The sequence below is a fragment of the Oncorhynchus clarkii genome, chromosome 8 (assembly GCF_045791955.1).
Source record: "Oncorhynchus clarkii lewisi isolate Uvic-CL-2024 chromosome 8, UVic_Ocla_1.0, whole genome shotgun sequence".
In the NCBI taxonomy this organism is placed as follows: Eukaryota; Metazoa; Chordata; class Actinopteri; order Salmoniformes; family Salmonidae; genus Oncorhynchus; species Oncorhynchus clarkii.
Genome location: NC_092154.1, coordinates 23653429 through 23725517, shown reverse-complemented (window position 1 = coordinate 23725517; position 72089 = coordinate 23653429). Strand labels below are relative to the sequence as shown.

The 72089-nt window shown below is 42.6% G+C and overlaps 2 protein-coding genes across 3 annotated transcripts; both read left to right on the top strand.

Annotated features, from left to right (window-relative positions):
- The first annotated feature begins 17999 nt into the window (after positions 1 to 17999).
- Positions 18000 to 20325, top strand: LOC139415142 (Cbp/p300-interacting transactivator, with Glu/Asp-rich carboxy-terminal domain, 2). Its single transcript, XM_071162999.1, has 2 exons — positions 18000 to 18183; positions 18469 to 20325. The coding sequence occupies exon 2, from the start codon at positions 18477 to 18479 to the stop codon at positions 19203 to 19205; it is 729 nt and encodes a 242-aa protein (XP_071019100.1). The 5' UTR covers positions 18000 to 18183; positions 18469 to 18476; the 3' UTR covers positions 19206 to 20325.
- Positions 20326 to 34221: 13896 nt separating this feature from the next.
- LOC139415141 (taxilin beta a) lies at positions 34222 to 63626 on the top strand. 2 transcript variants are annotated; one of them, XM_071162998.1, is made up of 10 exons: positions 34222 to 34435; positions 42085 to 42420; positions 44186 to 44277; positions 44907 to 45077; positions 50144 to 50338; positions 59280 to 59399; positions 59827 to 59901; positions 61920 to 62012; positions 62223 to 62318; positions 62401 to 63626. In XM_071162998.1, the coding sequence occupies exons 2-10, from the start codon at positions 42099 to 42101 to the stop codon at positions 63280 to 63282; spliced, it is 2046 nt and encodes a 681-aa protein (XP_071019099.1). In that variant the 5' UTR covers positions 34222 to 34435; positions 42085 to 42098; the 3' UTR covers positions 63283 to 63626. The 2 variants fall into 2 exon arrangements, with proteins under 2 accessions (XP_071019099.1, XP_071019098.1); XM_071162997.1 differs by lacking the exon at positions 59827 to 59901 and adding an exon at positions 59714 to 59788 and having other exon boundaries at positions 34236 to 34435.
- The last annotated feature ends 8463 nt before the right edge of the window (positions 63627 to 72089 follow it).

Sequence of the window (72089 nt, the reverse complement as noted above, 5' to 3'; positions counted from 1 at the left end):
GAGAAGTAGTTGGTGAACCGGGTGAGGCAGTAATTTGAGAAACCAAGGCTATTAAGTCTGCCGATAAGAATGCGGTGATTGACAGAGTTGAAAGCCTTGATCAGGTCGATGAAAACGGCTACACAGTACTATCTTTTATCTAGGGCGGTTATAATATCGTTTAGAATCTTGAGCGTGGCTGAGGTGCACCCATGATTAGCTCGGAAACCAGATTGCATAGTGGAGAAGGTACGGTGGGATTCGAAATGGTCAGTGATCTGTTTGTTAAGTTGGCTTTCGAAGACTTTAGAAAGGCAGGGCAGGATGGATATAGGTCTGTAACAGTTTGGGTCTAGAGTGTCTCCCACTTTGAAGAGGGGGATGACCGCGGCAGCTTTCCAATCTTAGGCATCTCAGACGATACAAAAGAGAGGTTGTTGCAACCCCTATTACAGGCTAGTAATAGGGGTTGCAACAATTTCGGCTGGTCAATTTAGAAAGAGAGGGTCCACATAGTCTAGCCCAGCTGATTTGTAGGGAACCAGATTTTGCAGCTCTTTCAGAAAATCAGCTATCTGGATTTGGGTGAAGGAGAAGCAGGGGGGGGGGGGGGGGGGGGGCTTGGGCCAGTTGCTGCAGGGGGTGCAGAGCTGTTGGCCGGGGTAGGGGTAGCCAGGTGGAAAGCATGGCCAGCCTTAGAAAAAGGCTTATTGAAATTCTCAATTATAATAGATTTATCGGTGGTGACAGCATTTCCTAGCCTCAGTGCAGTGGGCAGCTGGGAGGAGGTGCTCTAATTCTCCATGGATTTTACGGTGTCCCAAAACTTTTTGGAATTAGTGCAGATTCCTGTTTGAAAAAGCTAGCCTTAGCTTTCCTAATTGACTGTGTATATTGGTTCCTGATTTCCCTGAAAAGTTGCATATCACGGGGGCTATTCGATGCTAATGCAGTATGCCACAGGATGATTTTGGGCTGGTCTGTTCTTAGATCTACATTTTTTTAATTGGGCATGCTTATTTAAGATGGTGAGGAAAACACTTTTAAAGAAAAAAACAGGCATCCTCTACTGACGGGATGAGGTCAATATCCTTCCAGGATACCCGGGCCAAGTCGATTAGAAAACATTTTTAGGGAGCGTTTGACAGTGATGAGGGGTGGTCGTTTGACCGCAAGCCCATTACAGATGCAGGCAATGCGTGTTCGCTGAGATCCTGGTTGAAGACAGCAGAGGTGTATTTAGAGGGCAAGTTTGTCAGGATTATATCTATGAGGGTGCCCATGTTTACGGATTTAGGGTTGTAGCTGGTAGGTTTCTTGATCATTTGTGTGAGATTGAGGTCATCTAGCTTAGATTGTAGGACGGCCGGGGTGCTAAACATATCCCAGTTTAAGTCACCTAAAAGTACGAACTCTGAAGATAGATGGGGGGCAATCAATTGACATATGGTGTCCAGGGCACAGCTGGGGGCTAAGGGTGGTCTATAACAAGCGGCAACAGTGAGAGACTTTTTCTGGAAGGGGGGATTTTTAAAAGTAGAAGCTCGAACTGTTTGGGCACAGTATGATAAAACTCCACAGGCTCTCTCTGCATTAGACTGCAACTCCGCCTCCTTTGGCAGTTCGATCTTGATGGAAAACGTTGTAGTTGGGGATGGAAATGTCCGAATATTTGGTGGTCTTCCTAAGCCAGGATTCAGACACGGCTAGGACATCAGGGTCGGTGGAGTGTGCTAAAGCAGTGAATAAAACAAACTTAGTGTAACGGCTTTCTTCCGTCGAAGGAGAGGAGGACCAAAATGCAGCGTGGTTAGAGTTCATGGTGTTTAATAAGTGAAACTAAACATGAACACAATAACAAAATAAGAAACGTGGCAAAACCGAAACAGTCCTATCTGGTGCAAAGAACACAAAGACAGGAAACACTCACCCACAAAGTACCCACAGAATATGGCTGCCTAAATATGGTTCCCAATCAGAGACAACGATAGACAGCTGCCTCTAATTGAGAATCAATCTAGGCAACCATAGACATACAATATACCTAGAAAGGAGACAGCCCCATAAACATACAAAACCCCTAGACGAGGCTAAAAACACATATATCACCCATGTCACACCCTGACCTAACCAAAATAACAAGGAAAACAAAGAATACTAAGGTCAGGGTGTGACACTTAGGGAGAACGCTTCTGATGTTAATATGCATGAAACCAAGGCTTTTATTGTTACAGAAGTTAACAAATGAGAGCGCCTGGGGAATAGGTGTGATGCTGGGGGCTACAGGGCCAGGGTTAACCTCTACATCACCAGAGAAACAGGGGAAGAGTAGGATAAGGCGACGGCTAAAGGCTATAAGAACTGGTCGTCTAGTCAGTTGGGAACAGAGTATGAAAAGGTCAAATTTCTGGGCGTGGTAGAAAAGATTCAGGGCATAATGTACAGACAAGGGTATGGTAGGATGTGAGTACAATGGGGGTAAACCTAGGCATTGAGTGACGATGAGAGAGCTTGCATCTCTGGAGACACCAGCTAAGCCAGGTGAGGTCTCCCCATGTGTGGGGTGTGTGACAAAATAACTATCTTAGGCATGTTGAGCTGGACTAGGGGCTCTACAGTGAGATAAAACAATAACTAACTGAAACAGCAGAAGACAAGGCATATTGACATTAGAAGGAGGCATGTGTAGCCGAGTGATCATAGGTTCCAATGAGCAGCAATAGAGTCCGGGAGCCGCTCGGTAGTCGCTACTATGTTAGGCAAGTGGGAGGCACACCGTTCAAAAAGCTAGCAGGCTGGAGCTAGCAGATGGGTCTTCAGGGACAACGCAACGGAAAAGCCTGTTGAAACCACATTGGACGATTAAGTCAGCAGACCAGTCGTGATGGATCGGCAGGGCACCGTGTCGGTAATAAAGGGTTCAGGCCAATTGGAAAAAGAGGTATTGTAGCCCACGAAATAGCGTCTCTACCTCTTCGGCTAGCCGGGAGATGGGCCTAGCTCGAGGCTAGCACAAGGCTAACTGGTGCTTGCTTCGGGACAGAGGCGTTAGCCAGCGGTGGCCACTCGGTTGCAACTAGCTAGCTGCGATGATCCGGTGTAATGGCCCAGAGCTTGCGGGCAGGAATCCAGTGATGTGGTGGAGAAAAGCAGTCCGATATCTCGCTGTGCAGACTGACAGGTATTGACCGAGCTAAAGCTGGCTGGTGACCGAGCTAAAGGTGAAGACCGCTAGCCGTGGCTAACAGTGACTATTAGCTACTAGCTAGTTAGCTGGCTAGCTTCTGATGGAGGTTCCAGTTATAACGTATGACAATCGTACCACATTGGGTGGGGCGGGTTGCAGGAAAGTATATTTAGATCGTAGATGGAAAGTGAGATCAAAATATATCCGTGAAAAAACGATGAGACCGACTATTTACATGGGACAAGACGGGACAAGACAAACACACGTCCAACTGCTACGCCATCTTGGATACTAAGTAGTCTTGAAGGGACCACATCCAAGGGGCAGGAGGAGGTCTTCATGTGAGCTACAGTATCAAAGAAGGGCTCAAAGGATATTTGCTCAAAGGAGCAGAAGGAAGCAGTAGACTGCCTCAGAATAGTTGCCTTATCCATGTGCTGCTGTCTTGGCTCTGCCCATTTGCCCTAGCAACTTTCACTTTCAAGTTAATATTTAACCTCCGATTACGGCAGGTTCACTCACCTGGCCACCTATTTGTTTATGCCTCTCCAGCATGAAGATAAGACATTTCTGCAGAGGGAGAAGCGGCCAGCCATCAATACAGACCACATGACACAAACCCAGAGCAGGCTCTTTTACAGCCTGTAGTGAGTAGTGACTGTAATGTGAAATTAGAGCGAAGTCCTGCCACCCAATCGTTGAAAATGTTGCAGCATCCCAGGCCAATTGAGAGAGTTTATTTTCTAAGAGCTTTTTCTTCACATGCTTGCAGCCTGGTGTCCACGCACTCATTTTGCTACAGTGGAGCTGTTGATTGTATGGCTTGGCTATGAGTCACCGTATTTTGACTTATTTGCTTTAGTGCAAGGGAGTGAAGCTAACAGGTTGGGAACAAGAGGAAATGATCTCCTGACCATGGTGCTTGTAAACATGATCATGTAGAGACTAGAGAGCTGTAACTGTTTAGTAACTGTTCAGATATTGTTCACTGTGTAATCATTATTTTTAGACTTTTCCCAAAAGTTTCCCTCATGTACCATTATTTAAAGGGAAGTCAAATAAAATTATAGTTTGTCAGACTCAGGTCATCCACTTACAAATAAGCCTTTTAAAACTGCATCTCTTCATGATCTTTGAGATGTATCATCAATTACTTACTCTGCTCAAGAGCTCAACTCGTGTTATTATTCATAAATATTTTTTTATTAATTCATTCATAAATAAGCTTGTTTAGAAAAAGATATCAGATATCCATCCAAAAGTTTTAAAATGTGTACTTAAAGCATGCACACATAGACACACGCACAGAAACACACTGTCACCTCACACACACATTAAACCCAACCAAATAAATGATTAGGTCTACTCTTGGTTGCCCTCAGACTGATCCAGTGCCTCGGAGGGCAGTATCCTCCTCAGGCAGGTTTAATATAACTGGATATGGGCAGTCAGAACAGACCACAACAGTAGAAGCTAATTCCTCTAAGATTGAGGTTAAACACCTGGACCTGCAGGCCTAGCTATAACCACACAGCGTTTGGCTGATTGGTCTGTCCTGATTGGAGGACTCAGCTGGATTCTAGTTTACTGTGCCTAATGGTGGGATTGTGCTATTGGAGACTAAAAGGAGGTCTATTGCAACCTTTATTCTCTGATTTATTAAGAGGCATAAAGCAGTACTTTCTGATTCAATTCAATAGTATTGGCCCCACTGAGTTTACTGCATGGTTGGTTGCACTGCACAGCAGTAAATAAAAATGCAAATGCTTCTATTAATATAATTTCACACCACAGTGGATTTTGAGGGACTGTTTTTTTGGGGGTGGTCATATATTTTAGAAGCGGAAGAACAGTAGGAGAAACAAAATAGGACCAATGAATTAAACAGTGAACAGCACATTAAAACATGAATTTAGCACGTTGCATTTCCTTTAAAACAAAGAGATCCAGCCAGAGCACCCGGGTGATTTCTTGTGGCACAAACGTGCAATAGGTCTCCATTATGGCTTAGTGGCTGTCGGCTCATTAGTTCTATTCCCCACTGAGGTTGAGTGAGGCGTGACGTTGGGATTAAACCACTGAGGAATGCTATTGTCCCTCCACATTCAACAGCTGGAAAGGGGAAGAAAACTGTACATTTGAAAAGGACAGACCAATTAGTAAAAGGATAGAAGCGTGGTTATACGAGAAGCTGGCTGGCTGGGGGAAAGCCAGGCATTAAGAGTCTCTTTTATCATTATGTACAGTGAGCCTTGAACTGCAGGCATTCTGAAAAGTCTACTGTGGTGACTTCGAAGCAATGGCTCAAGATTGTTTGTTCTGCTTCATAATGATAATAACCAATATCAACTAAGGAGGGAAATTGCATGTGGTTTGCCAAACAGAATGTGCAATATCCCTAGGAGGAAAGAGTGGAGAAACTGGAAATAACACATGCCTTTATGTTGTAGCCTACAGAGGAGAAACAGCATCATAACTATTAGGGCTCAATTCTAAAAGAAAAAGAGGCATTGGAGACCCCAAAGTGCTTCTATAGAGGATCAACATTGATTCAACCCTAAACGTGTAAACAACTTTCTATTTCCTTCCAATGGCTCCCGTTCCTTCTACTTCCCTCAACCACTTTCCAGATCTGTGACTCAAAGGGCATTTTTACAAAGAGGTTGTCTGCCGAGGTCCCAGAATCTCCAGCTCTCTCTTTTCACACAACGGCTTAAGCGTTTTCCTCAAGCTAGGAGCAGTGCTTTCTAACCAAGCATGGCTAACTTAAACGGAATCCACACATTCCACACTGTGTGTTCCACTCACTAGTCCCTTTCATTTTTATACAGTCAGCTGAGTGCACTCACATAGCCTACCTCCTCTTCCCTCACTGTCAGTCAACACAAATGATAATATCAAATCAATTTTTATTAGTCACATGTTTCAAAAAACACGGATAAGAATAAGAGATAAAAGTAACAAGTAATTAAAGAACAGCAGTCAAAAATAACAATATATACAGGGGGGTGCCGGTACAGAGTCAATGTGCGGAGGCATCAGTTAGTTGAGGTAGTATGTACATGTAGGTAGTTAATTAAAGTGACTATGCATAGATGACAACAGAGAGTGGCAGTGGTGTGGAGGGGGGTAACTAGATGTTCAGGAGTCTTTTGGCTTGGGGGTAGAAGCTGTTTAGCAGCCTCTTGGACCTAGACTTGGCTCTCCGATACCGCTTGCCGTGTGGTAGCTGAGAGAACAGTCTATGACTAGGGTGGCTGGCTGGAGTCTTTGACAATGTTTAGGGCCTTCCTCTGACTCCGCCTGGTATAGAGGTCCTGGATGGCAGGAAGCTTGGCCCCAGTGATGTACTGGGCCGTTCGCACTATCCTCTATAGTGCCCTGCGGATGGAGGCCGAGCAGTTGCCATACCAGGCAGTGATGCAACCAGTGATGTAGCTGTAGAACCTTTTGAGGATCTGAGGACTCATGCCAAATATTTTCAGTCTCCTGAGGGGGAATAGGTTTTGTTGTGCTCTCTTCACCACTGTCATGGTGTGCATGGACCATGTTAGTTTGTTGGTGATGTGGACACCAAGGAACTTGAAGCTCTAAACCTGCTCCACTGCAGCCTCCGTCGATGAGAATGGGGGCGTGCTCAGTCTTCTTTTTCCTGTAGTCCACAATCATCTCCTTTGTCTTGATCACGTTGAGAGAGAGGTTGTTGTCCTGGCACCACATGGCCAGGTCTCTGACCTCCTCCCAATAGGCTGTCTCGTTGTTGTCGGTGATCAGGCCTACCACTGCTGTGCCATCGGCAAATTTAATGAAGGTGTTGGAGTCGTGCCTGGCTGTGCAGTCATGAGTGAACAGGGAGATCAGGAGGGGGCTGAGCACGCACACCTGAGGGGCCCCTGTGTTGAGGATTAGTTTATACAAGCTAGATTTCTGATGCTATGTATTGGCCAATGAGAGGCTTTGAAGCCACCGGTCGGCCATATTGGCACTCCCCAGAAGGAGAAGGGTGTAGCTGCATCCAAATATGGCGACCAGAGTATCAGCGAGTGGGTGTGTCGAAAGGATAGTAGTGGGTGTGTGGAAAGGAGTGGGTGTGTCGAAAGAGCTCTGCTATAGGTTAGATGGTTTTGATTGAGCTGTTTTTTTCCGTCCGTTTCTTAATTTGCAACTACCTTACATTGAGCTGCTTGTCAAGCACTACTGTCCCAGTGTTGTTGCTGTACATGCCCCCCCCATTGAGTAGTAGATAGTATGTACAGTGCATTCAGAAAGTATTTAGACCCCTTGAATTTTTTTTTTATATTACAGCCTTATTCTAAAATGTATTAAATAAAAACAAATTCTCATCAATCTACACACAATATACAAATGATATACGATCATGACGATCCTACTAACAGGACATTAAAAATTGTAATATATTATGTTTCACTGAGTCGTGGCTGAATGACGACACGGATAATACGTCTATTTGTCAAAAACAGCTGGTGCCTAATGTCTAATATTAAAGAAGTCTCGAGGTATTGCTCGCTTGAGGTAGAGTACCTTATGATATGTTGTAGACACACTATCTTCCAAAAGAGTTCTCATCTATATTATCTGTAGCCATCTATTTACCACCACAAACCGAGGCTGGCACTAAGACCGCACTCAACCAGCTGTATAAGGTCATAAGCAAACAAGAAAATGCTCATCCAGAAGCAGCGCTCCTGGTGGCTGGGGACTTTAATGCAGGCAAACTTAAATACATTTTACCTTATTTCTACCAGCATGTCACATGTGCAACCAGAGGGGGAAAAAACTCTAGACCACCTTTACTCCACACACAGAGATGCACACAAAGCTCTCCCTAGCCCTCCATTTGGCAAATCTGACCATAATTGTATTGTCCTGATTCCTGCTTACAAACAAAAAACTAAAGCAGGAAGTACCAGTGACTGTTTTGCTAGCACAGACTGGATATGTTCCGGGATTCATCCAATGGCATTAAGGAGTATACCACCTCAGTGATCGGCTTCATCAATAAGTGCATCGACAACATTGTCCCCACAGTGTCCATACGTACATATCCCAACCAGAAGCCATGGATTACAGGCAACATCCATATCGAGCTAAAGGCTAGAGCTGCCACTTTCAAGGAGCGGAAGACTAATCCAGACGTTTATAAGAAATCCCGCTACGCCCTCAGATGAATCATCAAACAGGTAAAGAGTTAATACAGGATTAAGACTGAATCATACTACAACAGCTCTGACACTCGTCGGATGTGGCAGGGCTTGAAAACTATTACGGACTACAAAGGGAAAGCCAGAAACTCGCTTCGAGGCAAGCTACACTGAAGCATGCATGAAAGCACCAGCTATTCCAGATGACTGTGTGATAACGCTCTCGGTAGCAAGACCTTTAAACAGGTCAACATTCATAAAGCCGCAGGGCCAAACGGTTTACCAGGATGTTTACTCAAAGCATGCACGGACCACCTGGCAAGTGTCTTCACTGACATTTTCAACCTCTCCCTGACCGAGTCTGTAATGCATACATGTTTCAAGCAGACCACCATAGTCCCTGTGCCCAAGGAAGTGAAGGTAACCTGCCTAAATGATTACCGCCTCATAGCACTCACATCGGTAGCCATGAAGTGCTTTAAAAGGCTGGTCATGGCTCACGTCAATAGCATCATCCCGGATACCATAGACCAGGGCTGCCCAACCCTCTTCCTGGAGATCTACTGTCCTGTAGGTTTTCAGTCCAACCCTAATTTAGCATATCTGATTCAGCTAGTTAAGGTCTTGTTGAGCAGCTAATTAGTAGAATCAGTTGTGTTAAATTAGGGTTGGACTGAAAGCTCACAGGATGGTAGATCTTCAGGAAGAGGGTTGGGCAGTCCTGGCCTATACCCACTCCAATTCACATACCGCCCCAACAGATCCACAGATGACACAATCTCAATCGAACTCCACACTGCCCTTTCCAACCTGGACAAAAGGAGCACCTATGTGAGCACCTCCCTCTGCAACTGGATCCTGGACTTCCTGACAGGCTGCCCCCCAGGTGGTAAGGGTAGGCAACAACACTTCTCCCACGCTGATACTCAACACTGGGGCCCCTCAGGGGTGTGTACTTAGTCCCCTCCTGTACTCCCTGTTCACCCACGACTGCGTTTTCAAACATGACTCCAATGCCATCATCAAGTTTTCTGATGACACAACAGTGGTAGGCCTGATTACTGACAACGATGAGACAGCCTATAGAGAGGAGGTCAGAGACCTGGCAGTGTGGTGGACAAAAAAATCTCCCTCAATGTGAGCAAGACAAAGGAGCTGATCGTGAAAAGGAAAAGGCGGGCCGAACAGGCCCCCATTAACATCAACAGGGCTGTAGTGGAGCAGGTCGAGAGTTTTAAGTGTCCACACCACCAACCAACTATCATGGTCCAAACACACCAAGAGGGTACGACACCACCTTTTCCCTGTCAGGAGAATAAAAAGATTTGGCATGGGTCCCTAAATCCTCAAAAAGTTATACAGCTACATCATCGAGAGCATCCTTCAGAGGGTAGTGCATCAGGCTCAGTACATCACTGAGGCCATCCAGGACCTACCTATAGGCAGTGTCAAAATTGTCAAAGACTCCATTCACCAGCTTCTACCCCCAAGCCATAAGACTGCTGAACAATTAATCAAATGGCCACACAGATTATTCACCCCTCCATTTGTTTTTACATTGCTGCTACTCACAGTTTATTATCTAGGCATAGTTATTTTACCCCTACCTACATGTACAAATTACCTCCACTAACCTGGAGCCCCGCACCGACTCGGTACCGGTACCCCCTGTCATGCCCTGACCTTAGAGAGCCGTTTTATTTCTCTAGATGGTTAGGTCAGGGTGTAATGTGGGTTGGGCATTCTATGTTATGTTTTCTAGGTTTCTTTATTTCTAGGTTTTGGCCGGGTATGGTTCTCAATCAGGGACAGCTGTCTATCGTTGTCTCTGATTGGGAATCATACTTAGGTAACCCTTTTTTTCCCCTCCTTTCAGTGTGGGTAGTTAACCTTGTTAGAGGCATCATAGCCCTGTTAAGCTTCACGTCGTTTGTATTGTTTCTTGTTGGCGACATTCTAATAAAAAGGAGTATGTACGCTCACCACGCTGCGCCTTGTTCCGCTTCTTACGATGCCCGTGACAGCCTCGTTATTGTTGTTTTATTGTGTTACTTTTTACAATTTTTCACTTTCTGAAATTGAGCTCAGGGGCATCCTGTTTCCATTGATCATCCTTGAGATGTTTCTACAACTTGATTGGAGTCCACCTGTGGTAAATTCAATTGATTGGACATGATTTGGAAAGGCACACACCTGTCTATATAAGGTCTCACAGAGCAGAAACCAAGCCATGAGGTCGAAGGAATTGTCCATAGAGCTCAAAGACAGGATTGTGTCGAGGCACAGACCTGCGGAAGGGTACCAAAAAATGTCTGCAGCATTGAAGGTCCCCAAGAACACAGTGGCCTCCATCACTCTGAAATGGAAGAAGTTTGGAACCACCAAGACTCCACCTAGAGCTGGCCACCTGGCCAAACTGAGCACTCTGACAGAGCTAAAGGGTTCCTCTGTCGAGATCGGAGAACCTTCCAGAAGAACAACCAGAGGTAGCAGCACTCCACCAATCAGACTTTTATGGTAGAGTGGGCAGACGAAAGCCACTCCTCAGTAAAAGGCACATGACAGTCTGCTTGGGAGTTTGACAAAATGCCCCTAAAGGACTCTCAGACCATGAGAAACAAAATTATCTGGTCTGATGAAACCAAGATTGAACTCTTTGGACTGAATACCAAGCGTCACATCTGGAGGAAACCTGGCACTATCCCAGTGGAGACCCTTCATTCAGGGCAAGTGTGGCAGAGCCCCACGTGTATAGTTAAACTATATATATACACATGTTTTTTTGTTGTTGCCTGTTTTGCATGTTATTTTAGTATTAATACATGACACATGTCAGTTTTCAAGCAATGTAGAATATTTTTTTTGTTAATAAAGCAGCATACAAACATTTTCTCTTTTTTGCTTTCTTGGGTAAGGCAGCTCCAAAATGCAGTTATTTCAGCAAACTCAGTGCTTTCTGTGGTGGTGGGGCATCCAGCTGAAAATACAAAGCGTAGGGGTTGGTAGTTGGTTCTCTAGTTGCGCTGTGATTGTCTCAGTGTTCTGTCACTCATGGGGACACTACGTCACCACAAAATCTAAGGGGAGAGCTAAAAAATTCAAGTCCCTTTGGTGCTGCCATAGAGTTACATTAGAAGTGCCAATCCAAGAAGGCTCAAGGTCATTGGCCACAGATAAAATTACATCAAATCCCATTAAGTCTACCGTAGCTTTGATTGTACTGATCATGTCAACATCATACTTTCAAAATCTTAGCTAGCAAGCTAGATAAACAGTTTTGAGGATCATGAATCGGCCATTGGAAACAAACATCACACAACAAGTTGGAAATCGCAAATTCAATCAATGAGTGATTTGGAAGGAATCAGTGGCTAGCTGCAAGAGTTGCAAAGCAGTCACTAGCCTGCTATTCAGTGGAGTGTGTGTGGTCCAAGTCTGGGTTTAAGGGTCTCTTTTCCAAGCTTAAAAGGATAAACATTCAGCACCATGGGCCATGACTTCTTCCATGTTCAAAACAGTGAGTTCAGGACAACTGGGAACTCCGGAAAAAAACAAGCTCCAACTGGGAAAATACGTTTTGTATGGTCATCCAACTTGTAATTCTAAGTCCGGAACTTGGGCCTCTTTCTAGAACTCCGACCGGAAGATCACTGACGTCATGATTCAACCTGGTTTTTTTTAGTTCCCAGTTGTCTTGAAAGCACCATAAATCCAGAGAATGACAGACTCTGATTACAAAGTTAGATGACAAAATTTGTCCACAAGGACTGCCGCGCCACCTTCCTGTTCAAGTGAGCACAGCACAACAAGGTGAGTCCAAACATGAATTGTATGCTGCTGCATTAATTATGTAATATGCCAGGGAGATATGTATATTGTAGCTATGAAAGTAATACTAAGTGTATGTTGTGTATTAAGCTGTTAGAAGCCCATGTTCTGAATTTTGTCGCTGTACATTTCAAAAGAGCTGAACAAATATTTATATTGACTATGTCCGTCCTAGCTCGCTCATTAATGTCTTCATCGAAATAACGGATTACGTCTTATCCACTCGTTGTCCCCTTATGCCATAGTTTGTACATCTCAATTGTCAGTAGAAACCACGTTTGTTTAAGCAAGTCAGCCATATCAGCTATGTTTTTTATAAAGACAGTAAATGAGGCTGAATGAACTGTTTTGCTGCCAGACGAGGCACCGCCAGATATAGCGGTGGTAAAGACTCCATGGTGCTGAAGGAAAGCTCTGCTGCTGGGACAGCTTTATGTAGGCCCTGACAGTTCGTGGGCACCGTTTGTCACCGTTATAGTGCAATTAATGTATTGTTTAGTGTTGTGTTGTGTAGTGGCTTGAGGGCATGCATCTAAAAAAAATGTGGAGGAGTTTGCCCCCCCAAGATTTACATGCTAAAATTGCCAATGTACCATCCCTATGGTGAAGCATGGTGGTGGCAGCATCATGCTATGCTGTGGGGATGTTTTGAGAGGCAGGGACAGGGAGAGTAGTCAGGATCAAGGGAAAGATTAACGAAGCAAAGTACAGAGATCCTTGATGAAAACCTGCTACAGAGCACTTACGACCTCAGACTGGGGTGCAGGTTCACCTTCCAACACGACAACGACCCTAAGCACACAGCCAAGACAACACAGGAGTGGCTTCAGGACAAGTATTTGAATGACCTTGAGTGGCCCAGCCAAAGCCCAGGCTTGAACCTGAAGAGACCTGAAAAAAGATGCGCAGAAACTCTCCCCATCCAACCTGACAGAGCTTGAGAGGATCTGCAGAGAAGAATGGGAGAAACTCCCCAAATACAGGTGTGCAAAGCATCTAGCTTCATACCCAACAAGAATTGAGTCCGTTTCACCATAGCGCTTGATAGTTTTTAGTACTGCACTTAAATAAACTTTCAAAGTTCTTGAAATTTTCCGGATTGACTGACCTTCATGTCTTAAAAATGATGGATTGTCATTTCTCTTTGCTTATTTGAGCTGTTCTTGCCATAATATGGACTCTGCCGTTTACCAAATAGGGCTATCTTGTGTATACCACCCTTATCTTGTCACAACACAACTGATTGGCTCAAACGCATTAAGGAAAGAAATTCCACAAATTAACTTTTAACAAGACACACCTTGTTGGGCTCTCAAGTGGGGGGGATAAGCTGTAATGTAAAAAAATGTGCAAAAAGTCAAGTGTCTTTGGTTTCAATATTAGGTATTTATTGTGCTTGCTGCTACCCTACTTGAAAGAAAATCATGTGAGAAAGAAAAAATGGCCACGTATCTACCGCCGGCGACATGTCCATGATACCTAGTAGGAAGCACTTCTAGTCGGCAGGCACAACACCGGAGCACTGGTAGCCGGCTTACTATCCACTCGTAGTGCAGCCCAATCAGCTACGCAAAACGGTCTTGAGAAGCAACAAATCTGCCCAATTAGTTGATTCGCTTTCCATACACCCACTCCTTTTGACACACCCAATCGCTTATGCTCCGATCACCATATTGGGCTGCAGCTACTTGAAAATAAGCAGTCCTCCACAGGAATGAATGGAATTCTACAGTTTTTTTATTAAATGTTCCAAGGACAAAATTACATGTATTTAATTTGTTTTTTTTGTAGTTGGGGAGAGTAACATTCGAACATTAAAAAAATGATACTTTAAGGAAATTTTTATTCTATATTTTGTCATTTATTTTTATGTTTAGCTCACATAATATAATTTGAAAGCATACATTAAGGTGTCTGAAATAGAATAAACATGGGAAAATATGCATTTCTATAGCTTTCCAAAAATGTTTTAAGACTGGTGGGGAGAGTGCCAAGATGGAGGCGTGATGGCTTCAAAATTAGCATACCCTATCAATGTATATTTAAGTAATTGATCAATATTGGTTTCCACTCTGGTTTTCACTCTGTCTGACATGACAAAATTAAAAAGTCAGTCATTGTATAAGTCTACCGTACACCCAAAAACATTAGATGGTAAGAATTGTTATTATACAAGTAGCAGGGTTCTAAATTAAATGTTTATTACTATATCATAAAGAGTCCAAAATGAAGCTGTATCTGCACCAAAGCAAATTGTAAGTTGATTTGCATACACCAGTATCATTGCCTTTTCATATGCATGAGCCACCTTCACTTATTAAGTACTGACATAGGCCTACTGATCTGCAAATAATAGATGTTTACAATCATGCATTGCTAATTTGCCTCCAGTGTGGCACTGATAATCGGCAGGCAGATCCCTGTGCAGTCAGTCACTTTAAAGCGGCAATCAACAATAACAAAGCGTCTTCCCCACCTCTATTTGCGTCAGGTAGCCTAGTGGTTAAGAGTGTTGGGCCAGTAACAGAAAGATCACTGGTTCGATTCCCCGAGCCAGCAAGGTTATGCCCTTGAGAAAGGCAGTTAACCCCCAACAACAACTACACCCTATGACCTAGGTGCTGAGGATGTTGATTATGGCAGTCCCCTCACCTCTCTGATTCAAAGGAGTTGGGTTAAATGCGGAAGACATATTTCGGTTGAATGCTTTCACTTGTGCAGCTGACTAGGTATCCCCTTTCCCTGGTTCTGTAAAAAAGTGGCAGGTTGGGGCAGGATAAATTGAACCACTCTCAAATTCAAAGACAGAGCTATGGATGCAAGGACTGACCATCTATGATATCAACATGATAGTTTGAATAATTTTTGGATGATATACATTGTTGTTTACATTTACTTTGTTTACAAACATTGGTGTAAAAAAGCTTATAGTTTGGCTTCTGATAGAGTATGTCAGTTCAACTAAGCTCATGAGGTATTTATAGGCTAGGCTATATTCTTCAAGAATCAACTTAACTCATTAAGTTACAAGTACAAAAATGGATGTAGCAACTGCTGATTGCCCATTTAAGAGCCAAGCATAATATGGAGCTGGCTTTGTAGAACTTGCGCGGACAATAAACTGGATCACTTCTACTCCAACTTCCGAGACATATACAAGGCCCTCCCCTGCCCTCCCTTCGGCAAATCCGAACACGACTCTATTTTGCTCCTATCGTCCAATAGGCAGAAACTCAAACAGGATGTACCTGTGGCAAGAAGCATTCAATGCTGGTCTGACCAATCGGAATCCATGCTTCAGGATAGTTTTGATCACACGGACTGGGAAATGTTCCAGGCAGCCTCAGAGAATAACATTGATTTATATGCTGATTCAGTGAGTGAGTTTATAAGGAATTGCATTGGAGATGTTGTACACAATGTGACTATTAAAACCTACCCTAACCAGAAACCATGGATAGATGGCGGCATTCGCGCAGAGCTGAAAGTGCCCCAAGAAGGCATAGATAACTGAACTAAATTACTATCGCCCCGTAGCACTCACTTCTGTCATCATGAAGTGCTTTGAGAGACTGGTCAAGGATCATATCACCTCCACCTTACCTGCCACCCTAGACCCACTTCAGTTTGCATACCGCCCCAACAGGTCCACATCACATTGCATACTGCCCTATTCGCCATCTGGACAAGAGGAATACCTATGTAAGAATGTTGTTCATTGACAACAGCTCAGCATTCAACACCATAGTTCCCTACAAGCTCATCATTAAGCTTGAGGCCCTGGGTCTCAACCCTGCCCTGTGCAATTGGGTCCTGGACTTTCTGATCGGGCCGCCACTTGGTGGTGAAGATAGGAAACAACATCTCCACCTCGATGATCCTCAACACTGGGTCCCCACAAGGGTGCGTGCTCAGCCCCCTCCTGTACTCTTTGTTCACCCATGACCCATGACTGCATGGCCAGGCAAGCCTCCAACTCAATCATCAAGTTTGCAGACGACACAACAGTAGTGGGTGAAGAAATTTGGCTTGTCACCTAAAACCCTCACAAACTTTTACAGATGCACAATTGAGAGCATCCAGTAGGGCTGTATCGCCGCCTGGTACGGCAGCTGCACCGCCCTCAACCGCAAGGCTCTCCAGAGGGTGGTGCGGTCTGTACAACGCATCACCGGGGGCAAACTACTTGCCCTCCAGGACACCTACACCACCCAATGTCACAGGAAGGCCAAAAAGATCATCAAGGACAACAACCACCCGAGCCACTGCCTGTTCACCCATCAAAGCTGGGACCGAGAGATTGAAGAACAGCTTCTATCTCAAGGCCATCAGAGTGTTAAACAGCCATCACTAACAGAGGCTGCTGCCTACACACATACCTGAAATCATTGGCCACTTTACTAAATGGATCACTAGTCACTTTAAATAATGCCACTATAATAATGTTTACATATCTTACATTACTCAGCACATATGTATATAATGTATTTTATACCATCTATTGCATCTTGTCTATGCCACTCGGTCATCGCTCATCCATATATTTAGTATGAATATGTACATATTCTTATTCCATCCCTTTAGATTTGTGTGTATTAGGTAGTTGTTGTGGAATTGTTAGATTACTTGTTAGATATTACTGCACTGTCGGAACAAGAAGCACAAGCATTTTGCTACAGTCACATTAACATCTGCTTACCATGTGTATGTACGTGACCAATAAAATGTTATTTTATTTGTACCACAGGAGGTTGGTGGCACCTTAATTGAAGAGGACGGGCTCGTGGTAATGCCTGGAGCCGAATCAAGGGAATGGTATCACATATATCAAACACATGGTTTCCATGTGTTTGATACCATTCCATTTGCTCCATTCCAGCCATTATTATGAGCTGTCCTCCACTCAGCAGCCGCATGTGCTTTGTACCCTCAGGAGAAGCAACAGGATATGTTTTTGTGCACAGCAGTGAGCATAGTCAGGTTTGAAGCAAAAACAGTACATTGGTTGAGGTGATCAGGTTTGTTTACAGAGCACTGAGCATGAGTTTGGCTGATCAAAACATCGGTGACAACCGCTAGGAGCAGGGCGCACGTACCACACGCCTGCAGAGGCGTTTGGATATTCATAAAACATGGAACCAGCAAAGGCTTCAAAAGCATTGGATTGTTTCCACTGTTACAACTGTATTCATGTGTCTCTCAACATGTCAGAAATGTCAAATACTGATATAAAAACGCTTATTAATACAAATTAAATCTACACTGTTAAAGTGTTGTATTCTGTATACTTATAGCCTACCTTAACAGAGCATCTCATTGTCATTCTTAACATTATGATTCAGGATAGTTGATTCTGTAATTATAATTATGAAGGTTGATAAACTCGTGGATAACACATCCACGGGTATCCTAATGATATAGTTTTATGAATTGGTACATGTATAGATCCTGAACAGTTTTAGGAGTCAATAGATAGCCTAATAATCTGTCCATTTGGTCATTTTCTCACCTCTTTGCGCAAAATTGGGGAACAGCTTCTATGCATGTTGAACTTTCCAAAGCTGTGAAAAGTGAGTTCATGTTTTCCCACTCTTGCCTTAAACAGAAATAGCTGCAATGAGGTAATGTGCCTCGATGTTTCTGCTGTGAACGCGGGAGGCGATTGGTGCGGGAGGGTGGCGAAGGCTCTGCTCCACATTTTTTGCGATCCTGAATCCAGACTTTCGTCTTGTCAGATTCAAGATTTGGCTCGCTCCGCCCATGACTGGTTGTATAGTATATCAGCACTGAGCGAGGGCGCTTGAAACAGTTTTTTATTTTTTTCTGAGCTTAGGTTGAAAGTACGCTATCTTGGTTTTCAGAATGCACAGTGTTCACTGAGTTGGGACTACATATCGCATAAACTGGACTGATATAGTTACTCGTGTTGTGCTGACAGCGGAACCACATCCAAGGGATCCAGTCAAGTTTTGTGTATGGACAACAGCCTAGGAGTGACCTGCGGGAAATTTATACACTGAAAAAAAAGTAATTACAATATCACGGAGACATTTGATACAACCTTGCAGCTCTGTTATTATTGTGAACCAGTCTGCAGTTACATTTTATACATAGTGTTTAATATTAATGTTTTGCATGGGAAGTATGCTTCTAAATACTTTGTAATTTGATAATTTGAAGGCTTTAACAGCAAGACTATTTACTGGGTGATAATCCTTTCCACTTTCATTGTGCGTAATTTATTGGATAAGCTAATGATGTTTGTCTTATCCTGTCGATATAAATGTAATTTTATTTTTTAATTTGTGACAGCTTGGGGAATGGTAGACCGCATGATGGCAATGAACCATGGACGATTCCCTGAAGCTATTAATGGTCTCCACCATCACCACCCAGCACGCAGAATGGGCATGGGGCAGTTCTCGAACCCATTACACCATCAGCAACAACAGCAGCAGCAGCAACAGCAGCATGGCTACACTACTGGTATTATGGGAGATCATTTGCACTACGGAGGGGGAAATGTAACATCTAACCACGGAATTAGACATTCTGTGGGTTCGGGGAATGTAAATGTAAACGCTGGACACCCAAACGGCAACATGCCTCCCGGTGCGCGCTATAGCTCTCAATTTGTGGGACCCACCGCCGCCGTCCCCACTCAAGGACAGCTCGCAGCAAGTATGCAGTTACAAAAGCTCAACACGCAGTACTACAGCCACCATACACATCCCTCTCATCATCATTATATGCATGAGTTGCATCCTGCGAATCATCAACTTAACGGGACAGGACAACAGTTCAGAGATGGCAACGCGAAACACAGCACGTCCAGTTTGCCTCCACCGGCGCACCATTTGCCTGCTGCAATACTGCCCCCCAACGTCATTGACACGGACTTTATTGATGAGGAGGTCTTGATGTCTCTGGTCATTGAGATGGGCCTGGACCGAATAAAGGAGCTACCTGAGCTGTGGTTAGGACAGAACGAGTTTGATTTCATGACAGACTTCGTATGTAAGCAACAGCCAAGCCGAGTGAGTTGTTAAATCTCAGCAAGTGGATTTATACAGTCATCTACTCAAACAGACTTTAAAGCATTCCTGTTTGTCTCTTAAACTCAAGCATTCGAGAGAGATCTGCAATATACCAATGGAGAACCATTCAAACATGTAGGCTATACTAGATAAATTCCTCTAATATTTGGAAGGTAATAGGCTTACACTGCAGGCATCATGGAAATGAGTTTGTTTGAGTAGGAATGCACTACAATCTCAATCGAGTCTGTCAGAAGGAAAATCTTCAAATCCATGAAATGCATCATACTTAATTTAACAACTGAACATGGGAAATCAAGAAAACCTACCAGAGTAGAGCTGTCTGCTTATTTGAATAGTTCTCAAAGAAAATAGAGATGTACAATGGTGTGCTTGGTATATTTATTTTCCTGCCTCATTCAAACATTTTGGATGACAGAAGATGTTGAATTATTATGAATTGCAAATGAACCATATTCTAAATGATCTTAAGTGGTTAAGAAACATGCTTCTAGACAAGTGCTGTGTCATTGTTCCCTACAATAATATACTGTAAAATTTTGTTGCGATATACTTATCAGATATCTGTAATGTAAAATGATTTGTCTATCATGGAAGAGAACTGCAACTTGTGTTTTTTTCTCTTCTCCCCTGCAAATGTCTTTCTAACATTGCTTGTATCCCAGCCAGGATGCGGTGTGAGTGAACTTGGCTGTCTTGGTTATTGTAAAGGTTAATTGTAGGAGAGATGTGGATCCTTCAATAACAGAGGAAGTGATGTGTTGAGGTGTGGGTATTGTCCACATGCTTAAATGGGACCTGTCTGGTAGAAAGAGTGAGACAAAATATTGTCTTTGGAAAAAGGATACTCCTTGCCTGAATACCCGGCCCCCTCCCCCCTGCTCTTTTCTTTGTGGACAATAAATGGTGTGGAATGTTATCAAGGTAGAGAGTATAATTTCACAGGATGTTTTCTTCCTCATCAGTTCTGAGAATTGACACCACTGTGCTTATTTAGTGTATGCGATACATGGCAATACTACTGTGTTGAAGCTTTCCAGGAAAGTTGGACAGTATTTTTGTAATTTATTCTATTTTAATTTGCAAACATGAATAAAGCAGCTGAAGTGCATTACTGAAGTGAACATGGTGTGATTGTGGGTGTTGGCATCCGTTCCATGTGTTTTCAATTTGTGGGGTTTGTTGTTGCATACTTTTGCATAGTGGCAGGACAAAAAACAACTATCCTTTTACATTCAGATTTCAGTTTGGTTCACATGGGCCCAAAGTTGTGGTTAGGGAAAGGGGGATACCTAGTCAGTTGTGCAACTGAATGCATTCAACTGAAATGTGCCTTCTGCATTTAACCAAACTCCTCTGAATCAGAAAAGTGCGGGGGGGGGGGGGGGGCTGCCTTAATCGACATCCACGTCTTCGGTGCCCGGTTAGTGTTGTTGTGAGGAAATACTACACTCTTAGGTTCTAGATAGCACCTTTTTTTTCTAAGAGTGTAGTTCTGAGACTAACCACAAATGATGCATACAGCCTAAAAATACCCAACCACCTAACAATTCTAGTACTTATTACATAGGTATTACAAAGAAGTCTAGTGTTTTGCATCCCTGTGATTGAAACTATGCATGCATAGAAATACAGTGCAATTAGAGTTTCACTTTGTCCTTGAAACTAAGATAACACACCTGTGTTATTTATTATTTACAATGATACCCCTGCAGATATTGGACAATGATCTAATGTGATACTGTTTTTAGTTATGCTTGATATGCCATGTAAGAAGGCACTGCCATTGAATGCTGATTGTAAAAGGTCGGTCTTATTGTCAAGCTAGTTAATAAGTACACTCCTATTGTTTTCACCAAACTGTAAATAAGATAAAAATTTTAAAAGATTTAACACTTTCCTTGGATGACAATGAACTATGAAATGACTTTTAGACTTTTCAGTCCATAATACCATGTTTCTATGGATCCTTAATGGTGCGAGAGAGAGAGGAACCAAACACATACAAACGTCCTCCAGTGATTTTTAAACTTTCACTGTTGAAAAGCTATATAAATACAGTAAAGCACACACACACTACAGGGTAAAAAAATAAATTTTGAGTAAAATGGTGTCTACTTGTGCTATGTCATGACTTACCTGGACCACCTATTGAGATGTGCCTTTTGTTAGGTAAATCAGGTGTTAAATGAGGTGAAAATGAGACTGGAGTGCCACTAGGAAGTACTCAATGAGATTATAGAATGAACCCTGAGTTGTTACGCTGCAGGCGTCTAACCTTTACCATGCTAATGTTGGGTGGCTTCATCTGTTGAGCTCTCTCTCACTGTCTGACGAGACCTGAACCGTTTCTCAGCTAAGGCTAATTATACTACTGACTGTTCACTTCTAATTTATGTATCTATTACAGGGAGTTAATTTGAAGAGAATTTTAAACATGGCTTAAATCAATAATTGAGACTAATAAAAGTGCAGGGAGATGAGTCCCAGGTGAGATTTTTACTGAATATTGAAGTGGAGACTCATTCATCCCAGAGGCAATCTACCCTGTATTGTCCTTGAGTTTTTCCCCCATTTCCAAATCAGTCATCCCTGTCATAACAAAGAAAGGATTAGATTCAGAGGACACACTTTTAAAAGAAGCTTGAATTGTTAGCAGGGAGAGACTGAATAGTTGAAGGGTTATCAGTAAATTGCAATAATTCCTGAAATTGGTGTCATTGACTATAAAAAAACGAAATTGACACATCAATAGACTAGGTTAGCAATAGAGACCCTTGTCTTTGTGAAGTGTGCTGTGCAATCCCTTTAATTATACTGAACAAAAATGTAAACACAACATGCAACAATTTCAAAGATTTTACTGAGTTACAGTTCATAGAAGGAAATCAGTAAATGTAAATAAATTCATTAGGCCCTAATCTATGGATTTCACAGGGGCGCAGCCATGGTTGGGCCTGGGAGGGCATAGGCCCACCAACTTGGGAGCCAGGCCCACCCACTGGGGAGCCAGGCCCAGCCAATTAGAGGGAGTTTTTTCCCACAAAAGGGCTTTAATACAAACAGAAATACTCCTCAGCAACCCCACACCCCTCCTTAGATGATCCTGCAGGTGAAGAAGCCGGATGTGGAGGTCCTGGGCTGGCGTGGTTACACATGACCTGTTGTTGTGAGGTCGATTGGATATACTGCCAATCACGTTGGATGCGGCTTATGGTTGAGAAATTAACATTAAATTCTCTGGCAACAGCTCTGTTAGACATTCCTGCAGTCAGCATGCCAATTGCATGCTCACTGAAAACTGTAGACATCTGTGGATTTGTGCTGTGTGACAAAACGGCACATTTTAGAGTGGCCTTTTATTGACCCCAGCACAAGGTGCACCTGTGTAATGATCATTATGTTTAATCAGCTTTTTGATATGCGACGCCTGATAGGTGGGTGGATTATCTTGGCAAAAGAGAAATGCTCACTAACATTGATGTAAACAAATTTGTGCACAACATTTGAGACAAATATACTTTTTGTGCATATGGAACATTTCTGGGATCTTTTATTTCAGCTCATGAAACATGGGACCAACACCAACAACTACAAGTTGCGTTTATATTTTTGTTCAGTATACAGTGCATTCGGAAAGTATTCTGACCTCTTGACTTTTTCCACATTTTGTTACGTTACAGCCTTATTCTAAAATTTATTAAATCGTTTTTAGCAAATGTATTACTAATAAAAAACTGAAATATTACATTTACATAAGTATTCAGACCCTTTACTCAGTACTTTGTTGAAGCACCTTTGGCAGCAATTACAGCCTTGAGTATTCTTGAGTAGGACACTACAAGCTTGGCACACCTGTATTTGGTGAGTTTCTCCCATTCTTCTCTGCAGATCTGCTCAAGCTCTGTCAGGTTGGATGGGCAGCATTGCTGCTCAGCTATTTTCAGTTCTCTCCAGAGATGTTCGATCGGGTTCAAGTCTGAGCTCTGGCTGGGCCACTCAAGGACATTCAGAGACTTGTCCCGAAGCCACTCCTGCATTGTCTTGGCTGTGTGCTTAGGGTTGTTGTGCTGTTGGAAGGTGAACATTTACCCCAGTCTGAGGTGCTGAGCGCTCTGGAGCATATTTTCATCAAGGATCTCTCTGTACTTTGCTCCATTCATCTTTCTCTCAATCCTGCCTCGTCTCCCCGTCCCTGCAGCTGAAAAACATCCCCAAAGCTTGATGCTGCCACCACCATTCTTTACTGTAAGGATGGTTCCAGGTTTCCTCCAGGTTTTCTTCCAGGTTTCCTCCAGACGTGACGCTTGGCATTCAGGCCAAATAGTTCAATCTTGGTTTCGTCAAACCAGAGAATCTTGTTTCTCATGGTCTGAGAGTCTTTATGTGCCTTTTACTGAGGAGTGGCTTCCGTCTGGCCACTCTACCATAAAGGCCTGATTGGTGGAGTGCTCCAGAGATGGTTGTCCTTCTGGAAGGTCCTCCCACCTCCACAGAGGGACTCTAGAGCTCTGTCAGAGTGACCTTTGGGTTCTTGGTAACCTCCCTGACTAAGGCCCTTCTCCCCTGAATGCTCAATTTGGCCGGGCGGCCAGCTCTAGGAAGAGTCTCCCACTCTGCAGAAATGGAATTTAAACTTCTTCCATTTAAGAATGATGGGAGGCCACTGCGTTCTTGGGGAGCTTCAATGCTGCAGACATTTTTTTGGTATACTTCTCCAGATCTGTGATTCGACAAAAATCTTGTCTCGGAGCTCTATGGACAATTCCTTCGACCTCATGGCTTGGTTTTTGCTCTGACATGCACTGTCAACTGTGGGACCTTAAATAAACAGGTGTGTGCCTTTCCACATCATGTCCAATCAATTGAATTTACCAAAGGTGGACTCTAATCAAGTTGTAGAAACATCTGAAGAATGATCAATGAAAACAGGATGCACTGTATATTAATTTCACTCAGACAAAATTATATGCTCTATTGGCTCCCAACATTCCAGATTTACCTCAATATACCTCAGCTTCAGCCCGACCATGATTCTTCATATAGACACAGAACTGTCTTAGGGACAGTTTGCAGGGATGCATTACAGTGAAGAGGAGTATCATTATGCCAAAAACCATAGCTATTGCTCTGCTGGTCAATCTGTGTGCCGTTTACACCTTGTCGGGTGTGCAAACAAGCCCTGATTTGTATGTTTACAGTTTCTAGTAGAAGGAATACAATTACCTGTCCTTAAAAAAGGCTAAATGCTTTGTGATTAATTTTGCTCACAGGTGTGCACAGATTTTTTGTTGAAGACTTAATCCCCACCATTTAAAGAACCAATCTGTACTTTCAACACCCTAACCCTGCCACTGTTTGGAAACTGATGGATTATGCTGGGTACAAATAGAATTAAAGGCAACCCAGAGGGATCTGCACTATCCAAGATACTCTCTCTCACCCTGAAGGCATAGTGCTCAGGAGGAGCACTATGCCTCTTCTTCTTTCCATCCCAAGGTGAGAGAGAGTACCTTGGATAGTGCAGATCCCTCTGGGTTGCCTTTAATTCTATTTGTACCCAGCACCAGCAATATTTAATGTTTTGTATCTCCACTGGTCTTAGATGTGGCAAATATGTACATGCTTTTTCAACTTTGGGATTTTTATACTGTGCATCTCTCTTGATCAATGTCAATCTGCTTTCTGTTTCTGAGGCATCATGTTGGAGAGGAGTCACGTTGCAGAGGAGTTATACATTCAAAATACCCATGTAGAACTGCGTAACAGGGCCACTTTCATCTTGCACATACAAGATACACTGTCAAGGAAGTCAGTGGAGTGTCTCTCCAACTTATCTTTCTTTAATGACATGTTCAGGTTCTCTGGAGTGTTAAAGCAGGAGAGTGTCTTGGTTCCCAATGAATCTGATATGAGAGGAGGAGGAGAGGAGCAGCTAGGGCCTGTAATGCTGTAGGAGACAGAAACAGAATGTAGATTGACATTGATCAAGAGAGATACACAGTATAAAATCCCCAAAGATGAAAAAGCATGTACATATTTGCCACATCTAAGACCAGTGGAGATACAATACATGAAATACCAGATCAAACATATAGTCAGCTTTCATGGTCGGATCATCCGATTGTTGGTCTACAGTATGTTTGATTTAAACAAGCAATTGCTTTCTGTCCCAAAGTTTCTGAAATCATACCACAAAGCTTTCTTTGCGCTTCACTTACAAATTCACTGCACATACTGCAGGACTCCAACTCAACTCCATGAAAAGGAAAGAGTCACCTTGGGTCAAATTAAAGCAATGCTTTAGATCTCTGTTGCTTATGTAACATGCACTCAGGGTATCCTACCTTTTATAACAGCTACTGCAGCACTGGAATATGAGTTGGCAAGACGGAGCAGGTCCACAGTTGACTACGGAATGTTCGATTGTGCCAATTATACTGGTGCCTAGCAGTAAGTAATCTTGTCATATAGTGTCAGTCGGAGCAAAGCGAAGATGAAAGGAACCTTCTGAAAAGTACATGGAAGACATAATAGATTTTGTTAATGAATAAACTAACCACAAATACAAATACAGTTTCTGGTCTATTACAGAGACTTTTGACATAAATAAATAAAGTATCATATTTATTTATAGCACATTCATTTGTTTCTTGGCTCCCGATACATTGAATCAGTTTAATATAACAAACACCTTTGATCAATCTGACGGAAAGATGGTTAAGTGTGATGTTAAATCTATACTGAACAAAAAATATAAATGCAACATGCAACAATTTCAACGATTTGACTGAGTTACAGTTCACAAGGAAATCAGTCAATTGAAATAAATATATTAGTGTAACGGCGTTCGTCTGTTGAAAGAGGAGCGGACCGAAATGCAGCGTGGTGGTTACTCATGTTCTTTAATGAAGAAGAACAAACGAACAAATACAAAAACAAACGTACCGCGAAAACCTATACAGCCTATCTTGTGACAACAAACACAGAGACAGGAACAATCACCCACGAAACACTCAAAGAATATGGCTGACTAAATATGGCTCCCAATCAGAGACAATAATCACCTGCCTCTGATTGAGAACCAATTCAGACAGCCATAGACTTTGCTAGAGAACCCCACTAAACCACAAACCCAATACCTAACAAAACCCCAGGACAAAACACACCACATACAAAAACCCATGCCACACCCTGGCCTGACCAAATAAATGAAGATAAACACAAAATACCTCGAACAGGGCGTGACAATTAGGCCTTAATCTATGGGCCGGGGAGCCAGGCCTAGACAAGCAGAATGAGTTTTTCCCCAAAAAAGGGCTTTATAACAGACAGAAATACTCCGCAATTTCATCAGCTGTTTGGGTGACTGGTCTCAGACAATCCCGCTGGTGAAGAAGCCGGAATCAGAGGTCCTGGTCTGCGGTTGTGAGGCCAGTGTCTAACGACATTAGAGGCAGCTTATGGTAGAGAAATTAACATTCAATTCTCTGGCAACAGCTCTGGTGGACATTCCTGATGTCAGCATATAAATTGCACACTCCCTCAACTTGAAACATCTGTGGCATTGTGTTGTGTGACAAAACGGCACATTTTAAAGTGGACGTTTATTGTCCCTAATACAAAGTGCACCTGTGGAATGATCATGTGTAACAATATTGCTTCCGTCCCTCTCCTCGCCCCTACCTGGGCTCCTCTGCACACATCGACAACAGTCACCCTCGAAGCATCGTTACCTATCGCTCCACAAAAGCCACGGACCTTGCAGAGCAAGGGAAACAACTACTTCAAGGGCTCAGAGTGAGTGATGTCACTGATTGAAACACTATAAGCACGCACCCCGCTAACTAGTTAGTCATTTCACACTGGTTACACGTGCTGTTAATCAGCTATTTGATATTCCACCCCTGTCAGGTGGATGGATTATCTTGGCAAAGTGGAAATGCTCATTAACAGCGATGTAAACACATTTGTGCACAACATTTGAGAGAAATAAGCTTTTTTGTGCACATGGGCAATTTCTGGGATCTTTTATTTCAGCTTATGAAACATGGGACCAACACTTTACATATTGAATTATAATTTTGTTCAGTATAGATGAAAAGCTACAACCAAGGTTCATTTGCTGTCTACCAATACATCTTACTCAGGATGGAACGGTCTCTGACTCTGTTGAACGTCTTTTCTTTGAGGTGGAGGACATTATAAACAATTGAGCTGCAAGCACTCATTGATATAATTAAGCCTTGAGCGCAATGTAAAAATCTCTCTCTCTCGCTCTCCCTTTCTCTCTCTCTCTCTCTCTCTCTCTCTCTGTGTGTGTTGTAATTAGTGAGACATTTATAAAGTACTAAATCCATGGAGGACATTGAGAGTTATATTTCCCATTATACAGACTGATGGCCTCCCTAAGATCAGTATTGCTATTGCAATTATCTCGCATTAGCAAGTACATGTGAATGCTGGCTAGGTAGATTTTCTGATGCTCTCTGCTGATGGCTACAGTGCATTCAGAAAGTATTCAGATCCTTCCACATTTTGTTACGTTACAGCCTTATTCTAAAATGGATTAAATAGTTTTTTGTCCCTCATCAATCTACACACGATACCCCATAATGACAAAGCAAAAACAGGGTTTTAGAAATCTTTGCTAAAAATAAAAAAAATCTGAAATATCACATTTTCATAAGTATTCAGACCCTTTACTCAGTACATTGTTGAAGCTTATTTGGCAGAAATTACAGCCTTGAGTCTTCTTGGGTATGATGGAGGTGTCATAACTTTCCCTCCTAAGTGAGGATCAGCGAGAGCCCCTACTCCACCACCAGAGAGGAAGGGGGGGAAGTTGGCCAGTTTTATGACTGTCGTAAATACCTTGCAGGAACTCTCTCTCCCACTCTGCAGAAATTGAATTTAAAAATCCCTTTGTTACAACAGAGAGAGACTTTGCAGTACTGTAACATCAAAAGGTTGAACTTTGAGACAATATTCCCAATACAAAGAATGTGGGAATTGGTCGGGAGGGACTTAAAGAACAATTATGTCAGATCAGTTGTTGTTGTGTGATATTATTAAGGACGGTATAACCAAATAACGGTAACTCTACAAATGTATATGTCCCAGTTACATCTAAATGTTGTGGAACTTATATGATTAAATATGAAACTATTTGTGAGAAGATGAAATGTGAATTTAGCCTTCTAAATGAGATAATTGTTTTTAATGTAAAGTTTTACCCAGTCAGTAAGCACGCACATGTGAGCACAGACCTTGTGGCAGCGTGATGGAACCGCCCTCCAAGACAAGGGCATAAAAGGACAGCTAACAAAATTTACATTAGACCAGAGAACGTGAGGACCATCCACACGTAGAAATGGTTTGAATCTCTACAGACCAGAATACGGACGGTAAGCCGGACGTTTAAAATGGTTAGACTCTACATTAGACAAGCGTGCCCGATGAAAGATACGAATGGTTAGAAACTCTGAAACTTTCAACAGAGAAGAAGAACATTTCTACCAGACCAGACAGCGTGAAGAGGTGGCTACACTGCTGAGAAATGGTTTAAAACTAAAGACCAGTCGAACTACAGCGCGAGCGGGATATGGCAAAATGGTTTGAAACTACAATACCAGAAAATGGTAAGACCCTCTGAAATTCTCTCAAAGAAGAAGAAGACTACACAGGAACATTCAGTCTGCAGCTGTTAGCCTAGGAAACTCGATTTAAGACGAGAGACAAAGAACAATTTCCTCTCACCATTATAGGTATCTCTAGGGTATCTATTCTAAACAAACAGAGTGAAGGACGAGGCCCGCTGAATACCACGTGGTACACTTCTGGAAGATCTGTCCTAACAGACACTCATAGACCAACCTACTACAACTACAAAGGACATGGTGACCTCTGGTGGACAACCAGAGACTTACACAACCAGAGAATTTCTGTTGACTGACTCCACAGACTGATCGGGCATTTTCAACAGAGAGAGACGACAAAGACATACAAGCGTAAATATGTGTTGCAATCCTAAATCCAAATGAGCGGTTGTTAGGGTGCTAAATATCCACATTTACGATGAGCATATTATACAACTGTATGCTGAATTCCTTTGTCTCTCCTCCTCCTGCACTTTTGTTCCCCACCCCCTTTCGTTGTGTAACCAGCCATCATATTGGGTTAGTCCACTAGGGACTTTTCATTGCATTATGTTAATATTCAATACTATACTGTGTGTGTGTTTATGTATTCCTGTGTGATTATTTCATTAGTTAGTAAATAAACAATTAAGCCAATTTGTGTAAGCATCATGGAGACTAGGGTTCATGCAGATTTATAGGATATTACGACGTTCAGACTGAAATAGGAGCAAATGATTGATGGATGACGGGAGAGTATATCGAGATATTCTAATATTTTAGTTAATTCGGGAAACGATAACTCGTTAAAAAAACTTTCCCCGTGGTACCGCAGATAACTACTTAATTAATTGTTATATGATTAATTATATATGATTAATAATAATAATAATAATTGAACGTGGTATGTAATTATTCAATGAATAGCCGTCATCGCATTAATGATAGCAACGTCACGACAGAGGCCACTTGCCTAGTTAAATAAAGGTTGAAGAAAATAAATAAATAAATGGTGCTACAAGCTTGGCAAGCTTGGTATTTGGGGAGTTTCTCCCATTCTTCTCTGCTGATCCGCTCAAGCTCTGTCAGGTTGGATGGAGAGCATCACTGCACAGATATTTTCAGGTCTCCCCAGAGATGTTCGATCGGGTTCAAGTCCGGGCTCTCTACAACATAAAATCCATGTTTACGTGTGTATAGTGCGCATGTTATTGTGTGTTTGTATACATGTGTCTGTACCTATGTTTGTGTTGCTTCACAGTACCCGCTGTTCCATAAGGTGTATTTTTATATTATTTTTAAATCTAATTGTACTGCTTGAATGAGTTACTTGATGTGGAATAGAGTTCCATGTAGTCATGGTTCTATATAGTTCTGTGCGCCTACCATAGTCTGTTTAGGACTTGGGGACTGTGAAGAGACCTCTGTTGGTATGTATTGTGGGGTATGCATGGGTGCCTGAGCTGTGTGCCAGTAGTTCAAACAGACAGCTTGGTGCATTCAACATGTCAAGTTTCTCTTTGTGGCACCTGGCCACACAACTGAACAGTAGTCCAGGTGCAACAAAACTAGGGCCTGTAGGGCCTGCCTTTTTGATAGTGCTGTTAAGAAGGCAGAACAGCGCTTTATTATGGACAGACTTCTACCCATCTTAACTACTATTGTATCAATATGTTTTGACCATGACAGTTTACAATCCAGGGTTACTCCAAGCAGTTTAGTCCCTTCAATTTGCTCAATTTCCACATTATTCATTACAATATTTAGTTCAGGTTTAGGGTTTAGTGAATGATTTGTCCCAAATACAATGATTTTAGTTTTTGAAATATTTAGGACTAACTTATTCCTTGCCACCCATTCTGAAACTAACCGCAGCTCTTTGTTAAGTGTTTGCAGTCACTTCACTTGTTGTAGTAGCTGACGTGTATAGTGTTGAGTCATCCGCATACATATACACACTGGCTTTACTCAAAGCCAGTGTGGCATGTCGTTAGTAAAAACTGAAAAAAGTAAGGGTCCTAGACAGCTGCCCTGGAGAATTCTTGATTCTACCTGGATTGTGTTGGATGGGTTTCCATTAAAGAACACCCTCTGTGTTCTGTTAGACAGGTAACTCTTTATCCATAATATAGCAGTGTAAAGTGTAAAGCCATAACACATACATTTTTCCAGCAGCAGACTATGATCGATAATGTCAAAAGCTGCACTGAAGTCTAACAAAACAGCCCCCACAATATTTTTTATCATCAATTTATTTCAGCCAATCATCAGTCATTTGTGTAAGTGCTGTGCTTGTTGAATGTCCTTCCCAATAAGCATGCTGAAAGTCTGCTGTCAATTTGTTTACTGTAAAATAGCATTGTATATGTTCAAACACAATTTTTTCCAAAAGTTTACTAAGGGTTGGTAACAGGCCGATTGGTTGGCTATTTGAGCCAGTAAAGGGTGCTTTACTGTTCTTAGTAAAGGGGGCTTTACATTTGCTTCCTCCAGAATTGAGATCTGTTTGTTAAGCATAGCCACCTCATTCCTGTAGTCCTCCGCTAGCAAACAACTGCCGCATTGGAACTCCGGATTGTCAATATTGTCACGGACAAGTATGTAAAAAACACTGCGTCTACAGCGCTGGAAACGTTTGTTAGTTACAGTGCCTTGCGAAAGTATTCGGCCCCTTTGAACTTTGCGACCTTTGCCACATTTCAGGCTTCAAACATAAAGATATAAAACTGTATTTTTTTGTGAAGAATCAACAACGATTGGTTGATTCTTCACAAAAAAATACAGTTTTATATCTTTATGTTTGAAGCCTGAAATGTGGCAAAAGGTCGCAAAGTTCAAGGGGGCCGAATACTTTCGCAAGGCACTGTATTCCAGGTGAAGCGGGTTCCATTGCAACCTAGTTAGCTAGCTAGCTGGCTGGTTGCTAGCAGGTGTTGACACAGGTATCTGAGTTCTTGAGTTCCAAAGTTTTCAGTGTTGAGTTTGTGTCTTCACACAGCAGATTTTGTTCCTTTGTTCTCCATTAGATCCGGAGTTCCGTTGTTTTCCACACGTCTTCATTGATAGCTAAATTAAACTTTCAAGAACAATGCAATGCTTCTGAATACTTTCCAAATGCACTGTACATTTAATTTGTGGTCCTTTAGCAGATGCTCTTATCCAGAGCGACTTACACTTACTGCATTCATCTTAAGATAGCTAGGCGGGACAACCACATGTCACAGTCATGGGAAGTAAGTGTTCCCTCAATAAAGTAGTTATCAGCAAAGTCAGAGCTAGTAGGGGGGGGGGGGAATGCAAGTGGGAGTGTGAGTTAACGAAAGGCTTTAAAAATATGTATGTTGAGTTGGGGTGCAGGGTTTGAGTGTGTAGGGTTTGAGCATAGCCTGAACGTAGGGTACTAGCGAAGTAGGATACTGTGCAGTACAACAGACAAGCCATGGCTTTCATTATCAACCTCCACATACTGTCAAGCTGCTGAGATAGTGCCCCATCCCCCACCCCAATCCTGGCCACCTCAATCATGTTCTGAATAATTAGATTTAGGATTCTAATCCCAGTCCAGCAGTAGGATTCAACATATTCTTCTGCTCAGTCAATCCACATCAATCAGATGAATCTGAGTTGCCATTTAGCCAGTCATTGAATTTGACCATATAGAGGGTTCGGGGTCAGTAGCTACATACAGTTTCTTTTAAATATACAGTTCAGTGCTGGCCTATGAAATAGATGGTGCAGAGGCAAAGCTTCCACATGAAATCCATGAAATGAAATAATTAACATTTATGACTTGGCAAGAAGTAGAAGTAGTGTTGCAGCTGGTGGTAAATCAGGGCGCCAACGCAGTTACAAAATGCACTCTGGAGCAGTTAAATGCTCATCATCGGGAGTCATTGCATAAAAGTTTTAATTAAAAAGAGGTCATTTAGATGGCCCAGTGCCATTTTGGCTGCCTCCTGTAAATGTTGATAGCTGATGTCCATCATATATTCCATTGGATTAAATGTATACACATTTGTATGAGTCCTACAAACAGCTCTATTAAATACTTCTATATAACATGAGACATGGCCGTTTTTACAGCGGTCGCAACACAACATAAGCTTTAACTAGGGCCAGGGGAGGAGGTTATCATGACCACATGATACACTACATGACCACAATTATGTGCTCATCGAACATCTCATTCCAAAATCATGTGCATAAAAAATCAAGATGCTGGAACATTGCTGCGGGGAGTTACTTCCATTCAGCCACAAGAGCATTAGTGAGGTCGGCCACCGATGTTGGGTGATTAGGCCTGGCTCGCAGTCGCTGTTCCGATTCATCCCAAAGGTGTTCGATGGGTTTGAGGTTAGGGCTCTGTGCAGGCCAGTCAAGTTCTTCCACACCAATCTTGACAAACCATTTCTGTATGGACCTCGCTTTGTGCATTGGGGCATTCTCATGCTGAAACAAGAAAGGGCCTTCCCCAAACTGTTGTCACAAAGTTGGAAGCACAGAATTGTCTAGAATGTCATTGTATGCTGGAGCGTTAAGATTTCCCTTCACTGGAACTAAGGGGCCTAGCCGAACCATGAAAAACAGACCCAGACCAGTATTCCTCCTCCACCAAACGTTATAGTTGGCACTATGCCTTCGGGCAGGTAGCATTCTCCTGGCATCCGCCAAACCCATATTCATTGGTCAGACGGTGAAGCGTGATTCATCATTCCAGAGAATGCATTTCTACTGCAGTCCAATGGCGGTTGCTCGGCCATGTAAACCTATTTCATGAAGCTCCCGATGAACAGCTCTTGTGCTGACTTTGCTTCCAGAGGCAGTTTGGAACTCGGTAGTGAGTGTTGCAACCGAGGACAGACAATTCAGTACTCGGCTGTCCCCTTCTGTGAACTTGTGTGGCCTACCACTTCACGTCTGTGCCGTTGTTGCTCCTAGGTGTTCCACTTCACATTAATAGCACTTACAGTTGACTGGGGTAGCTCTAGCAAGGTGAAATTTGACAAACTAACTTGTTAGAAAGGTGGCACCCTATGACGGTGCCACGTTGAGAGTCACTGAGCTCTTCAGTAAGGCCATTCTATTGCCAATGTTTGTCTATGGTGATTGCGTGGCTGTGTGCTCGATGTTAAACACCTATCAGCAATGAGTGTGGCTGAAATAGCCGAATCCACTAATTTGAAGGGGTGTCCAAATACTTTTGTATATATAGAAAAACTGGGCCCTAGTTATGAGCCATCTAGGTGACATGGTCAGGAAAAACTCAGTGCCCTAAACAAGAGCTATAATAACCAAACAATCCAAACTTGCACGGTAAAACTGCACCAAACCTTTCTTTAAAAACAGCCCCTGGAGATTCCAGGAAGGACAGGCAAGGGTGGGCCTTTGAGCTGCCCTCCAGCAAAGCCTGATCAGAAAGGCTATTATTGTGGCCCCCCATACGCTGACAGCTTCTCCACTTGATGTGAGCAGAGTTGAGTTGCAGGAAGTTATTTTGAGGGGCTTGCCTGTCACAGCTGTTGCCTCAGTCACCAGAGTCCTGTTGGACCCTCTTCACTTTTCTCTTTCTATCCCCTGGACCTGGTAAGTGGATTTCCCAAACACTTTTACACACTGTTCAGGTACAGAAATTCTATGTAAAGTTTGAGTTTTTGGTGGACTTTTCTTTGAGCTATGTCTATCTGCCCTGTTTAGTTCTGATGATTAGTAAAACACTGCTTCATGATGTGTGGTGACAAAGTTGATGAGTTGTCTTTGGCGTTACCTTCGGATCATAGTGACAAATGTGTTGTGCTAGTGTGACATGTGTAACTTATGTAGTGTAAGCTAACTATTCTGTATCATTGTGGTGAATTGAGTTGGTGGTGAAGTATTCTCCTGTGTTAGTTTGGTCTGAAGTCACACTGAATTATTCAGTGTTTTTTTGATTTGTGTTGTTTATTCAACATTATCAGAGGAGGTTATGATCTATTCAAAATCATCAACTGAAACACATTGTCTTTAAAAATATATATGTCATCTCATCAGATGTTTTATCAGCTAACAAAGAATAATGTAGACATTTAGAACATACTGTCAACTGCGTTTTTCACACTTCTACATTAAAAGTGCCGTCATCGACATCAACAGATACGTGGCTGGAATAACAAATAGCTTGACCATATTTAGAGGCTCCTAAAATAGAGTGAGGCCTCAGAACAGGTGCCATGTGCCTGCCCGCTGGAAGCAGGGAGGGTGGGAGAGGGAAAGGGGCTGCAGGGGGGGGGGGGACTAGGGCTAATTTTATCCTGATAAGCAGGGAGCAGTCATGTAGCAATAGAGCTGAGGGATAAACAACCTCTGGATGCTTTAAATTAATTCTGTATTAAATCAAATAGAGAAGTGGGAAGGGAGGCTGCTGTGCCTGAGGTCTATTTGTGACAGGGCAGATTTAAATCCTCACATTGGTATTGTTTCCTGACTCCTGACAGGCTATTGGGTTTTGTGCTATTTTTCACCACCCACAGTGATTTGTTCCACATGCATCAGACTGAAAGTTACTTTACTGAGAATTAATACTATACCTAGTATTCGGTCTAAGAGAAGCTTAAACATCAGATTAAAGATTACAAATGTACATTTCTGAGTTTTCTTTCAGAAAATGTTCATATTTTAGATTAACAAAGAGATATTGCAGTTTGGAGATTTTGTTTTAGATTTAAGCAAGTGGTACACAGGTCACCATTGCTGTTGATTCTAAGAAATATTGTGCTGCTATTTTTATTGACTTGGCCGAAGCTTTTGATACGGTAAACCATTCCATTCTTCTGGGCCGGCTAAGGAGTATTGGTGTCTCTGAGGGGTCTTTGGCCTGGTTTGCTAACTACCTCTCTCAAAGAGTGCAGTGTATAAAGTCAGAACATCTGCTGTCTCAGTCACTGCCTGTCACCAATGGAGTACCCCAAGGCTCAATCCTAGGCCCCACGCTCTTCTCAATTTACATCAACAACATAGCTCAGGCAGTACGAAGCTCTCTCATCCATTTATATGCAGATGAAACAGTCTTATACTCAGCTGGCCCCTCCCCGGATGTTGTGTTAAACGCTCTACAACACAGCTTTCTTAGTGTCCGAAAGCTTTCTCTGCCCTTAACCTTGTTCTGAACACCTCCAAAACAAAGGTTATGTGGTTTGGTAAGAAGAATGCCCCTCTCCCCACCGGTGTGATTACTACCTCTGAGGGTTTAGAGCTTATACAAAAAAAAGGTGCTCTCGAGCGGCTAGATGTTCTTTACCATTCGGCCATCAGATTTGCCACCAATGCTCCTTATAGGACACATCATACCAGTCGCAAAACCCACTGTATACCTGTCGCAAGATCCACTGGTTGATTGATGCCTATTCTAAAACCCTCTAGGGCCTCACTCCCCCCTATCTGAGATACCTACTGCGGCCCTCATCCTCCACATAAAACACCTGTTCTGCCAGTCACATTCTGTTAAAGGTCCCCAAAGCACACACATCCCTGGGTTGCTCCTCTTTTCAGTTCGCTGCAGCTAGTGACTGGAACAAGCTGCAAAAAACACTAAAACTGGACTCAATCATGGACGCTCTTACTGACAGTTGTGGCTGCTTCGCGTGATGCATTGTTGTCTGTGCCCAATAATGTTTGTACCATGTTTTGTGCTGATGCCATTTGTTGCTACCATGTTGTTGTCATGTTGTGTTGCTGCCGTGCTATGTTGTTGTCTTAGGTCTCTCTTTATGTAGCTTTATGTAGTGTTGTGATGTGTGTTTTGTCCTATATATATATATATCTCTGCCCCCGTCCCCGCAGGAGGCTTTTGCCTTTTGGTAGGACATCATTGGGGTGGCAGGGTAGCCTAGTGGTTAGAGTGTTGGACTAGTAACTTGGAAGGTTGCAAGTTCAAATCCCTGAGCTGACAAGGTACAAGTCTGTCATTCTGCCCCTGAGCAGGCCGTCATTGAAAATAAGAATTTGTTCTTAACTGAATTGCCTAGTTAAATAAAGATTCAATAAAAAATGTCATAAAAAAAAACAGATAGCGGTCACGCACACCTGCCTACAATTGCTAATAACCCATCAGCAACCGCTTGACTATATGTGTTAAAGTGAAAATCTGAGGCCCATGCCCGACCTGAAAATGTGCACAGTCAAAGACTGCAGAACGATTTTATGACAAGGGGTGCAGAATTTGTTGTTGCTGCCTGATTTAGATTTGTTTCTGCTTATAATTTCTGACATTTTGGTAGGCTATTTGATAGTCAACTTGTCTATAATTAGATACATATAGCTTATCTTTTGTTGCCATAGAATGAATTCTTCAATCTAGTTGACTTAGGTAAAGTTTTCTCTGTCATCGTTCGCGGATGACAAAAAAAACACCCAACGTGTTTCTGATAAGGTTTCAGTTCAGCTTTGATGCATATTTCACATGGTTGAAATCAGCTTTTATGATAAAGACAGCACCAACTGGGCAATGCATTCTCTCATGATGCAGAAATAAAGAAATCATATTCCTCCACTCCTGTTCCCAAGTCCAAATTTAGCCTACATTTGGTGCATCATTTTACTGCAAGAAATGCTTAATTCTGCATGAGTTATTATTACATTTCTAAACCATACCAAACCATCTTTGGTATGGTGTCCCAATATTATTTGAATTGGGGAAGTGTGATCATAATCATTAGGATATTTTAGCTATCCTCAGTAGATGACATCCTAAATGCCCCCAGCCTTAAGATGTGATGTAAAGAGCTAACTTGCACTTGATGTGCGTTTTTAGGCTATGGATGAGAAAGTGAACTTGTTCAAAACATTTAGCTCTGTTGTATGCTGATTTGCGATCTATTAACAGCAAGGGTTGCATTAAATAGGCTCAATATTTCTTTATGATGCATTTGGCGATATTCAATTTATTCGCATTAAACGTGAAAGTGTATACATGTACGCCCTTTATATATACAGTTGAAGTCGGAAGTTTACATACACCTTAGCAAAAATACATTTAACTCACATTTAAACTTCACAATTCCTGACAGGTTTGTAGCCCTCCTTGCTCGCACAAGCTTTTTCAGTTCTGCACACAAATTTTCTATAGGATTGAGGTCAGGGCTTTGTGATAGCATCTCCAATACCTTGACTTTGTTGTCCTTAAGCCATTTTGCCACAACTTTGGAAGTATGCTTGGGGTCATTGTCCATTTGGAAGACTAATTTGCGACCAAGCTTTAACTTCCTGACTGATGTCTTGAGATGTTGCCTCAATATATCCACATCATTTTCCTACATCATAATGCCATCTATTTTGTGAAGTGCACCAGTCCCTCCTGCAGCAAAGCACCCCCCCACAGCATGATGCTGCCACCCCTGTGCTTCACTGTTGGGATGGTGTTCTTCGGCTTGCAAGCCTCCCGCTTTTTCCTCCAAACATAATGATGGTCATTATGGCCAAACAATTTTATTTTTGTTTCATCAGACCAGAGGACATTTCTCCAAAAAGTACGATCTTTGTCCCATGTGCAGTTGCAAACAGTAGTCTGGCTTTTCCATGGCGGTTTTGGAGCAGTGGCTTCTTCCTTGCTGATAGTCTTAATAGTCTTTCAGATTATTTCGATATAGGACTCGTTTTACTGTGGATAGAGATACTTTTGTACCTGTTTCCTCCAGCATCTTCACAAGGTCCTTTGCTGTTGTTCTGGGATTGATTTGCACTTTTCGCACCAAAGTACGTTCATCTCTAGGAGACAGAACACGTCTCCTTCCTGAGCAGTATGACGGCTCCGTGGTCCCATGGTGTTTATACTTGAGTACTATTGTTTGTACAGATGAACGTGGTACCTTCAGGCGTTTGGAAATTACTCCCAAGGAAGAACCAGACTTGTGGAGGTCTACATTTTTTTCTGAGGTCTTGGCTGATTTCTTTTGATTTTCCCATGATGTCAAGCAAAGAGGCACTGAGTTTGAAGGTAGGCCTTGAAATACATCCACAGGTACACCTCCAATTGACTCAAATGATGTCAATTAGCCTATCAGAAGCTTCTAAAGCCATGACATAATTTTTTTGAATTTTTCAAGCTGTTTAAACGCACATTCAACTTAGTGTATGTAAACTTCTGACCCACTGGAATTGTGATACAGTGAATTATAAGTGAAATAATCTGTCTGTAAATAATTGTTGGAAAAATTACTTGTGTCATACACAAAGTAGATGTCCTAACCGACTTGCCAAAACTATAGTTTGTTAACAAGAAATTTGTGGAGTGGTTGAAAAATGAGTTTTAATGACTCCAACCTAAGTGTATGTCAACTTCCGACATCAACTGTAGGCTATGCACTTCATTAAATTGATCGATGTCATGCCTGCTCCCGCTCCCCCTTCCTGGCACTCGAGGGCGCCAGGCTGCCCATCATTTTACGCACGTCACCTTCTTAACGTGCATCAGCGCTTGATTGGACTCACCTGTACTCCTTCACGTTTTGATTGCCTTCCCTATATCTGTCTGTTCCTCTGTTTCATACCCGTGTCAGCATTAATGTTTTTTATGTCCAGAAGCTCTCCTGTCCTGCTTCATATATGTTTATTAATTAAATGTTCACTCCCTATACTTGCTTCTCGTCTCCAAGTGCCTGTCCTCACAGAATGCTGACACCACAATTTGAAGCATCAGGGAGTTTTTGCTTTTGTTTTTATTGGTAACGTCGGGTCCGGGAGCCACTGCCGATGGAGCCGGGGGGCCTCAGTTGGCTCGTCGGGCTTCCACGCCTTAGCTGGCTCGAGAGGTTTTCTTGCCTCGGTTGCCTCGGCAGGTTCCCATCCCACGTCATGCCTCAGCCGGCTCGTCAGGCTTTCACGCCTCAGCCGGATCATCAGCCTCCCATGCCTCAGTCGGCTCATTGGGCTTCTACGCCTCGCCCAGGTATCACACCTGCCCCCGCTCCCCCTCCCTGGCTCTCAAAGGGGACAGACTGCCCATCATTACGCACACCTGTCACCTTAATTACGCGCATTAGCGCTTCATTGGACTCACCTGTACTCCTTCCCATTTTGATTGCCTTCCTTATATCTGTCTGTTCCTCTGTTTCATCCCCGTGTCAGCATTAATGTCATTATGTTTTTCATGTCCAGACGCTCTTCTGTCCTATTTTATGTCTGTTTATTGATTAAATGTTCACTCCCTGTACTTGCTTCTCGTCTCCAAGCATCTGTCCTTATCATCAAATCAGTTATTGTTTTCATGCTCAAACCGTGAGCAATAGGCTACCTGTCAAACTCAGCCATTTCTCTCAAAACACAGGGATGTCGATTGGCACGGGGCTAGTACTATCAGAAGACTTGGAGTTTGCCAGAAAAACAGTAGGTTATTCTGATTAGTCAATGCCATATTTCAGTTTTCATTTAACCAATCTAAACAGTATGCTACTGTTCCCTTGACATGCCATAGGCCTATTTGAAGTCCCGTCTTGTGACTGTCAGATTTGTTTAGCGCCTCACAATCATGACACATAACATAGCGCTGGCAAGGCTTTCATCCTCTTTTACCACTTCACCAAATATTTTACAAACATTACTTTTCTGGCCCTCCCTTCTCATTATTTTCAACTCTCCTTTCCCAGCTTTTGTTTTATTGAATTAAACTTGGACAATGTCCGTTTTGCCTGCGATTGACGTTAAGTTTTTCTACCCGTTCTCAAAAGCATTATTTGGAGATTGTCTGTGTAGGCTATTTGATGCGTTTACAGCCCTGAAGTTTAAGCTTATGCACTAATACCAGATAGCCTAAAATAGTGAAAGAAAAGCCTCAATGAAGCCTATATAAATTGCACAACAATAACTTTTTTAAAGGCATTGCTTCTCTTTATTCAAACCTGAATGACCCTAAAACCGTCCACCCGGCGGATATGAGTCATCCCGTGCACCACTATTACACAGGTACCTTTTTAGTATAGTTAGTATTATTAGTATAGTTGTCCGTTTTTTTGTTAGTTTTCTAATGTGTCTCCGTATCTGCCACATGGGTGGTAGTACACTACCTTACCAAAATTATGTGGACACCTGCTCATCGAACATCTCATTCCAAAATCATGGGCATTAATATGGGGTTGGTCCTCCCTTTACTGCTATAGCAGCCTGCACTCTTCTGGGAAGGCTTTCCGCTAGATGTTGGAACATTGCTGCGGGGACTTTCGGTTTCCATTCAGCCACAAGAGCATTAGGGAGGTCGGCCACTGATGTTGGGCGACTAGGCATGGCTCACAGTCTGCGTTCCAATTCATCCCAAAGGTGTTTGATGGGGTTGAGGTCAGGGCTCTGTGCAGGCCAGTCAAACTCTTCCACACCGACCTTGACAAACAATTCTGTATGGACCTCACTTTGTGCACGGGGGCATTGTCATGCTGAAACAGGAAAGGGCCTTTCCCAAACTATTGTCACAAAGTTAGAAGCACAGAATCTTCGAGAATGTCATTGCTGTAATGTTAAGATTTCCCTTTACTGGAACTATGGGGCTTAGCCCAAACCGTGAAAAACAGCCCCAGACCATTATTCCTCCTCCACCAAACTTTACAGTTGGCACTATGATTTGGGCAGATGGTGTTCTCCAGGCATCCGCCAAACCCAGATTTGTCTGTCAGACTGCCAGATCGTGAAGTGTGATTCATCACTCCAAAGAACGTGTTTCCACTTCTCCAGAGTCCAATGGCGGCAAACTTTACACCACTCCAGCTGACACTTGGCATTGTGCATGGTTATCTTAAGCTGCTCGGCCATGGAAACCCATTTCATGAAGCTCCCGACCAATGGTTCTTGTGCTGACGTTGCTTCTGGGGGCAGTTTGGAACTCGGTAGTGAGTGTTGCAGACGATTTTTACATGTTAAATTCACTTGGTGGTCCCATTTTGTGAGCTTGTGTGAGCCGTTGTTGCTCCTAGACGTTTCCACTTCAATAATAGCACTTACAGTTGACGGGGGCAGCTCTACCAGTGCAGCAATTTGGCGAACTGACTTGTTGGAAAGGTGGCATCCTATGAGAGTGCCACATTGAAAGTCACTGAGCTCTTCAGTAAGGCCATTCTATTGCCAATGTTTGTCTATGGAGATTTCATGGCTGTGTGCTCGATTTTATACACCTGTCAGCCACGAGTGTGGCTGAAATATCCACTAATTTGAAGTGGTGTCCACAGACTTTTGTATATACAGGACATCTAACATCCTATATCTCTGTCCCCTCTCAGCCACATCTGTGAGAATGGAGATCAACGTCCAGTCTGTTGCAGAGGTCATCCCAGCCCAGACCAGTGTGACTCCACCACCATCCCCAGTCACAGCAGAGACCCCGGTCCCTCTACCCCAGGAGGGCCAGCACATGGACCCCATGGAGGAGTTTGGTCATCGGCTGGACGAAATTATCAACACCTACGGCTCCGCAGCCAGCCTGATAGAGAAACAGTGCATCATCCTGGAAACGGATAAGGTGGAAGAGGAGGCAAGCGGAGAGGAAGCTGATGAAGTCACAGCCGCCAAGAACGCCAGCACGGGCAAGGATGCAAAGAAGTTGCTGAAAGGGTTAGGTAGGTGGATTTAGGGAGGTCAATGTTTTGTTTTCTTCATGCATTACTTGGATTGTGCAGTTTTGTTTTTAAAGACAACATTAACACTTTGATATATTTAGAAAACATAGTCAAGTCCCACAACCTTACATTCAGCAGCAGAATGGTTTTGTATTTCAACACAGCTATGCTATAATCTGTTGTTGTCCGACAACAGTATCTGTGAGCGCAAAGACGGGGCAGTGTGCTAATGAGATAGACAAGAGGAGGTATTCTAGTTACCACTCAACAAGCATTCAATTGACAGAACATGTGTTAAAAGAAATTATTGGATACATAATGATGTATATCGCGCTTAAGAATAGTTTTCATTGACTTCAAATATATACTGAACAAAAATATGAACGCAACATGCGACAATTTCAAAGATTTTACTGTTACAGTTCATTTAAGCACATCAATCAATGAAAATAAATTAATTAGGCCCTAATCTATGGATTTCACATTACTGGAAATACAGATATGCATCTGTTGATTACAGATACCTTAAACAAATGGGCCTCACAATGGGCCTCAGGATCTCGTTGCGGCATCTTTGTGCATTTAAATTGGTGGACATTCCTGCAGTCAGCATGCCTATTGCACGCTCCCTCAAATCTTGAGACATCTGTGACGTGTTGTGTGACAAAACTGACAATTTTAGAGTGGCCCTCTACTGTCCCCGGCACAAGGTGCACCTGTGTTATGATCATGCAGTTTAATCAGCTTCTTGATATGCCACACCTGTCCAGTGGATGGATTATCTTGGCAAAGGGGAAATGCTCACTAACAGGGATGTAAACAAATGTGTGCACAACATTTGAAAGAAATAAGCTTTTGTATGGAACATTTATGAGATATTTAATTTCTGTCCTGAAACATGGGACCAACACACTTTACATGTGTTTATATTTTTGTTCACTGTAAATGGGCTGGCAGGTAGCCTAGCAGTTAGAGTGTTGGGCCAGTAACTGAAAGGTTGCTCGTTTGAATCCCTGAGCTGACAAGGTGAAAAATTTGTCAATGTGCACTTAAGCAAGGCACTTAACCTTAATTGCTCAGGAGTCACTGTTAATAATGGAAGACCATGGCCATGACCCTACTCTCAGGGGGAGTTGGGATATGCAAAAAAATAAATCAAATTCACACATGCGTATAATACACACTTGTAAATGTTTGAAATAGAACAAATATAAGCATCCACCAAATTATTATTATATAGTCAGAGGATGCATTCCTTCATCTTCTTTTGAATCTAAGACTTACTGTATAAGTGGGCAAGATCATTTAAAATCATGACTGCTTATCCACAAAGGAACAAGCAGACATGTTAAGTGTCATGTTATTGTATCTCAACATCCATCCAGGTTGTGCCATGTTCAGACTGTGTTTTGAGGACAGGTTACACAAGTTATGGGGAGTGGCCTGCTTCAGAGCAACACAAAGTGTATTTTCTAACCAAAAGCAGATGTTGGAGATAGTTTCTTTGCCTCAACATGAAACCAGGCCAGCAACAGAGGGTAATACAAATCTTGGTTACGCATTTTCAACCATTTGATTTTATTTGCTTTTCCAAAGCCATAGGTGTCAAGATGCAAGAGCTTTCATGCAGGGGAAATTGCTTCAGAAAAGTATTTATTTTGAAACCATTTATAGAATGATCCCTGTTGGCCTTTTTTCATCTTTCTTTTTCTAGTGCCTGTCCAAATGGAAACAAACACTACATGATTTCTCTCTATCCACACAGGAAAGGAGGGCACGCTTCTAATGCAAAGTTTGAACAAGCTGTGCACGCCAGAAGAGAAACTGGATGCTCTACTCAAGAAGTATGCCGAACTGGTGAGTGTTCTCTTCTCCCCTCTATCAGCACACCAGAGAGTAGAGTCTTTCAGCACAGCAGGAACCAGCAGCAATAAAACAGACCAGGGAAAGTTAAAAGGAAACAAATAAAAGCACACATGAATCAACAGGGAAAACAGAGAGTGCCTAGTGAGATCTTGAAAGTGGTTCAGTCTCGTACCGTGATGACCTAAATATTCTGCGCCTCTGGCTGCAAAGGCGAATATGAACGCAAAGGCCATATTCCATAATAAGACAGCTAGCTACAACATGGCTCTGTAATTACTCAACAAGGCAACATCAGGAACACTAGGCATTATGAATAATATTACCAAAGACATCGCCTACCAGTCTGCTTCATGTGTAGTAATTGGACAGTTCCTACATATACAGTGCATAGTATCACCAGGAAAAAGAAAGAGACAAACCTAAAGAGATGTCGAGATGAAACAAATATATACCCATCCACCCACCCAGCCATACCAAATCCTCTTAGGACATGTTTTTATTATTTTAGTCACCCAGTCGGTTGTTAGCCAAAAGCAGCTTAGACAGCCCAAGTCTGAACAGAGGGCAGAGGCTGAAAGGCAGTGCAATGTATATGTCACATCTGTCTGCATGGTCCACAGCTGGAGGAGCGTCGAGGGGAGCAGAAGCAGCTTCAGTTCCTTCAGAAGAAGCAGGGCCACATGGGGAAGGAGAGGGACCAGCTCCAGTACGAGCACAGCAGAGCCATCCTGGCCCACAGCAAACTGGAGGGCCTCTGCAGGGAACTCCAGAGGCACAACAAGACCCTCAAGGTGGGTGATAACTGTTCGGCTCCATCACTACACTAATCTACTCGACATTATGGGTTCAAGACCCTGAAGGTGGGTTGATGTTCACTGCTCAGCTCTAAAATAACTCAAGAAATCTGTCATTAATTTTGACGTTTTCACAGAGGAGATCTTAGTCGTGCAATTTTACATATCTAACTAAGATGTTTGGTGCAGTATTCCTCAGGTGAACAAAATGTGCATGAAAATGAGTTGTCTATCATTGAATGACAACAAACACTTAATTGACGAATCCCTACTGTTGACCAATGACAGATGAAATGGCGTAGACTTTGGCTCCAAACTTCAGCTTGCCTTGAGAACATTGTTTGTGTGTATGAACAGCCGAAAACCCTTACCAAAGACCAAAATTAACAAAAATGCTACAAAATGTCTTAATATACAGTACCAGTCAAAGGTTTGGACAGACCTACTCATTCTTTATTTTTACTATTTTCTACATTGTAGAATAATAGTGAAGACATCAACACTATGAAATAACATATGTAGAATCATGTAGTAAGCAATAAAGTGTTATAAACAAATCAAAATATATTTTATATTTGAGATTCTTCAAAGTAGAACGTTCTACTTAACCCCAGTGTCATGGCTAAATTCCCAATCTGGCCTTCATATCATCATGGCCACCGAATCATCCCCAGCTTACAATTAGCTCTTTCATCCCCCCTACTTTCCCCTGTAACTATTCCCCAGGTCGTTGCTGTAAATGAGAATGTGTTCTCAGTCAACTTACCTGGTAAAATAAGGGTAAAATAAAATAAATAAATAAAGCAACCCTTTGCCTTGATGACTGCTTTGCACACTCTTGATATTCTCAACCAGCTTCACATGGAATGCTTTTCCAACAGTCTTGAAGGAGTTCTCATATATGCTGAGCACTTATTGACTGTTTATCCTTCACTCTGCGGTCCAACTCATCCCAAACTTTCTGAAATTGAGTTGAGGTTGGGTGATTGTGGAGGCCAGGTCATCTGATGTAGCACTCCATCACTCTCCTTACAGGTCAAATAGCCCTTACACAGCCTGGAGGTGTGTTGGGTCATTGTCCTGTTGAAAGACAAATGATAGTCCCACTAAGCGCAAACTAGATGGGATGGCGTATTGCTGCAGAATGCTGTGGTAGCCATGCTGGTTAAATGTGCCTTGAAATCTAAATAAATCACAGACAGTGTGACCAGCAAAGCACCCCCACACCATCACACCTCCTCCTTCATGCTTCACGGTGGGAACCACACATGCAGAGATCATCCATTCACCTACTCTGCGTCTCACAAAGACATAGCAGTTGGAACCAAAAAACTCAAATTTGGACTCTTCAGACAAAAGGACAGATTTCCACCGGTTTAATGTCCATTGCTTGTGTTTCTTGGCCCAAGCAAGTCTCTTCTTATTATTGGTGTCCTTTAGTAGTGTTTTCTTTGCAGCAATTCGACCACGAAGGCCGGATTCAAGTAGTCTCCTCTGAGCAGTTGATGTTGAGATGTGTCTGTTACTTGAACTATGTGAAGCATTTATTTTGGCTGCAATCTGAGGCCCAGTTAACTCTAATGAACTTATCCTCTGCAGCAGAGGTAACTCTGGGTCTTCTGTTCCTGTGTCGGTCCTCATGAGAGCCAGTCTCATCATAGCGCTTGATGGTTTTTGCGACGGCACTTGAAGAAATGCTAACATTTGACATTTTCCAGGATTGACTGACCTTCATGTCTTAAAGTAATGATGGACTGTCGTTTCTCTGTCATTATGTTCTTGCCATAATATGGACTTGGTCTTTTTCCAAATATGGCTATCTTCTGTATACCACCCCTACCTTGTCACAACACAACTGATTAAATTAACTTTTAACAAGGCACACCTGTTAATTGAAATGCATTCCAGGTGATGACCTCATAAAGCTGTTTGAGAGAATGCCACGAGTGTGCAAAGCTGTCATTTAAAAAAAATATATATATATTTCACCTTTATTTAACCAGGTAGGCCAGTTGAGAACAAGTTCTCATTTACAACTGCGACCTGGCCAAGATTAAGCAAAGCAGTGCGACACAAACAACACAGAGTTACACATGGAATAAACAAACGTACAGTCAAAAACACAATAGAAAGGTCTATATACAGTGTGTGCAAATTAAGTAAGATTAGGGAGGTAAGGCAATAAATAGGCCGTAGTGGCAAAATAATTACAATTTATCTATTAAACACTGGAGTGATAGATGAGCAGAAAATGAATGTGCAAGTAGAGATACTGGGGTGCAAAGGAGCAAAACAAATAAATAACAATATGGGGATGAGGTAGTTGGGTGGGCTAATTACAGATGGGCTATGTACAGGTGCAATGATCTGTAAGCTGCTCTGACAGCTGATGCTTAAAGTTAGTGAGGGAGATATGAGTCTCCAGCTTCAGTGATTTTTGCAATTCGTTCCAGTCATTGGCAGCAGACAACTGGAAGGAAAGGTGGCCAGTAGGCTTTGGGGATGACCAGTGAACTATACCTGCTGGAGCGTGTGCTACGGGTGGGTGCTGCTATGGTGACCAGTGAGCTGAAATAAGGCGGGGCTTTACCAATAAAAGACTTATAGATGACCTGGAGCCAGTTGGTTTGGCGACGAATATGAAGCGAGGGCCAGACAACAAGAGCATACAGGTCGCAGTGGTGGGTAGTATATGGGGCTTTGGTGACAAAATGGATGGCACTGTGAAAGACTACATCCAATTTGCTGAGTAGAATGTTGGAGGCTATTTTGTAAATGACATTGCCGAAGTCAAGGATCGGTAAGATAGTCAGTTTTATGAGGGTATGTTTGGCAGCATGTGTGAAGGATGCTTTGTTGCGAAATAGGAAGCCGATTCTAATTTTGGATTGGAGAGTTTTAATGTGAGCCTGGAAGGAGAGTTTACAGTCTAACCAGACACCTGGGTATTTGTAGTTGTCCACATATTCTAAGTCAGAACCGTCCAGAGTAGTGATAATAGACGGGCGGGCAGGTGCGTGCAACGATCAGTTGAAGAGCATGCATTTAGTTTTACTTGCATTTAAGAGCAGTTGGAGGCCACGGAAGGAGAGTTGTATGGCATTGAAGCTCAACTGGAGGATTGTTAACACGAAGGGCCAAAGAAGGGCCAATGTAGGTCATCAAGGCAAAGGGTGGCTACTTTGAAGAATCTCAAATATATTTTGATTTGTTTAACACTTTTTGGTAACAACATGATTTCATATATGTTATTTCATAGTTTTGATGTCTTCACTATTAATCTACAATGTAGAAAATAGTAAAATATAAAGAAAAAACATTGAATGAGTAGGTATGTCCAAACTTTTGACTGGTACTGTATGTACAAACTGTTCCTGTATTGGAGTCAACCTTTAGTTGACTCCAATACACAGCAGGGGAGCAGAGCAACAATCTACCAGCCTCTTACTGTATGTTTAATCAACTGATCTATTGATGTCTCACTGTTGGTAGCTGTGAGTATTGAAACTCAAATAGACTTGATGAGTGAAATAGGACATCAAATGCAGGAGAGAGAAAATGTTACTGTCCACTGCACATTTGATTTTGTTTCTTAAACTACTGGTATTTTCATTCTAAAAGTTAGATGGCTAAAGGGGCCACTTCCAAAAGGCCTTGACTCTCTTCCCTGAGTCAGAGTGCTCTCAATGTGAGAGGGTCATAGCTCAATTAGCCCTTACATGCTTGAGTGTCCTGTTACATCTATAAATAATAGATTGACACATGTTTTGTCATCCCATTATAAGCAGTTTGTCTGTAAGGTTTCAAAGAAAGTCCATGACCAATAGCACTACCTAATTTGGCCACATGCTTAAGCAAAGGTCACAGGTTTAGTATAATCAAAGATTTATATTGTGTTGCCACTGCTGTTAGTTCTCTTAATGTGAAACCTCTTCAGCTAAATCTCCGGTTTTGATTACGTTTATCCCTTAATTCACCATCACTGAACCCAGCTTCACGTATTCTTTGATTCACAGCCAACAATTATGTACACAGTATGATTAAATTGGCATTTGATTTGTTTATGAATCATTTATAAATCACCCTATTGGTCATTAATGGCATAATGCTCAATGATCTGTAAACAAATTGACCTTTTTCACTGGATCAGTATCCTGTCTATTGTGTACCACTTACACAACCTCTGGGACGTATTTCATCTCCTGTTCTTCTCCCCTGGGGAGGTAATTGGACACCCCGTCTCTCTACACTTGGAGGACCTCTGTTGTCTCTCACTGCCACACTGCGCCGTGTGTGTGTATTAGTGTGTGTGTGATTCACACTCAGGCCTTGGGAGGAGACCCCTCAGACACAGGGCACCGGTGTCGTGGCTCTCTGACAAGAGGGATGGTCTCATTGGTCTATTGTGGCATCTGCCCTTCGACTATAAATCAAAGGCAAGAGAAAAAGGCTCAGAGGCACAAGCAGAGGATGGGCGCGGCCCTCCCCTGATGGGCTAGATCTCTAAAGCCTTGACACATCCATCTCTTTCCTTCTAACATCTTCACATTTCAATGTCTAAAGGAAATCAGGTTGGAAGCAGAGTTAGGGTTATCATTTGACTATTGGGTATAACCGATTGATATGCAGCAATCATTATGCAAAAATGAACATTGTTAGTACATGCAAAGTGAATCAAAATGTGCCGATTTGAATGGGAATGTGACAGCTGTTCAAAGTGGAACATCATGTATTGTCATCTGGTAGCAGAGTCTGAGGAGGAGTGGCGTTAATGTGCTTTGCTACTTCAGTGGTAGGAGCTCTGTCTTTGAGCACTTAGCTGCAGGTTGAATTGAGTTACATTTCCCATGTGGGAGCTTACGCCTGTGTCATTTGTAAAATAAACAGCCATGTCTTAATATAGAAACTCTGGCAATGCTTGGCTTGCTTCTCAGTAAGCTAAGTCTGGAAACTGGCATTTCACAAACCTGACCCCAGCAACTTTATGAGAGGGTTGTGTTGGAGGTTGACTAAAGTCTGAATGTCTCTCTCTCTCTCTCCCTCTCCCCCTCCCTCTCCCTCAGGAGGAGACCCTTGCGCGTTGTCGTGAGGATGAGGAGAAGCGCAGAGAGATCACCACTCACTTCCAGAGCACGCTGACAGACATCCAGGCTCAGATCGAGCAGCACAGTAACCGCAACAACAAGCTGTGTTCGGAGAACACCAACCTGGCAGACAAACTCAAACACATCATCAGCCAGTATGAGCAGAGAGAGGAGGTACACGACAGGAACACTTAACCTCACTGTTACATGTCTGTAAATCTGTACACCCTCATCCCCGGCCTACTAACCCCATGCATGCAGGCTCCAGTCAGAGAGTCATTTGATAACCAAAGACGTTATTGATGATGATTCATCTACAGGAAATGAACACTTGTATGTAATGTTGAGTGAGATAGCTGTGACAAATAAGTTGAGTCAGATAAAGACACTCAGAGACACTTAGAGGCATGGCTGGCCGCAGGAAGATGTTTAGAGGTGGGGGTGCTGGGGGGCACCCTTACTTCCCGCTGCTATGCTTAAATCTATTATTGCTTCCTACTCACATCAATACTTAGAGATATAGCCGGCAAGGGCTCCTTATTTGTGCTGTATACATGACAAATTCATATACCCTTTTTAAGGTTGAATCTCACTAATTGAGTGACACTATAGCATGTCATATACAGCATAATCACAAAAAAACACACTTAATATGAGGGCACGCACTTAATATGTTGTGAAATTTGTTACGAATGTTTTGTAATGTAATGTTTTTCAAATGTATAGTAACATTCAAAAGTTTGGACACACCTACTCATTCAAGGGTTTTTCTTTATTTTTACTATTTTCTACATTGTAGAATAATAGTGAAGACATCAAAACTATGAAATAACATATATGGAATCATGTAGTAACCAAACAAATCAAAATATATTTTATATTTGAGATTCTTCAAAGTAGTGACCTTTTACTTAGTAGCAATGCAAATATCATGGTACAGCTGCATAGACACTCAATCATCATGTTACTTCTTAATAGTACGATTATAAACATATATTATGATGAATAGAATTTAAACTTGTGTCTCATTAAATAAGTGTAGCTAGTTATAATTGTAAAGGCTCAGCAGATAATAAGAAAAGACGATCAGTATTTACCTGGCTAAAAGAGAAGGAATATAATATATATTGTTTATAGGAAACAGTTTTAGATGGAGTTGTGTGGAAAAAGGACTGGGGGGGGGCAAATATACTTCTCCCATGGGGAAAGAAACTCAAAAGGGGTGATGATAATAATTAGCCATTATTTTGATCCAAATGTGCACATTGTCCAAACAGATCCTCAAGGTAGATGGATGATGTTAAATTTGTTATTGGGCCATACACAGATATGGCTCATTAACCTATAAGGTCCATATAATGATGATCCACACTTCTTGAAAATGTACACACTAAAGTTTGGGGTCACTTAGAAATGTCCTTGTTTTTGAAACTAAAGCATTTTTTTTGCCCATTAAAATAACATCAAATAGTTCAGAAAATACAGTGTAGACATTGTAAATGACTATTGTAGCTTAAAAGGCAGATTTTTTATTAAAAATCTACATATGCCCATTATCAGCAAAGGTCACCGTATTCCAATGGCATGTTTAATTTAACCTTTATTTTACTAGGCAAGTCAGTTAAGAACAAATTCTTATTTTCAATGATGGCCTAGGAACAGTGGGTCAACTGTCTTGTTCAGGGGAAGAACGACAGATTTGTACAGGGGTTTGATCTTGCAACCTTTTGGTTACTAGTCCAACGCTCTAACCACTAGGCTACCTTGCCGTCCCACGTTGTGTTAGCTAATGCAAGTTTATCATTTTAAAAGGCTAATTGATCATTAGAAAATCATTTTGCAATTCTGTTAGCACGGCTGAAAACTGTCGTCCTGATTAAAGAAGCAATAAAACTGGCCTTCTTTAGACTAGTTGAGTATCTGGAGCATCAGCATTTGTGGGTTCGATTACAGGTTCAAAATGGCAAGAAACAAATAACTTTCTTCTGAAATCCGTCAGTCGCTGGGCAATACGGACTTTCAGCTCCCTCCAAAGATTTTCTATTGGGTTCAGGTCTGGAGACTGGCTAGGCCACTCCAGGACCTTGAGATGCTTCTTACGGAGCCACTCCTTAGTTACCCTGGCTGTGTGTTTCGGGTTGTTGTCATGCTGGAAGACCCAGCCACGACCCATCTTCAATGCTCTTACTGAAGGAAGGAGGTTGTTGGCCAAGATCTCGCGATACATGGCCCCATCCATCCTCCCTTCAATACGGTGCAGTCGACCTGTCCCCTTTGCAGAAAAGCATCCCCAAAGAATGATGTTTCCACCTCCATGTTTCACGGTTGGGATGGTGTTCTTGGGGTTGTACTCATCCTTCTTCTTCCTCCAAACACGGCAAGTGGAGTTTAGACCAAAAAGCTCAATTTTTGTCACATCAGACCACATGACCTTCTCCCATTCCTCCTCTGGATCATCCAGATGGTAATTGGCAAACTTCAGACGGGCCTGGACATGCGCTGGCTTGAGCAGGGGGACCTTGCGTGCGCTGCAGGATTTTAATCCATGACGGTGTAGTGTGTTACTAATGGTTTTCTTTGAGACTGTGGTCCCAGCTCTTTTCAGATCATTGACCAGGTCATGCCGTGTAGTTCTGGGCTGATCCCTCACTTTCCTCATGATGCCCCATGAGGTGAGATCTTGCATGGAGCCCCAGACCAAGGGTGATTGACCGTCATCTTGAACTTCTTCCATTCTAATAATTACGCCAACAGTTGTTGTCTTCTCACCAAGCTGCTTGCCTATTGTCCTGTAGCCCATCCCAGCCTTGTGCAGGTCTACAATTTTATCCCTGATGTCCTTACACAGCTCCCTGGTCTTGGCCATTGTGGAGAGGTTGGAGTCTGTTTGATTGAGTGTGTGGACAGGTTTCTTTTATACAGGTAACGAGTTCAAACAGGTGCAGTTAATACAGGTAATGAGTGGAGAGCAGGAGTGTTTCTTAAAGAAAAACTAAGCTCTCTGTGAGAGCCGGAATTCTTACTGGTTGGTAGGTGATCAAATACTTATGTCATGCAATAAAATGCAAATTAATTACTTAACAATCATACAATGTGATTTTCTGGATTTTTGTTTTAGATTCCGTCTCTCACAGTTGAAGTGTACCTATGATAAAAATTACAGATCTATGCATGCTTTGTAAGTAGGAAAATATGCTAAATCGGCAGTGTATCAAATACTTGTTCGCCCCACTGTATATGTCACTCCCTTTGGTTTCATTCCCAGTCGTTATTGTTGTTGTTGTTTCTGTTCCTGTTTCATGTTGGTGCGCTGTTTGTGTTTCTTGTTTTGTTCATTTATGAATTAAATGGTTTCACTCCTTGAACTTGCATCCCGACTCTCAGCGCACTCGTTACACACCACATGTTTCAAGAATGGCCATTATCCCTTTATTCAGATTACAACCGCTCACTTTCGGTTATTTGAAAACATCTCCAAAATATCGTTATTTTTTAAACAAGCCATAGAAAGTTGGTTGCAATTTCAGTTTAATCCACCTGAAAAGGCAGAACAAATAATACAACAAATATTGTGGTTAAACTCAAATATACTAATTGATAAAACACCTTTATTTTGTTATTTTATTTTGTTACTGTCGATGTGTAGCTCGTTTTTGGTCACAGGTCCAGGAACGGCTGAAGAATTGCAATACTTACCTAGCGCTAACGCTGCAGATAGCAGTACTTGGTGATTTGAAAAGTCATAGTCAATCGATCAATAATATAATAATTATTTTAAAAAAATGTTTATCTTTAATTTACAATCTTCAGAAACTATGAGAATAGAAAGGTTCAGTAATTTGTGAAGCATCACAGCACAATTGAAAAATATATGGCAAATAGAAATCGCACTGGGTGGACCTCAGAAATAGAGGAAGGCCAGGACTAAAAACAAACAAAATAGAACTATTGTAAAATAGATTGTGTCTATAAAATGTGTTTAGTATGTATATGCTGGAAGTAGAAGCCTAAGTGTTATTGTTTATTAGTTTACTTCAATTTGGGGAGCGGTGGTTGGGTTTACGGGGAATAGAAAAGGAAGGTATACTCCAAAAAATGTGTATATATGTGCATATGTATGTGTATATGTATGAATGTTTATATATATATATATGTGGGTATGTGCATGTACAGTTGAAGTCGGAAGTTGACATACACTTAGGTTGGAGTCATTAAAACTTGTTTTTCAACTCCTCCACAAATTTCTTGTTAACAAACTATAGTTTTGGAAAGACAGCTGGGACATCTACTTTGGGCATGACACAAGTAATTTTATCAACAATTGTTTACAGACAGATTATTTCACTTATAATTCACTGTATCACAATTCCAGTGGGTCAGAATTTTACATACACTAAGTTGACTGTGCCTTTAAACAGCTTGGAAAATTCCAGAAAATAACGTCATGGCTTTAGAAGCTTCTGATAGGCTAATTGACATCATTTGAGTGAATTGGAGGTGTACCTGTGGATGTTTTTCAAGGCCTACCTTCAAACTCAGTGCCTCTTTGCTTGACATAATGGGAAAATCAAAAGAAATCAGCCAAGACCTCAGAAAAAACTGTAGACCTTCACAAGTCTGGTTCATCCTTGGGAGTAATTTCCAAAAGCCTGAAGTTACCACGTTCATCTGTACAAACAATAATACGCAAGTATTAACACCATCAGACAGCCGTCATACCGCTCAGAAAGGAGACGCGATCTGTCTCCTAGAGAGGAATGTACTTTGGTGCGAAAAGTGCAAATCAACAGCAAAGGACCTTGTGAAGATGCTGGAGGAAATAGATACAAAAGTATCTCTATCCACAGTAAAACGAGTCCTGGATCGACATGGGGCGGCAGGGTAGCCTAGTGGTTAGAGCGTTGGACTAGTAACCGTAAGGTTGCAAGTTCAAACCCCCGAGCTGACAAGGTCGTTCTGCCCCTGAACAGGCAGTTAACCCACTGTTCCTAGGCCGTCATTGAAAATAAGAATTTGTTCTTAACTGACTTGCCTAGTTAAATAAAGGTAAAATTTTAAAAAATATACCTGAAAGGCTGCTCATCAAGAAAGAAGCCACTGCTCAAAAACCGCAATTAAAAAAGCCAGACTACAGTTTGCAACTGCACATGGGGACAATGATCAAACTTTTTGGAGAAATGGTAAGTAGGAGTGGTATACAGAAGATTTGGCAAATTTTGGTAAAAGACCAAGTCCATATTATGGCAAATAGTCCATCATTACTTTAAGACATGAAGTCATCATGAACTTTGAAAGTTTCTTCAAGTGCAGTCGCAAAAACCATCAAGCGCAGTGATGAAACTGACTCTCATGAGGATCGACACAGGAAAGGAAGATGCAGATGATAGGTTCATTCGATTTACCAGTCTCAGAAATGGCAGCCCAAATAAATGCTTCACAGAGTTCAAGTAACAGACACATCAATATCAACTGTTCAGAGGAGACTGTGTGAATCAGGCCTTCATGATCGAATTGCTGCAAAGAAAACACTACTAAAGGACACCAATAAGAAGAAGAGACTTGCTTGGGCCAAGAAACACAAGCAATGGACATTAGACCAGTGGAAATCTGTCTTTTGGTCTGAAGAGTCAGAATTTGAGATTTTTGGTTCCAACCACCATGTCTTTGTGAGACGCAGAGTGGGTGAACAGATGATCTCCGCATGTGTGGTTCCCACCGTGAAGCAAGAAGGAGGAGGTGTGAAGGTGTGGGGGTGCTTTGCTGGTCATACTGTCGGTGATTTTATCAGACCTCAGGATAAGACCCAGATGCAGACAGTTCAGAGTAACAGAAGTTTATTACAAAAAAGGGGGCAGGCAAACGACAGGTCAATGGCAGGCAGAGGTCAGTAATCCAGGGCAGTGTCACAAGGTACAGAACAGCAGGCAGGCTCAGGGTCAGGACAGGCATAATGGTAAAAACCGGGAAAACGAGAAAACTGGGGTACGGGAAAAACGCTGATACGCTTGACGAGACAAGACGAACTGGCAACAGACAAACAGAGAGCACAGGTATGAATATACAGGGGATAATGGAGCAGATGGGCGACACCTGGAGGGGTTGGAGACAACCACAAAGACAGGTGAAACATATCAAGGTGTGTCAGATTTATTTAGAATTCAAGGCACACTTAATCAGCATAGCTACCACAGCATTCTGCAGCGATTCGCCATCCCATCTGGTTTGCTCTTAGTGGGACTATTTGTTTTTCAACAGGACAATGACCCAAAACACACCTCCAGGCTGTGCAAAGGCTATTTAACCAAGAAAGAGAGTTGTGCAGTGCTGCATCAGATGACCTGGCCTCCTCAATCACCCGACCTCAACCCAAATTAGATGGTTTGGGTTGAGTTGGACTGCAGAGTGAAGGAAAAGCAGCCAACAAGTGCTCAGGATATGTGGGAACTCCTTCAAAAGCATTCCTCATGAAGCTGGTTGAGTGAATGCCAAGAGTGTGAAAAGCTGTCATCAAGGCAAAGGGTGGCTACTTTGAAGAATCCAAAATATATTTTGATTTGATTAACACCTTTTTGGTTACTACATGATTAATTTGTGTTATTTCATGATGTCTTCAATATTATTCTACAATGTAGCAAATAGTACAAAAAAAGAAAAACCCTTGAATGAGTAGGTGTGTCCAAACTTTTGATTGGTACTGTATAACTGCCTTATTTTGGACCTTAGGAAGAGTAGCTGCTGCCTTGGCAGGATCCATAACAAATACAATATAACACATCAGAAAGGAAAGGACAAGCCTGAAGTGACATACAAAAGCCAGGATCTGCCATGCAGTTGGTTGCCACTGAGGCTGCTGCTGCTTTTGCTGCTCACATACACAGCTGGGAATGGTGTGTAAAAAAACATCATGATTTAAATGTCCTATTTATTTTTTGTTGTTTTTTTACTGGTGGAGTTTCTAGTAATTTGTCTCAAGTGCCATCTGCTGGTTGTAGTCAGCATAAACACTTAAGAGGCAGCGTGCCAGAAAGAGATGTGATTATTTGACATCCAAATAACATCTAATGTGTCCTATTAAAATAAGTGATTAGAACCACACATTGCAATAATGAACAAGCCATTCTGACATCAGCAGTTGCATAAAATGGACACAAGTTGACATTTGATAGTTGGCTAAATGCTGAGATGGATTCATTTCCAGATGGACATTAAATGTTCTCCTTTTGGCAGAGAAATTGTGGATTATTCCACACTGTTTACACATATGGCTATTTGCCATAGTAAAGAAAATACACTGAACAACAATATAAACGCAACATGTAAAGTGTTGGTCCCATGTTTCATGAGCTGAAAAAATGTATTCCATAAATGCTCCATACACACAAAAAGCTTATTTCTTATTTATGTCCCTGTTAATGAGCATTTATCCTTAGACAAAATAATCCATCCACCTGACAGGTATGGCATATCAAGAAGCTGATTAAAACAGCATGATCATTACACAGGTGCACCTTGTGCTAGGGACAATAAAAGGCCACTTTAAAATGTGCAGTTTTGTCACAACACAATGCCACAGCGCTGGTTTCAAGTTTTGAGGGAATGTGCAATTGGCATGCTGACTGCAAGAATGTCCACCAGCGCTGTTGCCAGAGAATTTAATGTTAATTTCTCTACCCTGCCTCCCGGGTGGCGCAGTGGTCTAAGGCACTGCATCACAGTGCTAGCTGTGCCACCAGAGATTCTGGGTTTGAGCCCAGGCTCTGTTGCAGCTGGCCGCGACCGGGAGGCCCATGGGGCAGTGCACAATTGGCCCAGCTACGTCTGGGTTAGGGAGGGTTTGGTCGGCAGGAATATCCTTGTCTCATTGCGCACTAGCGACTCCTGTGTTGGGCTGGGCACAGTGCACACTGACCAGGTCGCCAGGTGTACGGTGTTTCCTCTGACACATTGGTGCGGCTGGCTACCGGGTTGGATGTGCATTGTGTCAAGAAGCAGTGCGGCTAGGTTGGGTCGTGTTTTTGAGGATGTATGGCTCTCGACCTTCGCCTCTCCCGAGTCTGTACAGGAGTTGCAGCGATGAGACAAGACTGTAACTGCCAATTGGATACCATGAAATTGGGGGGGGGGGGGGAATATAAAAAATCTCTACCCTAAGCTGCCTCCAATGTTGTTTTAGAAAATTTGGAAGTACGTCCATCCGGCCTCACAACTGCAGACCACATACCAGCCCAGGACCTCCACATCCGGCTTCTTCACCTGTGGGATTGTCTGAGGGGGTTGTGGAGGGGAGCTGAGGAGTATTTATGTCTGTAATAAAACCCTTTTGTGGGGAAAAACTAATTCTGATTGGCTGGCCCTGGCTACCCAATGGGTGGGCCTGAATGCCAAGTGGTCCCCCATGGCTGCACCCCCGCATACTCATGTGAAGTCCATAGATTAGGGCCTAATTTATTTATTTCAATTGACTGATTTCCTTATATGAACTGTAACTCAGTCACATTATTGAAATTGTTATATTTTTGTGCAGTATAGATTAGTCTCATGAGTAAAAATAAATAATATCTATAGAAACAATTGTTTATCCTAATTGAACTAATCTGGGGTCAGTTTTCTTATCAGAATTTGTGCCCTGATAATAATAATCCCTTTATGAGAGGGTTGTATGAAAAAGTATGAAAATATATGCACTCACTACTGTAAGTCGCTCTGGATAAGAGTGTCTGCTAAAATCACAAATGTAAATGTAATCCTGAAAAAGACCATACTTAAAAAATATATATAATAAGGCTTTTGCATTTGTCCTCCTGTTAATTGTGAAACTGTAATTCAAGTCCCAGGTTTTATGAGTTCTCCACCCACTATTTTGTCTGTTTTCTCAGGCATCATAAAACGTGTCTGAACTTTCCAATGAAATACTGTGCGCAAACAACAATGGCCTTAATTACTTTTCAAGGCACATGTTAATGACAATTTCTCATAGACAGACAGGATGGCAGTGGTGGTTTTAGAGAAATGTATCCTAATGGATGGATTCATAACCTGTACAGAATGTCTTAGAAGCCCTTCTTAAAACTAAGTGTCTAATCTAGTGTGTCATCTCACCTTGTCTATCACTCAGAGCTTGGAGAAGATCTTCAAGCACCACGACCTGCAGCAGAAGCTGTCTGATACCAAACTGGAGCAAGCTAATGCACAGCTGCAGGAGGCCGAGGAGAAGCACAAGAGAGAAAAGGAATATGTGAGTCACTGTACTTACATTTTTTGTCATTCAGCAGACGCTGTTATCCAGAGCAAGTGCATCCATTTTCAGATGGGTCCCCCATGGGAATCAAACCCACAATGCTGGCGTTTCAAGTGCAATGTGTTACCAACTGAGCCACATAGGAGCACAATTTTTACTGACCTTACCCACAAAGTACTGTAAAGCAATGTAAATATAGTTGAGTAACTTTTGTCTAATAGACAGTATTAAGTTTAAAACCAATCATGTTTGTTGTGCATTTGATGCTCACAGAAATGAGTATTGTAACCATCCACTGTCTCTGTTGTTAGCTACTTAGGGAGGCAATTGACAAAACAAAGAAATGCTACACATTGAAGGAGCAAGAGTTGCAGTTGAAGAAAAAGGTAAATGTGTGCTTTACGTGTGTTTTGTTTTTAACCAGTTACTGGTACATGCAGCTGAGTGGAAACTACAAGCTAAACTTCTGAGAGAGCAAGAGACTGTCATGCAGGCTCAGGTGAATATATCCAATGTGGTGCCAAACACCCTTATTCACTACATTTATTTCAGGGCTAAGTATGAAAGGCAAGTCCAATCCTACCATTAAGGTCCTCTGGATTGCTCCATGTGTGTTAAAGACAACTAATATTTCAGTATATACTGTATTAAGTTAATTTGGATCTATAGTAATGTTTTTCAATATCCTCACCTGGCAAAAGTGACCATCAAAAATTAGATTCTCCTCTCATAACTAGGCTATATGGCTTGATGTACTTGGTACTTGATATGAAAGGAAAATTTGTCAGCTGTACTGTACAGAGCAGCCATAATTCCCATGATAGCAGCAGGCAAGAGAAACTCCCTCTTCCTGAACCAACAGGATGACACAGCAGCATGGGAATATTAAAAAATGTGATGCAATGCCACACAGTACCACATACTCCAGTATCATTGATCATTAAATTATAGAATTATGATACAATTGGAATTGCTATGTTTATTGGATATGGCACAATTATTGTATGGGTGCAAGCAAATTATACAATGAAATTAGTTGGTCTGACGCACAAAGATAAATGCTTCCCTGCTGGATTCAGAAATTATAGCTGACAGTTGATATGGTTATAATTAATTGCAGAGAAACCTTGCCATTATTTAAAGCCTTGTGTTTTCTCAGTAGAAACATTACCCTGACTCCCAAATGACAAAGTAACAATAAAACAAATTATGTTAATACTGTATTTCAGTACCTATATAATCATGACACAAGGCGAGACCCAGATGCAGACACAGGAGGCAGTATTTATTAATCCAATAGGGGAAGGCAAGAGAATGGTCGTGGACAGGCAAAAGGGTCAAAACCAGATCAGAATCCAAAAGGTACCGAAGGGCAGGCAGAATAAAGGTCAGGGCAGGCAGGATGATCAGGCAGGCTGGAAAGTAGTCCAGAGTCAGGCAGGGGTCAAAACCAGGAAGACTATCAAAAGAGAATAGCAAAAGGAGTACGGGAAAAACACACTGTTTGACTTGACTAACATACAAGACGAACTGGCACAGAGAGACAGGAAACACAGGGATAAATACACTGGGGGAAATAAGCGACACCTGGAGGGGGTGGAAACAATCACAGGAACAGGTGAAACAGATCAGGGCGTGACAATATGATTCATCATGTATTTGTACCAGGCCATGTCATATTTCCAATCCAATTAACTAGGAATGTCAACCTTATTTGTCTCTACGATACCAGGCGTAGATTTAGATCACACAAGGAAACGGCCAAAGCAGTGCAGCCAGCAAGAAAAATCTATTTGAAAGACGTGAGGCAGAAACTGATCTGTATCAAGTGAGCTTTTCTGAAATACAACACATAACCAAGCAAATGCCTTTCCTCTTTTATAGTGCATGTCAAATCAGTTGTTTTGCTTTTGTTCCAAAACAGTAACTCTCAAATAAAGACGGTTGATCTCAACGGGATTGCTAGCAGATAGACAGGTTTGAATACGGGAGACTGGCGGTGTGTGCGATGTGGTTTCCCCTGAGGGCCTCCGGAGATTAGCCTGTTAACTCTAGCTGGACCGACTGCCACTGAAACATTTATAGAGCCGCTCATTAACATAGCTCTGCCAACACTGAGCAGAGGACTGCTAAAGGGAAGCCCAGGGAGGCCGCCTGGCCAGCTGAGTGTAGAGCATTCACACCGAGGGCCCTAGGACTTGGAATGCAATGCTCTGTAATTAGGCCCTGAAGCAATGAAGAAACCAGGCAAGGCATACCAACAATGCGTGACCTTGTTTGTCAGGGAAAATATACATATTTGAGTCAGTCGTGAATGACTAAATGTTTGGTTAAACCGGCTGGCTCTTCCTCTCACCACACCTCATCTCCCTCTAAAGTATAACAAATTTGTTTCTGGGTCAAATAAGGTTCAAAGCATAGATCTGATTGTTCATGAGGTGAATAGATGCATATGAATGCTACATGTGAAATCAATTTCTGGAGTTCTCTCCTGACTGTCCCTCTGTTTTTCTGCAGCTTGCTCTGTACTCCCAGAAGTTTGAAGAGTTCCAGACTACGTTGTCTAAGAGCAACGATGTGTACGCCAGCTTCAAAAATGAAATGGAGAAGGTCTGTGGCATCCTTAAAATAAAATCATCCTTCCTTTAAATGTACTGTTTATTTTTAGGGCCAAGTGCATGGAGGTAACATAAGGTCGACATAATTCTGAAATGAGAAAACAGCTTTATGTTGGAGGGACTGTTTTCTATATTAATCATATTCAGAATGATGGTTACATTTTCAGATACGTTTTAACCCAACAAACATTTTGCTTCATAGATGACAAAGAAGATGAAAAAACTTGATAAAGAGTCGAATGTTTGGAAGACCAGATTTGAGAGCACTAACAAGGCTCTCTCGGAGATGATTGAAGAGGTAAATACTCATCTATAACACATGCAATAGTGTTAGACTTTATTCAAATGCGCTACAACAAGTTAGACTCTCTTTTCCACAGAGGACTGTGAAGGAGAATGAGTATGAGATGTTCGTCGTGAAGATTGACAAGCTGGAGAGGCTCTGCCGAGCACTCCAGGATGAGAGGAAGATCCTGTACTCCAAGATCAAAGGCATTCGCCAAACGCCTGACGCCACCGAGGGGACACCCAAGGACGAGACACAGGAGGTGGCCACTGAACCAGTCCACAGCCTCATGGACATAGTTGAGGAGCCAGAGATGACAGAGGAGATGGCCCGTCTGAGGGCTGAGCAGAACAGGCTGGCGGAGTTCGCAGCCTCCCTACTGGCCCCGTCTACAGGAGACGATGATGACGATGACTCTGACAGCGAGGAAGAGCCAGAGTCTACAGAACCTGCTGAGGCCCAGAAGATCCCTGAACCAACAAAGGCCCCAGTACAGGTAGTGGTAGAGGCACCAGCACATGCAAAGGAACCAGAACCAACATATGCAGATACACCAGCACAGGCTCCAGCACAAGTAGAGGCACCAGCGCAGGCTCCAGCACAGGCTCCAGCACAAGTAGAGGCACCAGCACAGGCTCCAGCAGAGGCAGAGGCACCAACACAAGTAGAGGATCCAGCAGAGGCTCCAGCACAGGCTCCAGCACAAGTAGAGGCACCAGCACAGGCTCCAACACAGGTAGAGGCTCCAGCACAGGCAGAGGCACCAGCACAAGCTCCAGCACAGGCTCCAGCACAAGTAGAGGTACCAGCACAGGCTCCAGCACAAGCTCCAGCACAGGTAGAGGTACCAGCACAGGTGGAGGCACCAGCACAGGCAGAGATGGCTGCCCCAGTCCAGCCAGAGACCCCAAAACAGCCAGAGCCCTCCGCCAAGAAGCAGACGCCAAAAAAGAAGAATGCAATTAAGACTAGCTGAACCGACGAATGTGTCATTTTGTGAGCGTTAGAACTATAGTCCCTGTGCCTCGTGTTATGGTTGAGTTGAGATATCCAATCCAACTTGGTTTGTCTATATACTGTTTTATCTGAAGTGGTGTGCAGTAGAAGTATGTTTAAGTCGTATACCAGATGAGGACAGACAGAGATTTACTGCATAACCAAAGAATAGGTAGAAAGGTTATTCAGGACAATGCACCCTCAAAACTTTCCAATGCCGAATGTTGCCTTGCGCAAATAGCATCAGAACAGTCACTGTCTTTTTTGACTTTTTCCATCTGAACCCCTATAATGTAACTTCAATAAATATCTAATTGTAGACTATGTAGACATGCCTGTGCTCTTTGGAATGTATTGCTTAGACCCATCACACTGTTTTACGCAATATACATCTCATATCCAACCTTATATGACCAAATATTGCAAGATGGACCCATATATCTAGATAAAGGCCTGATATTGATTCCAAGTCCCTTTTTATTTTGACTAATGTCTTATCTATATGGATTGTTAACTATTTGCTTAAAAGTTAACTGGCCAGTCATTCACAATGATTTAGAGATGGATCCTTACAGTAGTTTCCATGGCAACACTCCCCCCATCTGGTGCACATTTCCTTTTTTAACACAATCTGTATCAGACAGTCTCTATCCACAAAGTGGGTTGTTATGGCCTGGCCGTGGTCGGTCTGTGTTCTGGCAAAATAACTGAGTTACACAAACTCTCCTCCACCAAGGACACAACAGGACATTAGACTGACAGGCACTGAGTCGCCATAGCAACGCCATCTGCGACTCCGTTGAGGACAGCACTAATGTATGAGTGATAATAATAGTGCAGAGGACCATGGGTTTTTAATAAATACAGATCAGTGTTGAGTGCCACAGGGAAAACAAATTAGACTTGCTACCGATCCCTGTGAATATCATGTTTATGTTCTGGATTGTATTACTGGTTGAGCAGATTGCACACCAAAAATGGAAAACAATTTATACTGTTATGAACTAGAGTAAAGGACAAAAGGACCTAGCTGTCACTTAATGAAGAAACTGACAATGTCATAAAGTATCATCATATTACCACCAACCTATAGGAATCATCAGTCAGCAGGCAGAAAGAGACCCTGCAAACATACAAATTGGTAGGGAAACAGGCTACACGTAATTCCAAAACCTGTTTCAAGAAGAGTATGGCAGAGGTTCTTCAAAGCTTTCCGGTCACAGTTATATTTCACTTCATTGTTGTGGCCACCAGATGGGGCCTTTGAAACCCATTCAAAATTTCACCAAAACACTCATACTGACATTCCTCTCATTTTTTAATCCCATGCTGGATTGATACAGTATGTCTAGAAACACTCACATCAACTTTAACAGTCTTGGGAAAATGTTGGTGGAATAAATTAATTGCATACCTCATATTTTAGGAGAGTTTGCACTTCATACAGTCAGAATCTTAGAGATTAATGTATCTACCAACAGCCTATATAATTAATTTTAGCCTGAAGGGTGAATATTAAAATAGGTATCCACTTTTTTTACAGCCCCAGACACCACATGTTCATGTTGCCCATGCCAAATATTTAGTCATAACATTTTTTATAACCTTTATTTAACTACGCAAGTCAGTTAAGAACACATTCTTAATTACAATGACGGCTAACTGCCTTGTTCAGGGGTAGAAAGTCATATTTTTACATTGCCAGCCGGGGATTCGATCCAGCAACCTTTCGGTTACTGGCCCAACGGCTCTAACCACTGGCCCAACGGCTCTCAGGCTGGCCCCCTTTTCCTGACTTTAGATATCGGATAAAAGATATCCCCTAAACCCGCTTCATCAGCAGTTATTGACAGTGAAGTGAGAGCAGGGAGTCTGGGTTCGGTTCACTCACATGGAAACTGAACGAGATAGTGGAACATGGGCTGCTTTCAGTACGTGTTTACGTTCTGAGATGTTCAATTGAACGAGAAAGTTGCTGTACTGAACGACCAGTTGAAAAAAGTGCGAGGGGTTGGCTTGTCGAACGCTGTCAGCATGGCCATTGCCCTTTAAATACGTCTTGCTTTGCTTCTAGCCACAACCACCAAACAGGAGCAAACTTCCCTCAAAATCGTTTCAAGAATTTACAAGAACGTGTTGGGGAAACGTGTTGTTCTGAACAAACCGTTCTGCAACGTAGCAAACGTTCATGCGAACTGAACGCACCTATGGATGAAGTCTTAATTAAACCGCACACTCGGAAATGTCCGACTTCAAGACAACTGGGAACTCGCAGAAAAAAAACATCTCCGACTGGGGAAAAATAATTGTACCTTCTTTTTTTGAGTTCCCAGTTGTCCTGAAAGCACCAACCAGTATGACATTTTACACCGTACGTCTTCGCGGATTAGAGATTAATATTTTCCCAAAAATCTGCCAAATTGCAATACCGGGAAGTCCCAGGAAATACCGTAAAAAATAGAAGTGCCAATTTAACGTTTAAACCAAGATAAGGTCACACTCAATGTTCTCCCAAAATAAGATTGTCGCTGCTCCACATTGCCTTCTTGGCTGCGCAACTGTGTAAAGATTTCACAGCAAGTGAAACTGTGATTTAGTAATGATTAATTGATTAATTAACTAACTTTGATCGCAAATGACATTGTGAATTTCAAAAGGCCGTTCAACATCCAGAGCGTTATGTTCCTCAATTAATTAATCACATTTCACCAGTAGGCCTAGGATAGCTCGACACAGAGCGCACCCCGAGAAGGCCACAGCATTGTCGAATCATACAAACCTTGTAACGGCATTTAAACAAAAGTAAAATGGCCAAAGTTCCTAAACTTGCTAGATAACCTCCAACGAATGACATATATACTATTTGGTTATACAGATAGTATATCAGATCATGAATAACGGGGAGATGGAAAGCAAATTGTTTAAATATCAAGGTATCTTAACGGGGACTAACTCGTAAAATAAATATCCAAATATACTCTCATATAGTTTGTTGATCACACATTCTCCACCGGAGCTCTCATATCGGCAACAATACGAGACAGCGCAGAGAAGCAGGGGACATGTTATAGCTGTGTTTTGACATGCATAGCCCAGACGTGCTTTGATAATGCAACCTATGGGTTACAGAATAAAGTTACGAATTTTCATGCGAGACAGGAGTCAAGATTTTGCGTTTCAGTGGGATTGGGACGATAGGAAAATAGCCTAGGGTATATATATGGCTACTACGTGAGTCAATAGATAAATAATACACTTGATTTAGGATACATTATTGCATGCTAAATGTTTCTAATCAATGATAGATGAGAAAACAAATAAATGAGCTACCACTTCCACTTGTCCAGCCAGTGATCAATTAACCAAATATACAGACAGATATTCGATGAATCAAAATCGATTGATTGGTTGATTATCAGACAAGTCACGCTTTTGGTCGGGAGCAGGACAGGCTACAACGCGAGTGAAGAGCAAAACCCACTTGTATAACAAGCTAGCTAAATGTTCTGATCAGCTAATATGTGAGCAAACTACAATAAAGATGATCATTAGCACTCACCTCAACACAGCTAACATTTCCCCAGCCTAATTGTTACCAAATATCCAAACGGAGATTCAGTGAAAACGAAGATCTGACGTTGATTGATTTATCTAGAGAAGTCCCCCACGCTTGTCTCAAAACAGTGTGATGGTGCTGTCCCAATCAAAAGGGTTACAGTTACAGTTCATATAAGGAAATCAGTTAATTTAAATAAATTCATTAGGCCCTAATCTATGGATTTCACATGACTGGGAATACAGATATGCATATTTATTTATTTTATTTCACCTTTATTTAACCAGGTAGGCTAGTTATTAAGAACAAGTTCTCATTTGCAACTGTGACCTGGCCAAGATAAAGCAAAGCATTGTGACACAGACAACAACACAGAATTACACATGGAGTAAACAATAAACAAACCAATAGCACAATAAACAAGTCAATGACACAGTAGAAAAAAGAAAGTCTATATACAGTGCGTGCAAAAGGCATGAGGAGGTAGGCAATAAATAGGCCATAGGAGCGAATAATTTAGCAGATTAACACTGGAGTGATAAATGAGCAGATGGTGATGTGCAAGTAGAGATACTGGTGTGCAAAAGAGCAGAAAAGTAAATAAAACAAAAACAGTATGGGGATGAGGTAGGTAGATTGGGTGGGCTATTTACAGATGGACTATGTACAGCTGCAGCGATCGGTTAGCTGCTCAGATAGTTTGATGTTTAAAGTTGGTGAGGGAAATAAAAGTCTCCAACTTCAGCAATTTTTGCAATTCGTTCCAGTCACTGGCAGCAGAGAACTGGAAAGAAAGGCGGCCAAATGAGGTGTTGGCTTTGGGGATGATCAGTGAGATATACCTGCTGGAACGTGTGCTACGGGTGGGTGTTGTTATTGTGACCAGTGAACTGAGATAAGGCGGAGCTTTACCTAGCATAGACTTATAGATGACCTGGAGCCAGTGGGTCTGGCGATGAATATGTAGCGAGGGCCAGCCGACTAGAGCATACAGGTCACAGTGGTGGGTGGTATAATGTGATTTGGTAGCAAAACGGATGGCACTGTGATAGACTGCATCCAGTTTGCTGAGTAGAGTGTTGGAAGCTATTTTGCAGATGACATTGCCGAAGTCAAGGATTGGTAGGATAGTCAGTTTTACTAGGGTAAGTTTGGCAGCGTGAGTGAAGGAGGCTTTGTTGCGAAATAGAAAGCTGATTCTAGATTTGATTTTGGATTGGAGTTGTTTAATATGGGTCTGGAAGGAGAGTTTACAGTCTAGCCAGACACCTAGGTATTTATAGTTGTCCACATATTCTAGGTCGGAACCGTCCAGGCTGGTGATGCTAGTCGGGCGGGCAGGTGCGGGCAACGAACGTTTGAAAATAATGCATTTGGTTTTACTAGTGTTTAAGAGCAGTTGGAGGCCACGTGTTGTATGGCATTGAAGCTTGTTTGGAGGTTAGTTAGCACAGTGTCCAAGGAAGGGCCAGAAGTATACAGAATGGTGTCGTCTGCGTAGAGGTGGATCAGGGAATCCCCCGCAGCAAGAGCGACATCATTGATATATACAGAGAAAAGAGTCGGCCCGAGAATTGAACCCTGTGGTACCCCCATGGAGACTGCCAGAGGTCCGGACAACATGCCATCCGATTTGACACACTGAACTCTGTCTGCAAAGTAGATGGTGAACCACGCGAGGCAGTCATTAGAAAAACCAAGGCTATTGAGTCTGCCGATAAGAATACGGTGATTTACAGAGTCGAAAGCCTTGTCCAGGTCGATGAAGACGGCTGCACAGTACTGTCTTTTATCGATGGCGATTATGATATCGTTTAGGACCTTGAGCGTGGCTGAGGTGCACCCGTGACCGGCTCGGAAGCCAGATTGCACAGCGGAGAAGGTACAGTGGGATTTGAAATGGTCAGTGATCTGTTTATTAACTTGGCTTTCGAAGACTTTAGATAGGCAGGGCAGGATGGATATAGGTCTGTAACAGTTTGGGTCTAGGGTGTCACCCCCTTTGAAGAGGGGGATGACCGCGGCAGCTTTCCAATCTTTAGGGATCTCGGACGATACGAAAGAGAGGTTGAACAGGCTGGTAATAGGGGTTGCAACAATGGCTGCAGATAGTTTTAGAAAGAGAGGGTCCAGATTGTCTAGCCCAGCTGATTTGTACGGGTCCAGGTTTCGCAGCTCTTTCAGAACATCTGCTGTCTGGATTTGGGTGAAGGAGAAGCTGGGGAGGCTTGGGCGAGTAGCTGCGGGGGAGGTGGAGCTGTTGGCCGGGGTTGGAGTAGCCAGGAAGAAGGCATGGCCAGCCATTGAGAAATGCTTTTTGAAATTTTCGATCATGGATTTATCAGTGGTGACCGTGTTACCTAGCCTCAGTGCAGTGGGCAGCTGGGAGGAGGTGCTCTTGTTCTCCATGGACTTTACAGTGTCCCAAAACTTTTTGGAGTTAGAGCTACAGGATGCAAATTTCTGCTTGAAAAAGCTAGCCTTTGCTTTCCTGACTGACTGCGTGTATTGGTTCCTGACTTCCCTGAACAGTTGCATATCGTGGGGACAATTCGATGCTATTGCAGTCCGCCACAGGATGTTTTTGCGCTGGTCAAGGGCAGTCAGGTCTGGAGTGAACCAAGGGCTATATCTGTTCTTGGTTCTGCATTTCTTGAACGGGGCATGCTTATCTAAGATGGTGAGGATATTACTTTTAAAGAATGACCAGGCATCCTCGACTGACAGGATGAGGTCAATATCCTTCCAGGATACCCGGGCCAGGTCGATTAGAAAGGCCTGCTCTCAGAAGTGTTTTAGGGAGTGTTTGACAGTGATGAGGGGTGGTCGTTTGACCGCAGGCCCATAGCGGACACAGGCAATGAGGCAGGACACAGGCAATGAGGCAGTGATCGCTGAGATCCTGATTGAAAACAGCGGAGGTGTATTTGGAGGGCAAGTTGGTCAGGATAATGTCTATGAGGTTGCCCATGTTTACGGATTTAGGGTTGTACCTGTGGGTTCCTTGATGATTTGTGTGAGATTGAGAGCATCTAGCTTAGATTGTAGGACTGCCGGGGTGTTAAGCATATCCCAGTGTAGGACACCTAACAGAATTAACTCTGAAGCTAGATGGGGGGAGATCAATTCACAAATGGTGTCCAGGGCACAGCTGGGAGCGGAGAGGGGTCGATAGCAGGCGGCAACAGTGAGAGACTTATTTCTGGAGAGGTTCATTTTTTAAATTAGAAGTTCAAACTGTTTGGGTATCGACCTGGAAAGTATTACAGAACTTTGCAGGCTATCTCTGCAGTAGATTGCAACTCCTCCTCCTTTGGCAGTTCTATCTTGACGGAAAATGTTGTAGCTGGGTATGGAAATCTCAGAATTATTGGTGGCCTTCCTAAGCTAGGATTCAGACACGGCAAAGACATCAGGGTTGGCGGAGTGTGCTAAAGCAGTGAGTAAAACAAACTTAGGGAGGAGGCTTCTGATGTTGACATGCATGAAACCAAGGTTTTTTCGATCACAGAAGTCAACAAATGAGGGTGCCTGGGGACACGCAGGGCCTGGGTTTACCTCCACATCAACTGAGGAACAGAGGATGAGTAGGTAGAGGGTACAGCTAAAGGCTAACAAAACTGGTCGCCTAGAGCGTTGGGGACAAATAATAAAAGGAGCAGATTTCTGGGCGTGGTAGAATAGATTCAGGGCATAATGTGCAGACAGGGGTATGGTGGGTGCGGGTACAGCGGAGGTAAGCCCAGGCACTGAGTGATGATAAGAGAGGTTGTATCTCTGGATAAGCTGGTTATAATGGGTGAGGTCACCGCATGTGTGGGAGATGGGACAAAGGAGTTATTAGAGGTTTAATGAGTGGAACTAGGGGCTCCATTGTAAACTAAAACAATGATAACTAACCTAAACAACAGTATACAAGGCATATTGACATATGCGAGAGACATACAGCGAGGCATAAAGTAACCACAGGTGTTGATTTGGAGAGCTAGCTAAGACAACAACGGGTGAGACAACAACAGCTAATCAGCTAAAACAACAACAGGTAAAATGGAAATGAATGGGCAGACAGGGTCGGTTAACTACACACAGAGCCTGAGTTCGCAGCTGGGGCCAACAGATAGAATAATAATAACAAATAAATAAAACAGAATGGAGTACTGTGATTAATGGACAGTCCAGCGGGCATCAGCTATGTAGCCAAGTGATCATAGGGTCCAGGGGGCAACAATAGATGAGACAGGGAAGCCGCGGAGTAGTCTTTACTACGCTAGCACGCGGGCGACACGGCGTTTAAAGTTAGTAGCCCGGGGCTAGTAGAAGCGTCTGCTCCCACGTCCGACGGAGGCCGGTTGAAGGCACAGTGGATGGAGTATTCGTCGGCAGACCTGTCGTGGTGGTGTGGCAGGGCGCCGTGTCGACTAAGGATCCAAGCCAGATGGCGAAAGAGGTATTGTAGTTGTAGTAATTTAGTTTCCTATCTGGGAGATGCGCCTGGCTCACGGCTAACCGGTGCTAGCTTCGGGGCAGGGGCGTTAGCCACTATAGGCGCTCGGTAGCAGCGGTGATCCGGTGCCAAGGTCCAGAGCTTACGGCAAGGATCCAGTGGAGTAGTGTGTTTTAGCCGTGTTTGGGTGGAGTCCAGGTGAACAACTGAGTAGGCCGGGAGGTGAGCCTCAGGGATAGCTTCGGTACTGGGTAACTCGGTGGGTGCTAGCTAGCTGTGAAGATCAGGAGAATGGTCCAGGGATTACGGCAGAAATCCGGCGTTGTAATAGAGACAGTCCGTTACTGGTAGGCTGGCGAGTATTAACAAGCTAAAAAAAGGGCTGGTACCTGTGCAGAAGGTAAAGGCCGCTAGCAGTGACTAACAATGACTAAATAGCTTGTAGCTAATTAGCTTCTGATGGCTAGGTGGTTCTTGCTATAAGGTCTAGAAATTTAAAATAATAGCAGATCCGTATCACATTGGGTGAGGCAGGTTACCGGAAAGTATAATTTAACTAAAATGGAGAAGAGATTGAAAATAAAATTGAAATATATACAATAATAGATGAAAAAATACAAAAGTAAACGAGAGGACAAACAAAACACGTCTGCACTGCTACGCCATCTTGGATGATATGTTGGTCACAGGGGCGTGGATCAGAAAACCAGTCAGTATCTGATGTGACCACCATTTGCCTCATGCATCGCCACACATCTGCTTCACATAGAGTTGATCAGGCTGTTGA

Coding starts and splice junctions, on each gene's coding strand:
- LOC139415142 (XM_071162999.1), top strand. CDS start 18,477: ATGGTAGACCGCATGATGGCAATGAACCATGGACGATTCCCTGAAGCT.
- LOC139415141 (XM_071162998.1), top strand. CDS start 42,099: ATGGAGATCAACGTCCAGTCTGTTGCAGAGGTCATCCCAGCCCAGACC. Junction 44,278..44,906: donor TCAAGAAGTATGCCGAACTG/GTGAGTGTTCTC, acceptor CATGGTCCACAG/CTGGAGGAGCGTCGAGGGGA. Junction 62,319..62,400: donor TCTCGGAGATGATTGAAGAG/GTAAATACTCAT, acceptor TCTTTTCCACAG/AGGACTGTGAAGGAGAATGA.